Genomic DNA, 69503 nt, shown 5'->3' on the forward strand with positions numbered 1-69503 from the left:
CACAACAAAAACAACACACATTTCACTTTTAGGATAATTATTGATAAATGTGGTTTGCTTATAGCCATTCTGGTTTTTGTGTTGCGGTTGCTTTATGTTCTTGTTGACTCTTTTCCTGTTTGTTTCTATTTGTTATTTTATATGGCTAGTTTTCTATAATTGTCTTGCCTACTATGTATGTTTCCTATTTGTCTTTGTGCTATATTTTCTTTTGTGCTTATAATGAATATTGTATCTAACTTACGATATCTACAAGGGTTTTTTTCAAGTTGGCCTTGGTTCACCAACATTGGACTGTGTTTCTCTATTTTGCTCTTCCCTTCCCTGTGTCTGGTTTCCCCTATTGTTGTGTTTCTGGTTCTATTCTAATACTGATTATCACATTAAAAGTTGGGATTCATTTCTTTCGTCTTTATCTCTTTTATTTATTTTTATATTACAGAATTACATGTTGACAGCGGTGTGAATCCATGTCATTGCCATCACCAGAGTTCTGAATCTTCAGCCTCCCCACTGGAATCCACCACAGTTCCCCTAAAGTTGTAGACATGGGCCAACCATCTTCTCTACAACTACCTGTCCACATTTATACATAGTTGCCCCTTCTTTTTCTGATTCAGTCCTCTCTTCCCCTCTAAGCTTCTCATAACATCGTAGCTACTTCCATATGTCCCTCTCCATTTCCTTCTCTCTCTCTCTCTCTGCTGATGGAGCTGGAATGCAGAGTCCTCTTATCTTCATCCTATCACTTCTCCCCCGCTGGGAGTATGGATCAAGGTTGTTTATGGGGAACAGAAGGTAGAAGTTCTGGCTTCTATAGCTACTTCTCTGCTGAGTTTGGGCATTGGCTGGTCTATCTATACCCCCAGCCTGTTTCTGTCTTCCCCTAGTTGGCCAGAGCTCTGGAAATGTGAGAGTCCAGAACACATTGGTAAGGTCTTCTACCTAGAGAAGTCAGGATGAAGTCATGGTAGCATCTGTATGACCTAAGTTGAGACAAAATGGTTAGTGAACAGGAACCAAAAAATGAGATTAGAGCAGATGAGGTTAAGGCTTTTAAGGTGGAAGAAAGGTAGGAAAACCATTTTAGGCATGTTCCTCAGGGCAGACAACTGTGGTAGTTTTGCCTGAGTTTGGTAGCTAGCCTGAGGTTGGATAAGAATATTGTCTGAGAGAATGGTGTCAGAGTAGAGAAACAGGCTAGAAAGTTGAATTAAGGCAGGGAGTAGCTTCCATTCTTGTAAAAAAAAAATTCTATGGCTAAAATTAACTATTAACCTCCATCTACCTGTTCCAGGGCAAAAGTTGGGATTCCTTTACTACTTCTTTTCATATGGGATTCTTCTAAGTAATTCTTGCAAGGGAGGGTTGGTAGTGGCAAATTTAACTTCTGACTGTTTGAAAAGATCTTTATTTCTCCCTCATATTTGAAAGATAATTAAGCAGGATTCAGAATTCATGACTGGCAATTCTTATCTTTCAATACTTTGAATATGCCATTCCACTTACTCTTTGCCTCTAGGGTTTCTAATGAGAAATCTGATGAAAGTCTGATGGCTCTGCCTTTGCATGTGACTTTCTTCCTTTCCCTGGCAGCCTACAATGTTCTTTCCCTGTTCCTGGTTTTGGGTAAACTTACAATAAAGTGTCCTGTTGTGTGTCATTTTTGATTGAAGAATTTAGGTGTGTGCAGTCACAGTTTTGGATTTCTATGTTTTTAATATTGCCCAAGTATGGAAAATTCTCTGCTAAAATTTCTTTGAATATGTTCTCTCCTCCTCTCTCCCTCTCCTCTTGGTCATGGAGCCCAATAACTCTGATGGAGTCTGCTACTTTGCTGATAAGTGCTTCATTTTTCCTAAACCTTTCCTCTACAAGAGTTTTAAATTCAGAGTGTGGTGGATGTGTCCTCTAGTGTTGATATTCTCTGCTCCACCTGGTTAAGTCTACTTCCAAGGCCTCTTACCTCAACCTGAACTGTATTCAAAGTGTCCTTTAGGCTCTGCAGTTCTGTTTGGAGTTTTTTCCTGTACTTTGTAATTCTTTGGTAAAATGATTGCTGAGTTCTTATATCTTAACTTCAGTATCCCAAATTGATTTCATAATGAGTTTACTGAACTCTATCTCTGTCATTTTTTCTAGAGCTGAGTCATTTGGGGTTTCTGTCATTGCTGTTTGTGTATGTCTCAGTTTCCTCATTTAGTGCAGATTTTTGTTGTTGCCAGCAAGTGACACCGTGACTAAAGTGTTTGATTTTCTTGTTCATATATCTTGGTGTGAGGGGGGAGGGGAGACTTTGTCATGAATCACTAGGCTGGTTCTGTGACCTTGTTGTCAATATAGGGTCTCCCTGCTGCTGTTCCACCCTCAGTGGGGCAACAGAAATGGAGACTCAAGAAGTCCAAGTGGTAAATTTGTGAGTTTTTTGATGATTTTTTTTCTTTTTAACACTCACTCTGTTGCTAAAACTCAGAACCAGAAGTGGCGTGTCTCAGCTACAGATCTAATTTGGTGCCTGCCATTTCTGAGCATCAGTTTTTGGTCCTAGGAATTGCTCACTCACACCATTTATTTATTTATATTAATATAATAATGCTAAACCAGATTGTAGGATAAAAGGGGTACAATTCCACACAGTCCCCACCACCAGAGTTCTGTATCCCATCCTCTCCATTGGGTGCTTTCCTAATCTTTATCTCTCTAGAAGCATGGACCCAGGATCATTATGGGGTGCAGAAGGTGGGAGGTCTGGCTTCTGTAATTGCTTCTCCACTGGATATAGGTATTGATAGGCTGATCCATACCTTCAGCCTGTTTCTATCTTTTCCTAGTTGGGGAGGGCTCTGGAGAGGTAGGGTTCCAGGACACATTGGTGAGGTCTTCTGCCCAGGGAAGTCAGGTTGGTATCATGGTAGCATCTGCAACTTGGTGGCTAAAAAGCATTAAGATATAAAGAAGAACAATTTGTTTAATAATCACCAGCCAAAGATGAGATTTGGGGTCTCCATTTTGGAAAAAGATAGGAAGTCTATTTTAGGTATATTCCAAGGGGTCCATGACCTTACTGATTTTTGTCTCAGCCTCACAGCTAACATGGAGGTGGGCTAAAAGTATTGTCTGGGAAAATGGTGCCATAGTTGGAAATATGACCAGAAAGTTGGATCAGGGCAGAGAGAAGCTCCCAAATATAGAAAAGTATATAAATATTGTTAACTGTAAACCTCTTGATCTGATCTGGAGCTCATATTCAGCACAGGAGCCTGTGCACTCAACCACATTTCTGTCCACAAGCCACATATGTCTGTACTTATCTGTGGCATATGTGGTTTTCTTTTTCTTTCTTTCTTTCTTTCTTTCTTTCTTTCTTTCTTTCTTTCTTTCTTTCTTTCTTTCTCTTTTCCTCCCTCCCTCCCTCCCTCCCTTCCTTCCTTCCTTCCTTCCTTTCTTTCTTTCTTTCTGCTCTTTCTTTCACAGTCATTTCTTTGACTCAGACTAGACTTCCTCAGCGGCCAAACTCCCAGTCTGGTGCCAGCCATCTCTGCGTACAGCCTTTTAGTCCTGGGAATAACTCCCTCACCTCTTTTCTGTTCACAAGCCACACATATCTGTATTCACCTGTGGCTTGGTGAGTTTTTGAAGAGATCCTGGTCATATTTTGTTGAGTTTTCAGGTGATTTTTGTTGCTTTACCTAGTTTATGGAGAGAGCAAAATGCAACTGCTGCTATTCCATGGCCACACCTCTGGAAGTCCCTGGTAGTTACTTTTTTTTTTCCTGGAATTTTTCTCTTTCTTTGGTGTTGTTTCTTGACTTTAATTTATTTTGCTCTATTAAAAATACAATTTATTTTTTTATTTGTGTAATAGGACACAGAAATTGAGAGGGGAACAGGAGATAAAGAAGGAGAAAGAGACACTTGCAGCACTGCTCCACCACTAGTTAAACTTGCCTCCTCAGGGAACTTTGGGATGCTGAAAGTATTAGTACTAGGCCGGTAGAATCATGGTTTTATATATTTGTCAGTAGAGAAAAGGGCATTACAATGAATGATATACACTAATGTATACAAACTAAAGAATGTCTTAAATGATCTTAAGAAATGCAGACTGATATAAATTCATCTCTAAGTTTCTTTCTTCCATTTTTTTCCCTACACCTCATGTTCTTGAAAAGAAATTTAGATAGATTGACTCCCTGTCAATACTTGAGAGTGGGTGAAAACTTTAGGAAAAATTTGTGAAACTACATATGAAGTTAGACATGAGTATGTGACTTGTTTAGGCCAAAAATTTGAGATGAAGAAGACCGAGTCAACTCTGGTTGGATGCAATTCAGAAATGCTTTGTGATTGCCTATAATCTCTATTCTTCCCATTATTACATTAGTGCTGAAGACTAATAGGAAGGTATCATAAAATCAAATTAGTCTTAAATGTAACAAATGTTCTAAGGAGAAATGTTCTTGTCTTCATTCCAACTAGAATGGAATACTTTCTCTTCTGAACTTTTATTATATTTTATACCTGTTCCATTTATTTATTTTTTTGAAGTTATAGTATACTTTCATTTAGAGATTTGGTTTTTCTAAAGTATATAAATTATAGCTTCCAATTAATCTGTTGCCCTCTAGTAAGCAAAAACAGTGTTTTATATATTTGTGTAATCTTCATTGTATCTAGCATTTGCCCATAATAATTAATAAATGTTCTTTTGACCCTCTCAATGTTCACTATATTAAAATCTCCCTTTATACAATAAAACATTTTCCCCAATTTAATATTAAATATATTTACACTGTGTTAAGAAATCATTAAACATTATTATGTGCCTCCCACTCTGCATTTTATGTATGCAATATACCACTTCAATACTTTGTTATAAAATACCCATTATGATGTCCAAGTTTATTAAAATAGAGTTCTCCCTTAAATGTATACTTTTTTCTGTAGAATAACATTAGTCATCATTTTAAATTCTTTTAGCTGTTGTTGTCATTCTTAAAGAGTGTGAGAATTAATTTCATATTTATAAAAGTCATCTTCCTTGCTTATAAGGAAAATCCATAAAATTTGTCTTCAGTTACTCATTAACAGTTTGGAGATGTTGAATATAATATACTGTTTCTCTGGGTGTTGTAACTTTAACTTAAAAAGGGGCTTAGCTTTAGGGCTTCAGCGCTTAAAGGGTTCACTGCAGGGTGCTGGGATCAAGTATAAACAATACAAGGCTCTATTAGGGTGAAATGGATAAAAGGCAAAATAAGCAGTTATCATCAGGCGTTAAGAGTATGCTAGGTCCATAAAGTTTGAGTATAATTATCAAAAGTTCAGTCCCATAAAATAAACAATTATCAGCTGAGGTATAGGTTGCTCATGGATGTAGAGGAGTTTAAAAGTTTACCGGCTAGCTGAGTAACATGTGTTCAGTTCCCAGGAGAAGTAGCTATGGTGGATACCTGGAGCACCTCTGCCAAGATGCTTCTGACCAGAAGAAGCAGCAGCCAAAGAGACCAGACTTCCAGCTGGCTGTACTTTTAAGTCTACTCAGTCCACCCACAATGCTTTGCACACCAACACAGACTAGATCCACCCACAGTGCACCATGCGCCTGTGCAGATCACTGCATGTTCTGTCACCAAGGCTGATGATAACACTGTGTGGGGACTTCCATGATCACTGGTGTATTGTGTCATCACACTGGGTATTGTGAGGTTCTATTGTTTGAAGAATTTTTAGAAATAGTTTAGGTATTAGTAAAAAATATGTGGTAGATGACAGGAACCATTTTCAAATTAATTTAATGAAAAAGATGAGTTATGACTCACAAAATTGATAAGTCTAAGGGTGGCCTTGGCTTCAAATGCAGTTGCATTTCAAATAATTTTATTCTAATTTCTTCTCCTTTTTATTTTCTAGCTCTCCCTCTTACGTATTGACCACATTTGCTTCTATAGCAAATAAACTTCTTCCTTATTACATATGAGGAAGAAGTTGACTCTATTGAATCAGGGTCCCCCAGGGTCAGATAGGCATTTTTTTTTGTATTTTTTTTTTTTAATTTAAGAAAGAAGACATTAACAAAACCATAGAATAAGAGGGGTACAGTTCCGCACAATTCCCGTAACCCCGATCTCCATATCCCTCCCCTGATAGCCTTCCCATTCTCTGTCTCACTGGGAGTATGGATCCAGGGTCATTGTGGATTGCAGAAGGTGGAAGGTCTGGCTTCTGTAATTACTTCCCCGATGAACATGGACGTTGACTGGTCGATCCATACTCCCAGTCTGAGATAGGCATTTTTTTAAAGCCAGTTTTTAATGTGTGATTAATAGTAGTTACAAGATTGTGAGATTATGAGGTATAGTTAGGTATAGTTCCTCACTGAACTCACAAAGTTCTGAGCCCCCACTCTCCCAAAGAAGAAACTATCACACAAAGAGATCCCTCACAGAATGGGAGGAGATCTTCACATGCTATTCGTCAGACAAGACAGTAATAACTAAAATATACTAAGAGCTCAGCAAACTTAGCAATAAAAAAGCAAATGACTCCATCAAAAAATGGGCAGAGGATATGAACAGAACATTCACTACAGAAGAGATCCAAAAGGCTAACAAACATATGAAAAATTGCTCCAGGTCACTGTCAGAGAAATGTGAATAAAGACAACATTCTCACCCCTGTGAGAATGGCATACATCAAAAAGGACAGCAGCAACAAATGCTGGAGAGGCTGTGGAGACAGAGGAACCCTTCTGCACTGCTGGTGGGAATGTAAATTGGTCCAACCTCTGTGGAGAGCAGTCTGGAGAACTCTCACAAAGCTATACAAGGATCTTCCATATGACCCAGTAATTCCTCTCCTAGGAATATACCCCCAAGGACTCCATAACACCCAACCAAAAAGATATGTTTATACCTATGTTCATAGCAGCACAATTTGTGATAACTAAAACCTGGGTGCAATAGAGTAAGAAGAGGTTTAAGTTTTTAATGTCCCTCAAAATATGTATCTGTATAAAGCAAATCTTGTTATTCCTACCTGTATCACCATAAGCCAGATTTGAGCAGTGCTTTTATAAAAATTAACTAGTAATAATAATAGCAATAGTAATAAACACAAATCACAGGTTCAGATGACTGAAAAAGAAAGGTTTTACTAACTTGAAAGTAACTGAAATTGGGAGGTGAGGGAAGGGGGGAAAGAAAGTAATGGAAATTACCTCACTGCTGTGAGAATGGCATACATCAAAAAGGACAGCAGCAACAAATGCTGGAGAGGCTGTGGGGACAGAGGAATCCTTCTGCACTGCTGGTGGGAATGTAAATTGGTCCAGCCTCTTTGGAGAGCAGTCTGGAGAACTCTCACAAGCCTAGACGTGGACCTTCCATATGACCCAGTAATTCTCCAAGGACTCCATAATGCCCAACCAAAAAGTTATGTGTATACCTATGTTCATAGCAGCACAATTCATAGTAGCTAAAACCTGGAAACAACCCAGGCGCCCAACAACAGATGAGTGGCTGAGAAAGCTATGGTATATATACACAATGGAATACTACGTAACTATTAAGAACAATGAACCTACTTTCTCTGACCCATCTTGGATGGAGCCAGAAGGAATTATGTTAGGTGAGCTAGCTAAGTCAGAAAGATAAAGATGAGTATGGGATGATCCCACTCATAAACAGAATTTGAGAAAGAAGAACAGAAAGGGAAACTCAAAGCTGGATTTGACTGAATTTGGAGTAGGGCACCAAAGTAAAAGCCCTGTGTTGAGGTTGAGGGTGGATGTTCAGCTTCATAGGGCGGGGGCTAGGGGGGGAGGAAGGATGGGATGGGACACAGTCTTGGGAATGGTGTTTATGTACACTCTTATTAATATGTAGTCATAAAAATCACTATTAATATGAGGGGGGGAAAATGATTGAATATTTCCAACCATCATTGTTCTCACAAAGTTGTAGAGACTATTTGTTTATTTCTGGGATCTGTTTTTTTTTTGTTGTTGTTTTGTTTTGTTTTTGGCAAGTTCAGGTGTTTCCATTCTCTAGATTCTGAATAGGAGTGAAATTGCCCTGTAGTTGTCTTTCACATTTATTTATTTATTTACTTACTTATTTAGGCCTTCAGGGTTATTGCTAGGGCTGGGTGCCTGCACCACAAATCCACTGCTCTTGGAGGCTACTTTTGTCCCTTTTGTTGCCCTTGTTGTTTTAGCGTTGTTGTGGTTATTATTATTACTGTTTTTATTGATGTTGTTGTTGGATATGACAGAGAAACGGAGAGAGGAGGGGAAGACTGAGAGAGGGGGAAAGAAACATAAGACTCCTGCAGACCTGCTTTACAACCTGTGAAGTGACTGCCCTGCAAGTGGGGAGACGGGGGCTCAAACCTGGATCCTTGCACCAGTCCATGTGCCCTTAAGCCACTGAGCTACTACCCAACCCCCCCCATCTATTAATTTTGCTAAGCATAATCACTGCCAGTGCCATCCATTTTGTCCCAAAAGACAAAATATCATCCTTTTGTTACAGAGTAGTATTCCATGGCATCTATATCTCATATCTTCTTTTCAGGTAGGCTTTTCAGCATGTCAAAATAGGCCTCTTTCAATGTCATCTTGGATTGATAAACTAACAGTTAAGTCCCTGAGAGTCTAAAGAGAGATTGTTAGTTATCATGCATCAAATGCATATTATTTATATTCAAATATTATTTCTACAGAGGTATAGATTAATTTAAAAGTAATGAAAACTTACAGACTGCAGTAAAGTTCATTTCTTTTTTAAATTTTAATTGAGATAACATTGGTTTATAAATCTATATTTCTGTTTGCCCCTTTCTTAAACAGGCAACCACTGCTACCATTTTTTTTTTTGAGAGGCCTATGCTATTGTATTTTGAAGAAGCGCAAACGCTAGAAGAAGAATTATATTAAATAAGTACTATTTTTTCTATTGTATTTTGGAGTTGATGGTTTACAGTTTAATTGTTGTCACATAGGTACAACCTCTCGTCTTCCATTGTTATGACCTCAAGGAATCTGGTTTAGGGTTGTCAATATGTCCTCTTTATCTGAGAAACTCATTTTAACTCTCAGAATGAAATGAAGTAATCTTCCTCTTTGTTATATCACCACCCTTTTCCCCAGCCCAACCTAATTCTACCTTAATACTACAGGTTTCTTAACAAAAGATACATATCTCAGATCCACCCTATTTTTATTTAGAATTTACTACCATATGAATTTTTTCCATGCTTGTTATGAAAATTATTTTTCCTTTGTTAGTCTGTCTTATACTATTTTGGTTATGCATCTAGAGTGAAAGAAATCAGATGGATTCTAGATTTTTTCCTGTACCCTGACAACTTCGAACAGATAGCTCCCAATATGGGATAGTAATCCAAAAATGACTCTCATTGGACCACATTTCCATGTGCAAGGACCTGGATTCAAACCCTTAGCCCAATCGCAAAAGGAAATCTTCATGTGCAATGAAGCAGAGCTGCAGGTGTTTCTTTCCCTCATCTTACCTCCCCTCCCTCTTTCAATTTCTCTATGTCGTACAAAATAAGCACATTTTAAAAGAAAAAAAAATTCTGATTGACCCTAGATCAGTCTTATGTCCATTCAGTACCAGTTACTGGATCATATATCACCTGAGTGGGCCAGATAGTTCTAATAGCAGGGAAGTGATGGGGTAAAGGAGATTGACAAATGCTGAAGCACATATAATCAGGCTAAAGTCCACAAAGGAAATTGTCTAAATATGAAGAAAGAAGTACAGTGACAAAAGCTGGGCTGAGAGTCAAAACTTTGCTACATTAGTCTACTATATTTTACCCCTTATCCTTTCAAGATGTGTACATGCAATGTTTTTTCACATCTGATAAAAATAAAAAGTTCAATGCAACTTACTCTTAACTAAAATGATACTTAACTAAAGTCATTGTCAGCCATTGATCCTCAGAAGTAAGTCCGTAGTCTCGGAGAAAAATTCATGATGTGCAGATGTTTCCTGGCTCAGGTGTAAATCTGGCTGCCCAAACTAAGCATGTGAAAAATCTTAAATTTCCACTGTTCTCTGATCTATTGTCTCCCCCCCCACCCCACTTAATAATATACACAGAGGTAAAAATAAAATCATTTTTTTTTCTCTGGGAACTGTACTACTTTTGGAGCTCACATACTATAGATTTAGTTACTTGGGCCTGTGAATCAACTTAGCTCCTCTCTCATAGGGTCTCTCCCCCGTATGTCTCTCTCACCACAAGGATTATTGTTGGGGTTTGGTGCTGGCACTACAAATCCACGACTCCTGACAGACATGTTCCCTTTTTCCTCTTTCTATTTTATTTGATAAGACAGAAACTGAGAGAGTAAGATACACACCTGCAGATCTGCTTCATTGTGTAGCGTCCCCCTGCAGGTGGGGTCTGGGGGACTGAATCAGGTCCTTGTGTGCATTCAATTGGGTGCACCACCACCCAGTTACATCAGGTTTTTTTTTCCTCTTTAAATCCCTGATAGATGGCATGAAACTGATGCCTAGAAAATATGAGAATTAATACTGATAGAAGCTTCTGAACTATGATTCTTGAGTCTAAACCTTGACTTTGCTATCACAGTCTTTCAGTCACATTCAGTCCAGCTTACTTTAATCTTAAAATTTACTCAAATTGCTTAATTTGACCTTGTTTTATTTAATTTAATTAATTAATTAATTATTATTATTATTTTTTATTTTAACAGAGCACTGATCAGCTCTGGCTTATGATGGATGGTACAGGGTAATTGAATCTGGGACTTCAGAGCCTCAGGCGTGAGAGTCTCTTTGCATAACCATTATGCTACCTGTCCTGACCTTTGTTTTTGACTAGTGTGAGAGATAAGCTGGCCTGTACTATGCTTCCAGTTATGCAGTGTTTAAAGAATGGTTATTGACATTGGGAGGAGTCATTACCTCTGTTGGCCTTAGTATATGCAGCAAGAAGTGATGAAGTGGAATTTGAGGTTAGTCATGTAGGACTTGTTCCCAGTACAAAATCAGACTGATTAGAACCCACACTCCCAGGCTTATTACATATATGATGTCTTATAAGTCATTTGACCATTTTGTATCTTATCTTCCTCATCTATGTGAAGTGGATATAATAGTCTCTCTCTCACACAAAGTTATCAAGAAGATTAAATGAATTAGTATGTACAAATAGCTTAAAATGGTTCCTGTTATATGGTAGACCCTATGTATGTAACAACCATTTTTATCATCGTCATCATTTTTTAAAACTTTTCCATTTTCTAGTCTAGCCTCCCCAAAATGGTTTACACATTTATACCTTGCCTTTGCTTATTTTAACAAATCTTATAATTCAATTTTCCTTTTTCTGACTGCCAGTGGACAGAAGAAGGAGGAAGAGGATGAAAAGGCTGGTTGACAGTACCACCAGACACAAATAACAGAGATGGAATCTTTAAAGTATGCAAATAGGATGGGGTGGGAGAGAGAGAGAGAAAACCCTGAAGTTCGTACTATGTTATGAAATTATTTTGTATTTTGCTTTTAGTTTCCTAAACATTGGACATAAGAAAGAGATTTAGATTTGTGTGAGTTCTTCAGTGACTCCTCTTCAGGAAAGTTCTGTGCAGTAAGGAACAAGAGACATCCAAAGGGAGTCGGGCTGTAGTGCAGCGGGCTAAGCGCAGGTGGCGCAAAGCACAAAGACCGGTATAAGGATCCCAGTTCGAACCCCGGCTCCCCACCTGCAGGGGAGTCGCTTCACAGGCGGTGAAGCAGGTCTGCAGGTGTCTATCTTTCTCTCCCCTTCTCTGTCTTCCCCTCCTCTCTCCATTTCTCTCTGTCCTATCCAACAACGACAGCAACAACAATAACTACAACAATAAAACAACAAGGGCAACAAAAGGGAAAAAATAAAATAAAATAAATATTAAAAAAATTAAAAAAAAAAAAAAGATCTCCCATGCTGGAAGGGATCTTTAAAAAAAAAAAAAAGAGAGAGACATCCAAAGATAAAGTCTCAGCTGAAGTCTACTTTGCATGAACCATGGGCATCCCTGTTTCACATAGCGAGATGTCCTTGCTTTAAGACAAAAATGTTCAAAATTTTATACCCCATGTATCAATCAGTCACAGGCAGGAGAGAAGAATAGCTTCAAGGACAAGGTTGTTCCCATCCAGTGAGGACAATTTAAGAAGAAAAATAGTCGTAGTCACTGTCAACCAACATTTGATGCAACTAGAGTTGGGGTACATGGGCTTGGTAAAAGGCAACTGAACAGGCCAACAAATGTATCTGTTACAAATAATAAAAATAAATTAATAATAGTGATTATTATAATTCTGTTATTTGTTGAATATTAAGCTATTATTAAAAAATTACTGGGATATTTATTATACTTGGACACTGATTTTCTTTTCTTTCCAAATACAGTGTTTTTGGTGCAGTGACGAAAAGAGTTGTAACAAATACTGTTTTCCATATTCTGAGTGTCGTGTGGCTTCTATATTTTGGTTAAACTGTAGAGGTAAGTTATCTTTATTTGAACTTTTAAAAAAAATATTTATTTATTCCCTTTTGTTGCCCTTGTTTTATTGGTGTCGTTGTTGGTTAGGACAGAGAGAAATGGAGAGAGGAGGGGGAAAACAGAGAGAGAAAGAAGATAGACTGCCTGTGAAGGGACTCCTTTGCATGTGGGGAGCCAGGAGCTCGAACCGGATCCTTACGACTCCCCCCACTTTTTTTTTTTTTTTTTTACAAGAACACTACTCAGCTCTGGCTTATGTTGGTGCAGAGGACTGAACCTAGGACTTTGGAACCTTAGGCATTAGAGTCTGTTTGCATAATCATTATGCTATCTACCCCCCGCCCCCCAGATTTGAACTTTTCAGCTGACTTGCAAATACTAGAAGATAATAAATTTGTGTTATATTTGCTTTATTAAAGTATGGTAAATCTGTTCATTGGTGTTCCCTTTTGATACATAGAGACTTACTGGTTGTTTTCAGTCAGTGTCGGTTTATATTCTGATTATTGGATGGCATACCAAATCAGATGTTAAATACTTTAAATTTTATCTCTAATGTATAACTATAGCCCAGTAAAGGGAGGACTGTATTTATATGGAGTTTTAGGAAGTCCAGGAGTTTCTTATAAACTAGTCTTGAAATGAGGATATATTGAACCCACTCATATTACTATAACATTTCCTGAACAAATGTATTCTAAACTGAGAATTAACATTTAGTACCTCAAACTAAAAAAAAACACCGTCATAAAAGAATCCATACTGTATTTTTTTGTTGTTATATGGTACTTACCAAGGCAGGAAATGTACTAGAATATTGAAAGATATTTGCAAAAGAAATATTGAAACAGGGAGTCGGGCGGTAGCGCAGCGGGTTAAGTGCACGTGGGGCAAAGCGCAAGGACCGCGTAAGGACCCCGGTTCTAGCCCCCGGCTCCCCACCTGCAGGGGAATCACTTCACAGGCGGTGAAGCAGGTCTGCAGGTGTCTGTCTTTCTCTCCCCCTTTCAGTCTTCCCCTCCTCTCTCCATTTCTCTCTGTCCTATCCAACAACAACGACATCAGTAACAACAAAAATAATAACTACAACAACGAAACAATAAGGGCAACAAAAGAGACTAAATAAATACAACAAAAAAATAATAATAAAATAAAAAAAAAAGAAATATTGAAACAAGAGGCATTCCACATGAACCATAACTAGATAAGAAAACTCCACCTAAACTCATCAGTTGTCATATATTTTCTCCTTCTCTCCCTTCTTTCTTCTTCCCCTCCCCCTCCCTCTCCTCTTCCCCCTCCTCTTTCTCCTCCTTCTTCTTTTACCAGAGCACTGTTCACTGGTTTATGGTGGTGTGGTGGATTGAACCTAGGACTTTGAAACCTCAAGCACGAGAGTCTATTTTCATAACCATTATGTTATCTACTCTTCACTCTTTCTTTTCTTTTTTTTCTTCTTTGAAGTGAAAGAATGAACATGAATTTTTACCATCAGGATTTAATATACTTCAGGTGTATTTAACTAATAATGTTGTGTAGCAAAGAACGTAGAAACAAGTGACACTTTGTATATTTAGTAACAAAATTCTGCTCTTCTAGTTTTATTTTACAGGTATATCAGATTGATGAGTTCCATAGTACTGAGGGGAGAAGGGACTAGTTTACCAGTGCTTGTTAAATACTTGTCCAGCAAGTATTTAACAAGGAACTGTTAAAAATCTAAATAATAAACCACACTCTTCTAGCTATATGTATCTTCATAAAAATGACAATCTGAGAGATCTGCTATTTTATCTTTTGAGATATTGCTTATATAGTGAATTTGTAAATTTATGAAATAAGAAAGTAAACAAGTGCCATAATAGTTTATCACTCTGGAGATAGATGACATTAATTATTGTCGCAACTTACATTGTTTAAGTTAATGATGGTTGTATTTTGGTAATAGTAATTTTATTAGCATGTGTGAGGTACATTATGGTATCATAATGTGAATTTTTATTTAAGAGTTAAATTTTATTTAAGACTACATGATACTAAAAAAGGTATAAGAAATTAATAATTACCTGCTAAGGAATATTTCTTTTCATACATTTCAGTTGACATGTTTGGCATCTTGATGATTGTGCTCATAATACTGATTGTTGTAGGAGTCACTACGTATTGCTGCATCTATCATCATTATATGCACAGGTACGCTCATTTTATGCTAAGTGAGAATGCACTTTTGGTTAACATCACTCAACAAAATACTAAACTAATCATTAGAAAATGTTTTACCTTTTTATGTAAATGTTTGGAAATGTACGTTTTAATGTGATTAAAAATAATATATTCAAATAAAAAATGTAAAGACTACTAGAAAATGAAAATATTAGTTTTTCTACTTCCATTCCACCTCTGACACCTCTTCACCAGAAATAATTTTTATTTTATTCCATTTTTAGTTTTTCTTTTTATTACCTCTGTATATTGAATAATATAGTTGTATCTCCTTTTTTTGATGTTGTGTATTAACTTCCTATCATGAAAGTTGAAAAAATTATCTTATTCTTTCCATATGTTTAATTTTTCTGCTAAAGGATATCATATTGCTCTTTTTAATTATAATATATTTTTCCTTTTTTTTAATTGAGATTAACGCCTTATCATACAATCATTGACATATGCATACAGTTTCATTATATAATAGGCCCCCAAAGTTTTCTTCCTATCCTTCCTCCTCCTCCCTCCACAGAGTCCTTTGCTTGAGTGCAATATACAATTATAATATAATTAGAATTTAGGATTACTAATATTTCATCTATTGATTCTCTTTTTGACTTTAGTCTATTTAGTTTTGTTTCTATATTCATTAATGCTTTTGTTATTTTTTAAATTTCTTTATTGGGGGATTAATGATTTACAGTCAACAGCTTCTGTTATTTTTAATGGAGATACTTGCAATGAATTTATTTATTTATTTACAAGAGAGAGGAGAGAGAGGCTGAAGAACTTCTCAGGTCTGGACTATAGAGGTTGAACCTGGGACCTTGGGACCTTAAATATACTAATACTGTGCTCTAACATATTGAACTATCTCCTTGTCCTAATTCTTCTACTATCTAAATTGGGAAAGTTGAGGGTAAAAATAACTTACTTGGTTATTGTACTGCTTGTCATGTGTACCACCCAGGTACAAACCTGTCTCCACCACAATGAAGGAAATTTCAGTGCTACGACCTCTTTCACTTTCTCTTTGCCTTTCATAACAAAACAAAAGATAGGAAAATTTTGAGTCCTACATTTCTGTCCATCCACTTCTACCTATGTCTCATGTAAATTTTCTTTTAAAAAAAACAACTCTAGTGCTCTGGTCTCTTTTCTATTTCTTTTTTATTATTATCATCTTTATTTATTTTATAGAGACAGTCAGAATTCGAGAGGGATGGAGTTGGTAGAGGGAGGGAGAGAGACACCTGCAGCACTGCCTCACCACTTGTGAAGCTTGCTGCCTGCAGGTGTGGTCCGGGGGCTCTAACCTGGGTCTTTGTACACTGTAACATGTGTGCTCAACCAGGTGAGCCACCACCCAGCCCCTATGTAAATTTTCTTATTTATTTGACCTAGCCAAGTATATAGGATTTGCATTACTAGGGGTGGCAGGTGGTGCACTGGATAGAGTGCACCCATCACTATGAACAAGGACATGGGTTCAAGCCCTCAGTCCCCACTTGTTGGGGGGATTCTTCAAGAGTGGTGAAACAGTGCTGCAGATATCTCCCCTTTCTATTCCATTTTTATTTATTTATTATTGGATAGAAACAGAGAGAAATTGAGAGGGGCGTGGTTGAGAGTGAGAGAGACAGAGAGGCCTGCAGCCCTACTTCATCACTCATAAAGCCTTCGCTCTGCAGGGAGGAACCAGGGGTTTGAACCTGGGTCTCTGTGCACTGTTTGCACACACTTAACCAGATGTGCCTCCTGTTGGCCCCTTACCATTCTTTTTTAAATTGGAAATATCTTTTATTCATGATTTAATATTGGTTTATAAAATTACAGGGTAACGGAGGTAAAATTCCCCACTGTTTCCACCATCAGAGAGTTCTGTGTCCCCTTTCCCTCCACTGGAAACTGCAGTGGTTCTCCCAAGGTCACAGATAAGGGCTGATGATTATTTCTGTAATTATCTATATATCTTTTTATTTTCAGTTTTTATTAGTGATTTAATATTGATTTACAAAATTAACAGATTATAGGGTACAACTCCACACTGTGCCTACCACCAGAGTTCTAGATCCCAAATCCCTCCATTGTAAGCTACAGCAGTTCTCTCAAGGTTGCAGATATGGGCCAACTATTATTTCTACAACCATCTGTTTATATTGTATATAGTTGGCCTTTTTTTTTTTTTTAGGGCCTCATGTTCTCTTCCTTTCCAAGTCACATATACACCTATTATTCCATCCAAATATTCCTCCCTTTTAACTCCTCTCTCTCAGGTTCCTGATGGAGTTGGAGTTCAGAGCCCTGTGGTCATCTTCCCCTTCATTTCTCCCTCCACTGGGAGTATGGATCAAAATTGTTTTTGGGGTGCAGTAAGTAAGAGTTCTGGCTTCTATCATTTCTTCTCTGCGGGATTGGACATTGGCAAGTCAATCCATATCCACACCCTGTTTCTATTTTTCCCTAGGAGAGTAGGGGTCTGAAGTGGTGAGGTTCCAAGACACATTGATAAGGTTGTCTGCCCAGGGAATTCAGGATGGAATCATGTAATTATCCATCCATCTATCTATCTATATCTATCTATCTATCTATCTATCTATCTATCTATCTATCATCTATCTTTTTGACCATTTGTTCTATGGCCCTACTTTCTCTTCTTTTCTAAGTCACACCTACACCTATTACTACTTCCAAATGTCCTTCCTTTTTTCCTCTTCTCTCTCTGGGTCCTGATGGAATTGGATTTCAGATCCCTCTATTCATCTTCCCCTATCATTTCTCCCCCTGTGGGAGTATGGAACAAAATTCTTTTTGGGGTGTAGAGGTGGGGGTTCTGGCTTCTGTAATTGCTTCTCCACTTGACAAGGGAGTTGAAAGGGCAATCCATATCCCCATCCAACTCATCTGGAGAAAAGTCTGGGGAGTTTTCAGAACACTAGAAATGGGCCTACTTTCTGACCCATCAATACCTCTTCTACGAATTTACCCAGAGAAAACAAAAACCTATCCAAGAATGCCTATACACTTCAATGTTATTAATAGCACAGTTTGTAATAGCCCAAACTTGGAAACAACCCAAGGCGGATGAATGGCTATGGAAGTTGTGTTACATATACACAAGGGAGTGCTATGCAGGTGTTTAAAGTGATGAGATACGTAGTATTTACAACTTTCTATTATTAACAAAAAAAAAAAAAGTGGAGAGGTCATCTTGCTATATCCTGGCCAGAATTTAAAGGCATCATTTTGAGTGAGACATGGCAGAAAGAGAAAGGCCAGTACTGAATTACCTCACTTATAAGTGCAACTTAACAACAAAGAACTCTAAGGGAAAACACAAGGTGAAACTTGGATTGGGTGTGGTATATTGCACCAAAGCAAAGAGTCTGGGCAGGGATGACAAGGGACAGTAACACTGAGATCCTGTTGTATCTTCTAGACACCAATCAAGGGGAGGTAAGAGATTGTGCCTATGTGTTAAGAGTTTACTACAAAACATTAAGCCCCAATACAATTTTGAAAAAAGTAAAGATGTATAGTGGTCCTAGGAGGTGGATCAGTGAAGAAAGTATTTGTTTAATAAAAAAAAGGTGGCCATGGGATAATAACTGTCCTTTAGTTGATAAATAATTACTTTTAGAATATATATCTTGGCAAATGTATACACTGTTTCTTCTAAAGATTATCAAGTGGTATCAATAATGCTGATGCCTGCAGAAGAGTTTAGGAAATATATCTTGCTTTCTTTTGTGTATTTAGTTGAGTAGCTAAGAGTGTTTGGGGGAAGTGAAGTATGGGGTAGGAAAGGAGGGTGTGTAGATATAAGTAATAAATATTTTATTAGAAAATTTATCATGCCTTCTTTAGACCATTCTGTTTGATTTCAAAGCTTAATAGGTCTAATCTCAGAGGATTACTAATCACTTTTTCTTTGATGTATAAGTTTTCCCCTAATTATGGATATGTGTATACATGCATCCAGTCCACTCGGCCCTAGCCTATATCTAGGATCTGTAATCTTGTTATAGTTATGTATCTTAAATGAAATTGAGTAGTCCCATGTGTTAGGAAAGGTCTCACCAGATTATTGGAGTTGGGAAGTTGACATCTCAGGCTTGATGTCTCTGGATACAGTCCAAAGCAAAAAGGCAATGGCATGGTGACAATGGTTGCACTGATTTAGTTGAGGTCATCAGAGGCAGTACAACAGGGTAAAGGATTGAGAAGAGAGGCATCAAGATTTCATTCCCTTTCTAGCTCCCCCTCCACTTTCAATTTCTCTTTCTCACTATTCAAAAGGAAGGAAAGGAAAATATTTACATTATTTTCTGTAACTGTATTTACTTCTTAAAATACTATACAGTTTGAAACTCAAAATTTGAAACTAGTAAAAATCATAAAATATTGTGGTTGTATAAATTTTTTAATAACATGCTAACATGGAACAAGGAAAAATTATTCTATGTCATTAACACTGCTTGAAAGAGAATTATCTAATGTTAAGATCTAATAGATTCTCTTTCCATACTCTTTATTTCTCAGAATTGTGTTGGATTTCAGCCTGTTTCATGTCTACACTGTAATTTTCCCATATAGTATCTCCAATTTAAAATTATCTTCTTTACTGCTTGTCAGAAAGACACCTGTGTCTTTGTTCTCATCACTATGATCACTCAGCTCATAAAATATATTCATTTTTGGAGCCGAGTGGTGGCACATCTGGCTGAGTGCACATGTTGCAATGCATAAGGACCCTGGTTTGAGACCCTGTCCCCTTCTGCCCCTCCTGCAGGGGAAAAACTTTATGAGTGGTGAATCAGTGTTGCAGATGTCTTTTTCAATTTCTTCTGAAGATCTCCTAGACCTTATTAATTCATCAAGCACTATATTCTGTTACAATATTTTTTAAAATATTTATTTATTTAATATGTATTTATTTATTCCCTTTTGTTGCCCTAGTTGTTTTATTGTTGTAGTTATTATTGTTGTCGTTGTTGGATAGGACAGAGAGAAATGGAGAGAGGAGGGGAAGACAGAGAGAGGGAGAGAAAGATAGACACCTACAGACCTGCTTCACCGCCTGTGAAGCGATGCCCCTGTAGGTGGGGAGCCAGGGGCTTGAACCCGGGGTCCTTGCGCTTTGCGCCACGTGCACTTAACCCACTGCGCTACCGCCTGACTCCCACAATATTTTTTAAAATTTATTTTGGATAGAGAGAAGTTGAGAGGGGAGGGGGGAGATAGGAAGAAAGAGAGAGAGAGAGAGAGAGAGAGAGAGCGCTAAAGCACTGTTTCACAGTGCTCAGAAGTTTTTCTCTTGCAGGTGGGGACCAGCGCTTGAACCCAAGGCCTTGTACACTATTCTGTGGGCTTTCAACAAGGCAGCCTACCCCCAGGACCCCAGAGTTTATATTTCTGAGGACATATCACAACTAGGATTATTGCAGGAGCCAGTGATTCTTATTGCACCTCAGAAATCCTTATCAGCAAATATTTGGAAAAGTGAACAATTGTTAATTCTATCTCATTTGATTATGCTATTGTTCACTTGTTTGAAGAACTAGGACTTTGTACATGCCTGATTTCACCAGTCCTAGATCTCTTTTTAATTCAGATAGAAACAAAAGCAGGGAAAAATTAGTTTTTCCCAGTGCCATCAGGAAACTCCTCTGTGGGGTCAGGGCTTAGCCTGTCAAGGCACATGCCTTACCTGATGACCTATCTCTCTAGCCCACATTGTATCTTTTTTTTTTACATTGTATCATTCTTAATAACCACTTTAGCATTTCTGGTGGTCAAAAGAATAATAAAAAAAACATTTTAATTCATTTATTATTGGACAGAGACAGAAATTGAGAGGGGGCAGATAGAAGGGGAGACAGACAGAGAGATACCTGCAGCCCTGCTTCACCACTTATGAAGCGACCTCCCTGCAGGTGGGGACCAGGGCCTTGAACCTAGGTCCTTAAACACTGTAATGTGTGCACTTAACACTGTGCTCCACCATCAGGCAATTTAATAAGACAATGCACAAAATTGCACAAATCGAATGAAATAAAATTATTGCGATTATAAATAATTATTCTGAAAAATTGACTTCATTAATTCTATCATTTGTAGCAGAAATCCAGTCTTTGTTGATGGAAGACGAGCAACAATTTATAATCATCGTGACACTCTTTATGGCAAGTGTTTCAAATTATTTGATAGGTTATTGAAAATCTCTTAGTAGGTAATAGTTCTAAGTCTTTCCTTGTTACTTTAGAGATTCAAGTATAAATAGGAAACATAGCAGAAGCCTTTATTTATTTATTTATTTATTTATTGTCTCCATGGTTATTGCTGAGGCTCTGTACCAATGCTACAAATCCACTGCTCCTGGCGGCCATTTTTTCTATTCTTTTTATGTGATAGGACAGAGAGAAATTGAGAGAGGAGGGGAAAAAAGAGATGAAGAGAGAAAATCACCTATAGATCTGCTTCACTGCTTGTGAGGGTACCCACTTGCAGGTGGGGAGCCAGGGGCTCAAACCGGGAACCTTACGCAGCTCTTTGCACTTAGTACTAGGTGTGCTTAAGCCAGTGCCCTACTATCTGGCTTCCAGAAAATTTTATTGCTTTCCTATCTTAGGCGCATTCTTATCTCTTCCATAGCTATCTTTTTTAAAAAAAATATTTTCATTTATTCCCTTTTGTTGCCCTTGTTGCTTTATTGTTGTAGTTATTATTGATGTCGTCATTGTTAGATAGGACAGAGAGAAATGGAGAGAGGAGGGGGAGACAGTGAGGGGGAGAGAAAGATAGACACCTGCAGACCTGCTTCACTGCTTGTGAAGCAACTCTCCTGCAGGTGGGGAGCCGGAGGCTTGAACCAGGATCCTTAAGCTGGTCCTTGTGCTTTGCCCCACCTGTACTTTACCCACTGCGCTACCGCCCGACTCCCCTTTCAATAGCTATCTTAGGATGGGTAGAAACCACAATGTTAGTAGAGAATAAAAAAAAAATTCCAGCCTAATTGTAATGTTAATAGTTTTCCCAGTTCCTCAAACTCAATCTATACAAGTAACACAAGAAAAGATAAGCTTTGCCTTAAGGAATCCTTGCAACATTGTCCCAATTTACTTTTCTTCATCTTACACCATTCATGAGTAACCCTCACATATTCTTTTTAGTTTGATTCTTTAAACTTTCCCTTACTTTCAAGGTTCCCCCTCACCCATGACTCAGTGTGATTTTCTCCAGCTCCTCACCTATATCTGAGAGGACTTCCCACTTCTTTACCCAGACCTGGATTCTGGAAGTCCAATTTGAGTCAGAATCCTAGTTTAGTTCCACCATGAAATAGCATCAAATTCTACTTACTACTTTGGTAATTGGATTACAACAATTTTTAGATCAGAATAACATGACTGAGGAAAGGATATTATATTTATAAATAATCACATAGTAGAGATCATGTGATTATTTATAAATGCTTTGGTTAGCAACTTCAAAATTAGCTATGTCATCATTGACTTCTCTTAGAAAAACTTCAAAAAGGTGAATTAATTTCCTTTTCTCACAGGATTGGATGAGTAGGAAAATTTAAAGATAACATCTTCCAGAGGAAGAATTTTCTTTATTGGTGAGTTTTCAACTTGTATTTCATTAATTTTCTGCATATGTTTCCCCATTCTCCTTTTAAGTAGTTTTACATATATGTAATTCAAATTATTAAGAAAGTAAGTAGACATTAAATCTGTAAAGTATGAATACTTTTTCTCCCCCCACCCCATTTTTTTTCCCAGAGCGCTGCTTGGTTCTGATTTATGGTGATGCTGGGGATTGACTCTAAGACCTTGGAGCCTCAGGCATGAGAATCTTTTTGCATAACCATTATGTAATCTCCTCTGTTCTCTGAATAGTTTTTCAATATTTGAAAATGTAAAATAGAAGAAAGCAGACAATGGAGATATAATAGCTCCTAAGCCTGCTTTGAAATATAAGCCTAAAAAAAGAAAAATATTAGCCTTTACATTTAGAAGTGTGTCTAAATAACTTATCGGTGCCTTAGTTTACTCATTTGTTAATATTATCTATAACTATGACTAAATTAGTGAGTAGTTCCAAGAACAAAATGAAATTTAACAGGAAATTTTTTAATTATTTTATTTTATTGGTGATTTAATGATTGACAAAATTGTGCTGCAAGAGGGGTACAGTTCCATACAGTTCCCACCACCAGAGTTCCATATGTCCTCCCCTCCATTGGAAGTTTCCCTATTTTTTATCCCTCTGGCAATATGGACCAAAGGTCTTTATGGGATGCAGAAGATGGAAGGTCTGACTTCTGTAATTGGGCATTGACAGGTCGATTCATATCCCCAGCCTGTTTCTATCTTTCCCTAGTTGGGTAGGGCTCTGAGGAGGTGGGGTTTCAAGACACATTGGTGAGGTCTTCTGCCCAGGGAAGTCAGATTGGTCATGGTAGCATTTGCAAGTTGGTGGCTGAAAAGCATTAAGATACAAAGCAGAACAATTTGTTTAGTAATCAGGAACCTTAAGGTAAAAGTATAACAGATGAAATTTGGGGACTTCATGCTGGAAGTAAGTAGGCCCATGACTACTGATTTTTGCCTGGGCCAAGAGCTAACATGCAGGTTGGCTAAAAGTATTATCTGGGAAGATGGTGTCAGAGTTGGAAATAGTACTAGAAAGCTGCATCAGGGCAGAGAGAAGCTCCCAAATATGGGCAAAATATATAATTACCATTAACTGTAAACCCTATCACTCTGACTTAGGGTCCATTTCTATTCATATTTAGCACAGGGCCTGTGTAACCTCTGTATCCCTGTTAATATGAGCTCACATTCCATGATCAAGGCTTGGAATGTTCTAGGCTGCATTCATTTCAGGACCAGTCTTCCTTCAGTGGCAGAGTGTTGATCCAACCTACCTTTGGAGAGTAGAGCAATTTCTACCACTGTTGTTCTACATTGAGAGCAAGGTCCTGTAGAGGCCTACAAGAGCATATATGATGTTGTTCCTGATGGAGGTGACCAGTGATGGTGGAGAGAAGGATCTGTTAGAGGTCTAGGCCCATCATATCTATATGGGAATACTAGGATTCCCTGACTAGGGCCCTGGATGATGAGGTAGCATGGTAGTGAACAAAAGGACCATCATTAATGTGAACAGGGAAATTTTTTTAGAATTGTCTCTGACACTCTGTAAATCCTCAACAAGTGTCAGTTGTTATTATCATTACAGAATGTCAACACTTGGAGGAGTAAAATTTCATCCAGCTTAATCTTTCAATCCAGTGCTATGGCCTTATCAATATCTATCAATATCAATATCAAGATCTTGCTGTATAATGAAGTAGGGACTGGTACTTGATTAAGACAAAAAAAAGCCTTCCTTTTTCTTTTTTCTTTTTCTTTTTCCAGTTTTGCAAAATGCTTACTGATAGCATTTCTAGGTTCTTAAAAGTTAAGGCAGTGCTGGGGACACAGCATAATGGTTATGCAAAAGACTTTCCTGGGGGCTGGGGCAGTGGCACATCAGATTAAGAACACATAGTGTGAAGCGCAAAAACCCATGCAAGCATCCTGGTTTGAGTCCCAGGTCTCTCCCTCTCTGTCTTCCCCTCCTCTCAATTTCCCTCTGTCCTATCCAGCAGCAACAACAACAACAATGGAGAAAATATGGTTGCCAAGAGCAGGAGATTCATAGTGCAGGCACTGAGCCCTATAGATAAGCATGGAGGCAAAAAAACAAAACAAAACAAAAAGGTCTTTCATGCCCAAGGCTCTGAGGTCCCAGGCTCAATTCCCAGCCCCACCAGAGCTGATAAGTGCTCTGTTCTCTGTTTCTGTTTCTCTCTCTGTGTCTTATTATAATAAAATAAATAAAATATCTATGGGTTTGTAAGTCATTTATATCTCAATGACAAAAATTATTCTAAAAAAATTTAAGGCAAATAAGAGCTCTTAAAGCTTAAGTTATACTGTGTGTATTAGATAGTTAAAATATGTAATAAAGCACACATTTAATATTTTTTCACACAACTATTATTTTGATTAACTTATTTTTATGAGAGAGAGAGAAGTGTGAACACCACTTATCTCTGGCATATATATGGACTGCAATCTAAGCCCACATGCAAACCAGCCCTAACTCAATTTTATTATAATATATAAAGTAATACTAAACTTCTCTTCATTTAATATTTTATGTTCTCATATTTTCTTAATTTTAAACTCAGGCAAAGTAAAGATGAGTTGTTTATTCCAATTTGTACAAATGTAAAGAACATTCTATGTTTTTTCATGCTGTTTGGAGCAGAGCATTTCATCTTGAATCAAGATGTTATAACACAGGAACATGTTATTGCAGAAGAGCCTTTCCTATACTATTGACTTACTATGTAAACACTTTCAGATGCATGATGCAAAAACAACTTGTAAAGCTTTTTGGTTAGGTGTTCTAGAAACAAAGCAATGAGACATTAAAAGATCAGCTTTATATTCCATTCCAAATTCTACTTTTTAAAATTTTATTTATTTATTCATGAGTAAGATAGGGGAGAGAGAAAGAACCAGGCATCACTCTGGTACATGTGCCACTGCTAGGAATTGAACTCAGGACCTCTGTTTGAGAATCCACTGTTTTATCCACTGTGCCATCTCCAGGACCACCCAGACTCTCTTCTATAAGGCAGTATTTTGAGGCATTGGAACATGACTTGTATAAATAATATAATTAGCTATGGATTCCTTCTCATATAAGTTTAGAGAAAATATAGTAAACTCTATTGAGAGAAAATTTATTTAGGAATATAATAATTAAAAACAGGATCAATGGAACCCTGGAACCTCAAGCATACTGGTGTATGTCACAAATATTCAGCTGTTGAGGTGGTTTCTGTCACAATTATTCAGCTATGTGTACAAAAACAGTCACAGCACATAAAATTTTATTTCTGGGGGCTAGATAGTGGTGCACGGGGTTAAGCGCACTTGGTGTTAAAAAAAAAAAAAAAGCGTACTTGGTGCTAAGCACAAGGATCTGTGCAATGATCTGGTTTTGAGCCTGGCCCCCCCATCTGCAGGGGTGGGGCTTGCCTCACAAGTGGTGAAGCTGGTCTGCCCATGTCTTTCTCTCCCCTCTCCTCTGTCTTCCCCTCTCAGTTTCTCTCTGTCCTGTCCAAAACAACAATAACAACCTAATAAAAAAATGGCCACCAGGAACAGTGGACTTGTAGTTCAGGCACCAAGCTCCAGTGATAACCCTGGAGGCAAAAAAAAAAAAATTCTAAAACATGCAGAGGACCAGATTTGGTCTGTGAGGTTTGTAGACCCAAACTTCAGATGCTTCAGATGATGAAAAAGACTACTGAGCAGCTTTCTGATGTTTGCCTGATTTATAACATTGGACCTGTGATATTTTCTTTTAAAAGATAACAACAACAAAAAGTTGAAAGAAGATGCAAAAAAAAATAAACTTGTCAAAAATAGTGATTATGGAAATTTACTTATGTAAATCCCACCACTTTTGTCACCTGTTAGTCATGTATATGTATTGCCTTTTATTAATGGTTTACTGATTTTTTTTATGCTTCATGTTTATTTTCTATAGAAATATTAGCTCTTGTGATACAAGAATTAATACCACCAACATATTCCAACCTCTTAATTCCAAATGAGTTTTGTGAAACACATTATTTAAATAACCAAACTTGTCATCAGAAATATAGCAGTAATCCAAAAGGATGTATATTTCTTTCTGCTTAATCAGTATAATTCATGATAATCCCCTAAACCCTTTATGGTTCATTATACAACTGTCCAATAAAAACATATTTGATACTTTTCCAGAGTTTTGAAACCTACGTGACTAATTTTAAACTCATTGTAGAAAGGATGCACAACTTTAAAAAAAAAATAAAGCAGTACTTTTCACATTTAAACTGCTACTTGTCAAATTTACAAGTGTAGTGTTATTAAGGAAAGTCTTCATTGACTTGTAGATAAAAGAGGGTAGCCCTAATCAGTGATACACCACCAACAGACTTTTACTCTGGAATTTTATTTACTTTTATAATTTGTGGCCCAAATAATTAAAAAGGCAGAATTAAGAGAAAGCTGTATGGCTCTGACAGTCTTAAGGTAAAACTATGCTATCCAATTATGTTGACATATTGAACAGGATAGAGTCTAATAAGCAAATTGTGACTGAAAACTGAGAAGAAAGATTTAACTGTATCTTTCTAGTACAAGAGAATGGTAGTTAAAAGACTGAGCACGAGTGGCAGAATAACAATAGCTTTGTTAGCCTGACTCCCTAGATGTGATGATCATTGCTTGAAATGTCAGTTTTGGGTTGGCTGTAAGAAAATCCCTTTTTCTCATTTCACTCCCCAGCTTTTCTCCTTCCATTTACATGGTAATTACACATTGATGATGTATTGAAAGTGTGTCTAGTTTTAGGCAGAATCCTCTAGGAGCTCTAGAAACTAGTGCTGTTATAATAAGGGATACTATTTTGGATTTATTTCTTTGATTGGGGAGACTTTGGTGCCATTATTTTTTTCCAGATTGTTTTATTAGGAAAATAATGATTTACAAGACAAGAGTTATCACATGAGTAAGTCTAATTTCTTATTACCCCATAATACCTGCTTGAATACTAGTCAGACCACCAATTTAAATTCACCTCTGCACTGGGCCCCAAATCTTTGTTTGTTTTGCTAGTAGGGTTATGGCTGCAACTCACTGCCAATGCTATAAATTCACCACTCCCAGCAGCCAATTTTTTTTCCCTTTCAATTTTTTTTGATAGGATACAGAGAAATTGAGAGGAGAGGGGGAAATGGAGAGGGAGAGAGAAAGCCAGACACCACTTGTGAAATATCTTCCTGCAGGTGGTCAAATCCAGGTCCTTGTGAATGGTAATGTGTGTGCTCAATTGGGTTCACCACTCCCCATGCTTCCTCCTTAATTTCCTTGCCTCTCCCCCACCAAAGTTCTTTGCTGTAACAAACTGCACATAGTTGAAGTTTCACCCTGTATTTTTCCATTCTTTTTTTCTTTTTTTTTTTTTTCAATTTTTATTTATAAAAAGGAAACACTGACAGAAAAGGGGTACAACTCCAAACAATTCCCACTGCCAGAATCTTTATCCCATGCCTTCCCCTGATAGCTTTCCTATTCTTTATCCCTTTGGGAGTATGGACCTAGGGTCATCATGGGGTGCAGAAGGTGGAAGGTCTGGTTTCTATAACTACTTCCCACTGAACATGGGCATTGGCAGGTTGATCCAAACTCCCTGCCTGTCTCTCTCTTTCCCTAGTGGGACGGAGCTCTGGGGAAGCAGGGCTCCAGGACACACTGGTGGGGTCATCTGCCCAGAGAAGTCCAGTTGGCATCATGTTAGCATCTGGAACCTGGTGGCTGAATAAAGAGTTAACATATAGAGCCAAAAAAAAAAAAATAGTTTCCTAATCATGAACCTAAAGGCTGGAAAAGTTCACATGAAGACTTGGGGGGTAAGGGGTCCTCCATTTTGTACATAGTTAGTAGGCCTATTTTAGTTATATTCCATAGAGCCCATGTCTATACTAGGTTGTTTTTTTTTTAAAGCAGTTTGACAGATTTCTTTTCTTTCTTTTTCTTTTTTTTTTTATTTAAGAAAGGAAACATTAACAAAACCATAGAATGAGAGGGGTACAATTCTGCACAATTCCCATAACCCGATCTCCAGATCCTACTCCCTCCCCTGATAGCCTTCCCATTCTCTATCTCTCTGGGAGTATGGATCCAGGGTCGTTGTGGGTTGCAGAGGGTGGAAGGTCTGGCTTCTGTAATTGCTTCCCCACTGAACATGGGCATTGACTGGTCTATCCATACTCCCAGTTTGTCTCTCTCTTTCCCTAGTAGGGTGGGGCTCTGAGGAAGTGGCACTCCAGTACACATTGATGGGGTCGTCTGTCCAGGGAAGTCTGGTCAGCATCCAGAACCTGGTGGCTGAAAAGAGAGTTAACATACAAAGCCAAACAAATTGTTGAACAATCATGGACCTAAAAACTGTAGTAGTGCAGATGAAGTGTTGGGGGTATTCCCTGCATGCTCTTGTGTACTTCTGCTTTCAGGTATATATTTTTCCCCTAGTTTATGGGCACGGGTGAACCTGTGCTCTATCTCAGGGGACCTGGACTATATCTAGGTTTGGGGACTTTATTGGGGAGTGGACCACCTGGAATGGAATTAGAGAATACTATGAAAGGAAAGGTCTTACCCGAGTGATGAAGCTGAAGGGTTGTCATTCCACACCTGAAGTCTCTGGTCACAGTCTGAAGTGCAGCATGCTGGGGTGGCACTCGTGTTGATTAGGTTGCGATCCATGGATACAATATTATTTGATTTGAATTGATAGCAGCTTGCAGAAAAGTGGGCCCCACCCTAAGGTTCCAGGACTGGGGGAAATATAGGCTCTATAGTGGAAATATGAGGTTCTGATATGCAGGTAGATATAAGTTATTGTCTGGGGAGATGATGTCATGGCTGCAAAAAAGGACCAGAAAGCTGGATCAGGGAAGAGAGTAGATCCCAAATGAGGGAAAGGTGTATAAATATTGTTGACTGTAAACCCCACTGATTTGATCTTGTCCAGAGACGTCAGGTGTGGAATGTCAACCCTTCAGCCTCATTACTCAGGTGAGACCTTTCCTTTCATAGGATTCTCTAATTCCATTTCATGTGGTCCACTTCCTAACAAAGTTCAAAACATAGATATAGACCAGGTCCAATGAGATAGGGCATATGTTCACATGTATCCATAAATTAGGGCAAATTATATACCTGAAAGCAAAAGTGCACAATAGTCTGCAGTGAGTCAGTATATGCAGCAAGCAAGTAGAAAGACCTAAAAGACACTATGAAATTCCAAATGAAATAGTGTCTACTTAGACTTAGATACCCTCCTCACCTACTTCCTATTATACTGCCCTCACTCACTCTAAAGTTAACCTTATCAAAGTAAGGACTGCAAAAGCTGAATAAGGGCAAGAGACTGGCACACTTTGATGACCCTTTTGTCACTATCAGACCACCCCATCAGCTGGGGCCCTAGTCAGGGAGTCCTGAAATTCCCAAACACATGATGGGCCTAGACCTCGAATAAATTCCTCTCTCCATTGTTATTGGTCATCTTTATCAGGAACAACACAATAGACCCCTTTGTGGGCCACCATAGGACCTTGCCCTCAATGTGGATCAACAATGGTAGAGAATGTTCCATCCTCCAAAGGGAGACTGGACAAGATACTCTATCTTTCACCTGAGGATGATGGGTTCTGAAATTGGAGCACCTTGGAACATTCCTGCTCATGACCACACAATGTGAGCTCAGATCTACAGGAATGCAGAGGTCACATAGGCTCCTAAGTTGAATATGGGCCCTGGATCAGATCAAATTGATGGGGTAGTTTTCCTTTCTTTCCTTGTGTCTGAAGTTCCATTTATAAGAGATCATCTGGTATTCATCCTTATGGTGTCATTAATATTTTTATTAGTTTCACTTGCACACTTTTTGTTTAAAGTCATATGCCTTTTCTAATCAAATAGTGAGCATTGGCTAAAGTGGATTGTGGTAAATCTTATAACTTTAAATACTATATGTATTTTCAATATATGTCAATCATTAGGCATTGCTGTATATGTGCTACTTCAGCACTAAGCATTATTTTCTCACAAATATTTCAACATCAGAAAAATCACCATTCTTAAGTTTTCTCTTTTAAAATTATTTTTATATTTAAAAAATCAACAGATTCTGCATCTTTCTCTCCTCTTCCTCCTCCTCTACATATAATTTTTTGTTCAAAATTTATTTTGGTGTTCTTTTTTTTTAATGCCAGTGTTCATATACAACATTTCCCACCCCTTTTCCAACTTTTAAAATTCTTTTTATTTCAGAGATTGGTAGAGATGGAGAGAGAGAGGGAGTGGAAGAGGGAGAGAGGGAGAGAGAGAAAGATAGTGATCCAGGAGGTGGCAAAATGGATAAAGCATTGGACTCTCAAGCAAGAGGACCTGAGTTCAGTCCCAGCAGCACATGTACCAGAGTAATGTCTGGTTCTCTCTCTCTCTTCCTATCCCTTTCATTGATAAATAAATAAAATATTAAAATTAAAAAAAAGAAAATGAGAGAGAAAGGGAGAATGAGTTAGAGACACCATAGCACTGGAGTATCCCATAGTACTATGGCACTCCCGTGTGATACAGGGACTGGACCCAGCCCACACATGTGGCAAGTCACTCACCCTTCTAAGTGAGCCATATCCTAGCCCTTTATTTTGGAATTCTTATCAATATCTGCTTATTCTTATCTACTCCCTCCTTTCCATTCCTTGGCCTTCCAAATGTCTGAATACAATGGGTATTGCAGGTAAAAATGTAATCATCTAGTGAAACTAATAATGACAAGTACTAATCATGGACCCAAAGGTTGGAATAGTGGAGAGGAAGTGTTGGGGGGGGGGTTATTCACAGCAAACTCTAGTGTACTTCTGCTTTCAGGTATGTATTTTGCAGTAGTTTATGGATATGTGTGAACATATGCTCTCTCTAACAGAACCTGGTCTATATCTAGGTTTTGGGACTTTGTTAGGAAGTGATCCACCTGGGATGGAGTTAGAGAACACTATGAAAGGAAAGGTCTCACCTGAGTAAGGAAGCTGAAGGGTTGTCATTCCACACCTGAAGTCTCTGGACACAGTCTGAGTCTGAGCTGAAGCATGTTGAGATGGCAATCATTGCATTGATTAGGTTGCGATCGGCTGATGCAATATTATTTGATATGGATTGGGAGAGGCATGCAGGAAAGTGGGCCCTAGCCTAAGGTTCCAGGACTGGGACTATAGGCTCTATAGTGGGGATGTGAGGTTCCTGCTGTCTTAGGGTTCAAAAAGACAATGGATAGTTAATGTTATCATCACATTATTTGGTAATTGGGTTAACTTTGAAAAGTCCTTTTGTTAGGGTTTGCTGTATAGTACCCAGTATCTTGTATATAGCTGTGCCTCTGGTTGCTTCTGATCTACTTGGTCTAGGCTTTTGAGAGAGTCCACATATCAAATGCACAGCCTATATATTAAAAAGACTCAGTTTGTGTTTTAAAAACTTCGAGACATACAATTAATTTTCCCCCTATCATATTAATTAACTAGTGATTTATATGACTACACTTTACTAGGAGTGTACATAAACACCATTCCCACCACCAAAAGACTGAATCCAATCCCACCCACCCACGCCCACCACCCACCGGCCTAGGAAGCCGCATGTCTACCCCTCACCACAGGGTTTTTACTTTGGTGCCCTACTTTCAATTTAGTCAGATCCTGCTTTTAGTTTCACTTTCAGATCTTCTTTCTCAACTTCTGTTGAAGAGTGGGATCATTCCATACTCATCTTTATCTTTCTGACTTAGCTCACTTAACATAATTCCTTCTAGCTCTGTCCAAGATGGGTCAGAGAAGGTGGGTTCATTGTTCTTGATAGCTGCATAGTATTCCATTGTGTATATATACCACAGTTTTCTCAGCTACTCATCTGTTGTTGGGCACCTGGGTTGCTTCCAGGTTTTAGCTATTATGAATTGTGCCACTATGAACTTTGGAGTACACACCTCTTTTTGGTTGGGTGTTATGGAGTCCTTGGGGTATAACCCCAGGAAAGGAATTACTGGATCATATGGAAGGTACATGTCTAGCATTGTGAGAGTTTTCTGGACTGCTCTCCACAGAGGCTGGACCAATTTACATTCCCACCAGCAATGCAAAAGGGTTCCTCTGTCCCCACAGCCTCTCTAGCATTTGTTGCTGCTGTCCTTTTTGATGTATGCCATTCTTACAGGAGTGAGGTGGTATCTCAGTGTTGTCTTAATTTGCATTTCTCTGACAATCAGCGACCTGGAGCAATTTTTCATATGTTTGTTAGCCTTTTGGATCTCCTCTGAGGTGAGTGTTTTGTTCATATCCTCTGTCCATTTATGGATGGGGTCATTTGCTTTTTTGTTCCTAAGTTTGCTAAGCTCTTTATATATTTTGGTGATTAGTTTCTTGTCTGATGTATGGCATGTGAAGATCTTCTCCCATTCTGTGAGGGATCTCTTTGTTTGTTTAATAGTTTCTTTGGATGTGCAGAAGCTTTTCAATTTGATGTAGTCCTATTGGTTTGTTTCTGCTTTAGTCTTTCTTGCAATTGGGTTTATTTCATCAAAGATGTCCTTGAGGTGTAGGTGGGAAAGTGTTTTACCAATGTTTTCCTCTAAGTATTTGATTGTTTCTGGTCTAACATCCAGGTATTTGATCCATTTGCAGTTGATTTTTGATTCTGGTGAGATAAAGTGGTTCAGTTTCATTCTTCTGCATATTACAACTCAGTTTTCCCAGCACCATTCATTGAAGAGAGCCTCCTTCTTCCATTTAATGCTTGGGCACCCTTATCAAAAATTAGATGTCCATAGGTGTGGGGATTTATTTCTGGGCTTTCAGTTCTGTTCCACTGGTCTGTGTGCCTATTTTTGTTCCAGTACCATGCTGTTTTGATGATGGTGGCTTTATAATAGAGTTTGAGATCTGGGCGTGTGATGCCTCCATTTCTGTTTCTTTTCCTCAAGATGGTTTTGGCAATTCTAGGTGTTTTCAGGTTCCAGATAAATGATTGTAGTGTTTGTTCTATTCTCTTAAAGAAGCTTGGTGGAAGTTTGATGGGTATTGCATTAAATTTGTATATGGCTCTGGGGAGAATATTCATTTTGATGATATTTATTCTTCCAATTCATGAGCATGGAATGTCTTTCCATTTCTTGGTATCAGTTTCTATCTCCTTGAGTAGCGACTCATAGTTTTCAGTATACAAGTCTTTCACTTCTTTGGTCAACTTTATTCCTTGGTATTTGATTGACTTTGCTGAAACAGTAAATGGAGTGATTTCTGCATGTCTTCTTCTTCAGATTTAGTGTTTGCATAAAGAAATGCCACTGATTTTTGTACATTGATTTTGTAACCTGACATCTTGCTATATTGCCTAACAACTTCCAGTAGTTTTCTGCTGGATTCTTTAGGTATACTGTCATATCATCAGCAAATAGTGAGAGCTTGACTTCTTCCCTTCCAATCTGTATTCCTTTGATTTCTTTCTCTTGCCTGATTGCTATGGCAAGAACTTCCAATACTATGTTGAAGAGTATTGGTGACAGTGGACAGTCCTGTCTAGTCACCAATCTAAGGGGGAATGCTTTCAACTTCTGTCCATTGAGTATGATGTTGGCTATAGGTTTGCTATATGTGGATTCCACTATCTTGAGGAATTTCCCATCTATTCCCATTTTTGTAGAGTTTTTGTTGTTGTGCGTGGGCTGCAGAGAAGAGAGAGAGGGGGTCCAGAGTGAAGAGGAAACACAAATCTTTATTTGTGCTGGCACCTCAGAGTTGGGTGCTAGAGAGGCAGGTTGGGCCATGTGGAAGTAGCGAAAATGGCCACCTCACGCAGTAACCTTTCCTGCGTCTGAACACCGGAGTGAAGCGCTGACAAGAGAGCGAGGTGCGGAAGAAGACGGGCTTATATAGGAGTAGCTTTCACGAGAATGGGAAGGGGGAGGAGTAACCATAGCACTCCAGGATAGGATAATAACTCTCGTGAGAATGGGATGGGGGAGGAGTAACCAAAGTACTCCAAATATCGCGGGGATATAGACAATGCCCTGAGGGCACAACATGGCTGAACAGGCACTCTGAGAATGTCCCAACTCTCGCGGGAACTAGCAGTAGCCTGAGGGGACAACATGGCAGATGTGACTGCATCGGCACAATTTCCCAGCATCTCCCCCTTTCCTTTTATCTAATGCCCAGGGCAACAGTGTGTAAAGTCTATGAACTACTCAGGGTCAATCTATGAAAAACCAGCAACGTGAAGGGAAGGAAGCTGCTGTAAAATTGTCTAAAGTGTCCAAAGGGTATACCAGCAAGTCCGATAGAAGTCTCAGTCCAAAGTAGGCGACTAGGGGGAGAAATGGCAGGGAATGAAATGCTGCATGAGGAAGGTCAGCCTCTGGAATTCTGCTTTTCTGTAGATTGTGAACTGGAACTGCCAAAACGTGAAAGGCAAAGCAGAAGCCGTAAAGGTAGACAGATAGTAAAAAAGTTCTGTCCTTGGAGTCTGTGAATCAGGTTCTTCAGATCGCGTCAGGTGACATCTAGGGTTTCGGGGGGGTATGCCACTGTAGTTGTGCCATCTAGTGGGTGATGTCAGGTTGTTCAGGGGTCCAGATATTTTTTTCCGGGAGTCCTGTGGAAGAAACACAAACAATCTGCTTCTCGTGGTTAGCAGGGCATCTGATTTGAATGCTTTATAGAAAAAGAGGTTTGGTGCCTTAGCCAACTGAGTATTGGGGGATGTATCTTTCCTATTCATTTATTATTATATATTCATGGGGAAAAAGAACTTATCTTTTAACAAAGACTCTAAGGTGTAGGGAAGTGGGAACTATCTTATCCCTTTTTTTTTTTTTTGGTATCTTGCCTTTTGTTGCCCTAGTTGTTTTATTGTTGTAATTATATTGTTGTTATTGCTGATATTGTGGTTGTTGGATAGAGCAGAGAAAAATGGAGAGAGGAGGGGAAGACAGGGGGAGAGAAAGACACCTGTAGACCTGCTTCACCACCCGTGAAGTGATTCCCCTGCACGTGAGGAGCCGGGGGCTCAAACTGGGATCCTCAAGCCAGTTCTTGCACTTAGCACCACCTGCGCTAAACCCGCTGCGCCACCGCCCGATTACCAGGAACTATCTTTTAACATAAACTCTATGGCCATGCCAATAGCAACCTTGAGGGCACATGTGGCTCCCCACATGTCCCCCTGTCTTATATCATGTTTTGGTGTTTGGTGGACTTTGTTTTGTGGCAGGGTGGACTGTGCCTGTCTTAGGTTGGGGATCAGCCTTCCATCTTACCTGTCATTGGAACACCTTGTCATTTTGCCCAGTAGTACCAGGTGCCCTGTCTTAGGTTGACTGGATAGCACTAGTTTCCCCTTACCCATCATATGTGAATGTTGTTAATTCACATAGGTTGGATTTGGAGGAACTTCTTACAGTTTAATACCTTACCATATGAACAGATGATTCCTCATATGAAGGCTTGATAGCTGTAATCACTTACTTGTGAAAAAAAAATAAAACTTGTAACAAGTTAGAGGTTTACTATAATTGACTTTGGACTATAAACAGACTCAGGTTACTTAGAGAGTTAACGCATGTTAGTGACAATGGTTTTAACATTTAGAGTACTCTGAGCAGATGGGTCATACAAAAATTTTTGGTCATTCAACACACTCACTCACAAAACACAACTGGCCAGTCATAACATAAGACATTCAGGGAAGGGGTAGGAGAGAGGGCTCTGTGAGCCAACTTTTGTAGGTTCTACCATGTCATATTATGGATACTGGGATATATCCTGTGGCTAGTCCTCTTGTATTTCTTGTTCTTCAGGGATAACAGTGCCATCATGAGGGTATTGTCGGACATGGCGGGCAGGAACCCAGACAGGTTTAGAGTAATAATGTGGGAAAACACATGCAAAACCTCTTCCCATGGTCAATAGAGGGTCAGGCCCTTTCCAAATTTTATAAAGTGGGTCTTTCCATTTGACCTTAATAGATGGGACAGTAGATGGTGTTTGCCAGTGAAGAATAATAGGAGGTAAGTCCGAGTTATTGTAAATATTAAAGAGATTTAACGTAGTTAAGGCTTTTGCTAGCTGGATATTCGGGGGGTACATTCCTCCTTTATCTTTATTTACTTGAGCCTTAAGGGTTTGATGGGCCCTCTCGACAATGCCTTGTCCCTGTGGATTATAGGGAATGCCTGTGGTATGAGTAATGTTCCAGAGGGAACAAAAATCTTTAAATTGTTTGCTGGTAAATGCAGGTCCACTGTCAGTTTTCAGTTGAAGAGGTAAGCCCATCACAGTGAAACAGGAGAGCATATGGCTTATAAGCTTTTTAGAGCTTTCTCCTGTCTGAGCTGTTGCCCACATAAATTTAGAAAAGGTATCAATTGAGACAAACACATATTTTTGTTTGCCAAAGTTTGGTATGTGGATGACATCAATTTGCCAAATACCATTAGCTTTTAAGCCTCGGGGGTTAACACCAAGAGTCCGAATAGCAAGTGTTTTTATGAGACTTGCACAGGAAGAGCATGTAGCTATGATATGTTTTAACTGTGGTAAAGGAACATCAGGAAATTGAGCTCGAAGGCCTTTAAGATTAACATGGGTTAGAGAATGGAAATCAGCAGGATCAGAGACAGAGACTAGGAGAGCTCCTGTGGAGGCAAGGCAATCAGCTGCAGCATTCCCTTCAGACAGGGTACCAGGAAGAGGGCTGTGGGAATGAAGGTGCTGAATATATAGTGGTTGGGTTCAAGAACAGAGCATAGAGGCTATTTGAATCAAGAGAGGGGAAAGTGGGTTGTCATCAATTTTCACATATGAATGAGCAAGCCATGGAAGTAAGTTAACAGTATACACACTGTCAGAAAAAAGGTTGAAGGATTCTGGTACAGCTTTTAATGCAAGGAAAACAGCATAAAGTTCTTTGTACTGAGGGGAATTCTCAGGAAGCTCAGTAAAGAGAGGTTTAGGGGGTTGTTTGTCGGGTAATATATGAGGGCAGCAGCTCCCTTTTTTCTACCATCAGTGAAGACTGTAGGAACAGAAGGAATGGGATCCCGAGAGAAAAGTTTAGGTGCTAGTAGAGGCAAAAGAGGTAAAGAAGCTATCAATTTATTAGAAGGAAAATGGTTATCTATTTTTCCTGGAAACCCCATGAAGCTTATGGCAAAGCGGGAATGATGGTCTATGAGCCAGTCTGTATCTGTGAGAGAAATGAGCAGAATAATTAAATCCGGTTCTTTCCCTAAGACCTGCACAGACCTATTTCTCCCTTGGTGAACCATGAATGCTAACACGTCTATCTCAGTGAGGAGTCTTGGAGCTCCTCCTACTGGCATGTGAAGCCACTCAAGAACCCCATGGTCTTGCCACAATGCCCCTACTACTGTGGTGATGGAGTTGAAGATTAGAAGGTTTACCGGAGAGGAGGGGGAGAATCGAACAAGTTGCAAGTCCTGGAGGGCCTGGTTAACCCTTTCCAGTGCTGAGGAGGCCTCAGGAGTTAACTTACGTTTTGAGGAGGGCTGTTTGTTTCCTTTCAACAGGTCAAACAGTGGTTGGAGGCAGCTTGTAGGCAGATAGAGATACTGCCTAAGCCAATTTAAATTTCCTAGAAAACTTTGTAAAGAAGCAAGAGTAAGGTTAGAAGGAAAGGTGACATTAGGTTTTAAGGGACGAATTTGTGTTAAAGAAATCTCTGAACCTAAAAAAGATATTGGAGGAATTAGCTGTATCTTCTCAGGAGCCACATTAAGGCCGCTTTTCTTTAATGCAGGAATGAGAAAATCACGTAAGGCATAGAGATCTGTATCTGATTTTCCCCATATTAATACGTCATCCATGTAATGAAAAACATTAAGGCCCTTATGGATATATGGAAAAAGGGCAGATTTAACAGCCTTTTGACAAATTGTAGGACTATTGGCCATGCCCTGGGGCAGCACCACCCATTCAAATCTGTCAGCAGGGCTGGCATTATTAATAGAAGGAACAGAGAAGGCAAAATATTTACAATCTTGCGGATGCAAGGGAATAGAGAAAAAAAAATCTTGTATATCAATAGCTATGATTGGAATTCCTGTGGGAATTGCAGAAGCAAGAGGCAAACCCCTTTGGGGGGAGCCCCAGACCTGCATGGTTTTATTTACCGCACAGAGATCTTGAAGGAGGTGCTATTTTCCCAAGCACTTTTTAATCACAAAGACAGGAGTATTCCATGGGCTTCGGGAGTGACGAATGTGTCCCAAGGACAACTGCTCTAGGACGAGCTCTTTAAAAATTTCTAGTTTATCCCTAGGTAAAGGCCACTGTTCCACCTAGACAGGCTCATTAGGAAGCCAGCTTAAGCGTGGTGTTTGGCTACGAACAGTGGCATTTATTGGGGGTGCTGCTTAGATCTGGTTTCGTGGGAGCGGGTGTTACACTCTGCAGTGGCATCTGTGGATATCCTAACATCAAGAAATTCTAGAAGATCCCTGCCCAATAGGTTGGTGCTAATATCAGCTACCAATGGGTGGAAGTTTCCAGTAGAACCTTCTGGGTCTTCCCACATGAGCGAATCTCGTGTGAGAAAGGATTGGGTCACCCCTCCAATGCCATGTATATGAGGTCCCGGGAGGAGTTCCCAATTTTGGGGAACCTCTGCTTGCCTTAAAATCATCTTTTCTGCCCCCATGTCAATCAAAAATTTAAAAGGAATATTGTCAATCTTTACTGTCATAGTAGGGTGACCACGTTCTAAAACGGGTGGTCCACACAATCTCAGGCCCCGAATTTGTACCATTCAGGAGTGTGCTGTCTTTATGAAATTTGGACCAACAATCTCTCTTCCAGTGAAACCCTTTACGGCAACTGGGACACACCATACGTGGCTTCTGGCTCCCTAACTGAAAGCGGGGTTGCCCTGACTGGAGGTGGGGTTGCCCTTACTGGAGGCAGGGTTGCCCTGAATGCAGGCATAGTAGCTCTAACTGGAGGCGGGGTTGCCCTGACTGGAGGCATGGTTGCAGCTTATCAGGACATTGGTTATGCCAATGTCCTTGGCGACCGCACTGAAAGCAGGCCCCGTTTTGATTATGTGGGGTAACTGCATAAACCTGTGTCATAGCAGGTGCCCCATAACTGCCAGATGTAAGTTCCTGTGTCGCTAAAATCCAATTATCTGGGTGTAGGTGTTTAAGACTTAGGCATGCCTGACGGAATTGTGGTATCATGCCATCCCAGACACTAGAACGCAGGAGGAAAGAGAGGATTTCAGGATTATAAACCTTTCTCTCTAAGGGTTGCCTCACCCTTGAGATGAAATTTGCTAAGGTTTCATCAGTGTTTTGGCGAAGAGAGTTTATAGGGACTGAGGAATCTACATTGGTTGGGGTCACCCTTTCCCACGCTTGTGTTGCGCAGATGCGTACCTGTTCAAAAAAACCAGTTGGAAACTTAGCTTCTGCCTGCTGAGTTCCAGATTCAAACACTCCTGCTCCAAACAAAGCATCAATATTCCATTCTACCTGTTTATTACTATTTTCCTGCAATTGTCTAAAGTGTTCATCACTTTAGACATGCCTTCCGTTGTAGGTAGAGGGTGTCTGGGAGTGTAGCACAAGCCAGGTCTTTCCAATGCTGGGGGGTGTTAAGGTGCTTGGTAAAAACCCCTTAAAATGGACTTGGTCCATGGACCATCAGTTTCGTCCTCTTTCACGGCTTGTCTGAGTTCCCTGAACTCTTTGGAGGAGTATGGATGCCACACCTGAGGATTTTGTCTAGTTGGGGCCACATTTACTGGGAAGGTGTGGATTTGGTTCGATGACACTGGGGAGAGATCTACGGAAGTGGAAGGTGCTGTAGTGGCAGGGGAAACTGAACACTTATCTATGGGGATGGAGCTCTTGGGGTGGACTGCACATGATTTATAGTCATTAAATGCTGAAAAAATATCCTTTAACTCTCTATCTCAGCTGTAAGGTCTCAATGATGATTTATCAGCAGAGGGTGGGGTCAGAGAACCAGAAGCCTCAGAGGAAGCAGGGGGTGGGTCTAGAGAAGTGGAAGCCTCAGGAGAAGCTGAACCCAGGGCGGCAGGGGTGGGGTCAGAGGAGGAGCTTCCGAACACGTGTACGTGTCTGTGGGAATGGAATTTTTGGGTCTAGCCACTGATCGCTTAGGGTGTCTAAGTCTTAAGCACATGTACTTTAACTCTCGTATCTCAGCGTCAAGGTTGCTTATCCTCATGGCAGACCATGTTGTACATATCTTGTAAGTGGCAATTATAGCTATGAGAACCCACAGTGTAGCAAAAATTAAAGTGTCTCTGAGAGCGAGAACCTGTCCCAGGAGAGAAGGAAATAATGTCTGGGACACCTCCTCATAAAACGAAAAAAATCCCATGGTGAGGGGAAACGCAGGGCCACAGAGTCAGGCGGTTGCCACTTACCTGTGTCTGGGTGGCTTTTCTGGACCTCAGGCCAGAAAAGCGGGACGCGTTGGGCGCCAGATGTTGTTCTGCATGGGCTGCGGAAAAGAGAGAGAGGGCGTCCGGAGAGAAGAGGAAACACAAATCTTTATTTGCGCTGGCACCTCAGAGCTGGGTGCTAGAGAGGCAGGTTGGGCCATGTGGAGGTAGCAAAAATGGCCGCCTCACGCAGTAACCTTTCCTGCGTCTGAACACCAGAGTGAAGTGCTGGCAAGAGAGCAAGGTGCGGAAGAAGACGGGCTTTTATAGGAGTAGCTTTCACGAGAATGGGAAGGGGGAGGAGTAACCATAGCACTCCAGGATAGGATAATAACTCTCATGAGAATGGGAGGGGGAGGAGTAACCAAAGCACTCCAAATATCGCGGGGATATAGACAATGCCCTGAGGGCACAACATGGCTGGACAGGCACTCCAAGAATGTCCCAACTCTCGCGGGAACTAGCAGTAGCCTGAGGGGACAACATGGCAGATGTGACTGCATCAGCACAATTTCCCAGCAAGTTTTGAGCATGAATGGGTGTTGGATTTTTCAAAGGCTTTCTCTGCATCTATTGAGATAATCATGTGGTTTTTGGCTTTGCTTTTATTGATGTGGTGAATGACATTGATTGACTTATGGATATTGAACCAGCCTTGCATTCCTGGGATGAATCCCACTTGGTCGTGATGAATAATCTTTTTGATGTGCTGTTGTATCCAGTTGGCCAAGATCTTGTTTAATATTTTGGCATCTATGTTCATCAGAGATATTGGTCTGTAGTTTTTCTTTTTCGTTGTGTCCCTATCTGCTTTTGGTATCAGGGTGATGGTGGCTCCATAGAAGGTGGAAGGGAGTATTCCTATTTCTTCAATCTTATGGAAAAGCTTAAGAAGTATGGGTATTAACTGTTTCCTGAAAGTTTTGTAGAATTTGTTTGGGAAGCCATCTGGTCCAGGACTGTTGTTGTTGGGGAGATTCTTAATAACGGTTTCAATTTCTTTGTCTGTGATTGGTGCATGTAGGTTTTGTAGTTCTTCTTGGTTCAGTTTTGGAAGGGCATATGTTTCTAGGAATTGTTCCATTTCTTCCAGATTCTCTAGCTTGGTGGCATATAGTTCTTCATAGGAGTCTCGCATAATTCTCTGGATTTCTGTGGTGTCAGTTGTGATATCTCCTCCGTCGTTTACAATTCTGTGAATTTGAGTCTTCTCTCTTTTTTGTTTGGTGAGTCTGGCTAGGGGTTTGTCAATTTTGTTTAATCTTTCAAAGAACCAACATTTGGCTTCATTGATCTTTTGTATGGTTCTTTTATTTTCGATGTTGTTGATTTCTGCTCTAACTTTAGTGATTTCTGTCCTTCTGGTTGCTTTAGGGTTCCTTTGTTCCTCTTCCTCTAAGTCCTTGAGGTGTGCAGTAAGGTCGTTCATTTGAGCTTCTTCTTGGTGTTTAATATGTGATTGTATGGCTATAAGTTTCCCTCTCAGTACTGCTTTAGCTGTGTTCCAAATATTTTGATAGGTTGTGTCTTCATTTTCATTTGTTTCCAGGAACATTTCAATTTCCTGCTTGAGTGAATCTCTGACCCAGTGGTTCTTAAGGAGTATGTTGTTTAGTTTCCAAATTCTGTGACTTTTAATAATTTTCTGTTTGTTGTTAAATGTTAGTTTTACTCCACTGTGGTCTGAGAAGCTGCTTGGGATGATTTCAATGTTCTTGAATTTATTGATGCTGTATTTGTGGCCTAACATGTGGTCTATCCTTGAGTATGTGTTATGTGGATTTGAAAAGAAGGTGTATTCCAGTTTTTTGTGGTGAAGGACTCTGAAAATATCCAAGAGGTCTAGTCTGTCAATCTCTTCATTCAATTCTCTTGTATCTTTGTTGATTCTCTGCTTTGTTGATCTGTCTGTCTAAGTATGAGAGTGGGGTGTTAAAGTCTCCCACTATTATCATATTACTATTGATGTATTTTTGAAGTTCTTTCAGTAGGTGCTTGATGTATTTAGATGGTCACTCATTGGGTGCATAGATGTTAATAATTGTTAAGTCTTCTTGGCTGATTGATCCTCTAATAATTATGCAATGTCCTTGCCTATATTTATTACTTTATTTAATTTAAAATCTATTGTGTCTGAGATGAGAATGGCTGTTCCTGACTTTTATTGTGGTCCATTAGCCGGTATGATAGTTTTCCATCTTTTCACTTTAAGTCTGTGTTTATCTTGTTGTGACAGATGGGATTCTTGCAAGAAGCATGTGGTTGGGCTATGTTTTCTGATCCATCCCCCCACTCTGTGCCTTTTGATGGGTGAGTTTAAGCCATTGACATTTATTGATATTATGGATTTAATGTATTGTAGTGCCATTGTTCAACAAATTTTTATTTGCTCTGATATATTGCAAGTATTATAGTGATGTTCTTGTTTATGGAGGTCTTTTAGAACCTCTTTCAGGGCCGGTTTGGTTGCCTCCTTTAACTGTTGTTTGTCTAAGAAGGTTTTGATCCCTCCATCTAGTTTGAATGAAAGTCTAGCAGAATATATTATCCTTGGTTGAAACCCTTTTTCATTCAGGGATCTATAGATATCTTGCCATTCTCTTCTGGCTTTTAGAGTTTGAGTGGAGAAGTCTGCTGATAGTCTTAATGGGTTTTCCCCTGTATGTGACTTTTTGTTTCTCTCTTGCAGCCCCTTTTTTATCCTTACTTCTTCTCATTGTGACTATGATGTGTCTTGGTGTCTTGATTCTGTTTGGAACTCTCTGAGCCTCTTGGATCTTAATGTCCTTTCTGTTATTCATGTCTGGGAAGTTTTCTTCTATTATTTCCTCTAGAATGTTTGCTTCCCCTTCCTCTTTTTCTTCCTCTGGCAGGCCGATTATATGAATGTTACTTCTTTTGAGATCATCCCATATGTCTCTGTTGTTGTTTTCAGTGTCTCTCAATCTCTTTTTGAGCTCTTTTACCTCTTTCTTATTTTTCTCTAACTCATCCTCTGTCTGACTAATTCTGTTTTCTGCCTCTGTTAGTCTGCTTTCCCTTCCCTCAGCTTCTTTCCTCAGTTCAGCTATTTCAGCTTTCAGTTCTCTAATTGCCTCAAGATAATCAGTATTTTCCTTGTGGGGGGGTCTCAACTGTTGTTTCCCTAATACTGCCATTCCATTCCTCCAATGTTGTTTTCATTTCATTTCCAGTAGATGTTTTCGGAGATCAAGTCACTAGTAGCTTCTCATTCTGCCATCTTCCGGAACCCCAACTTTTATTTTCTAATCCAGAAAATTGTATGTAAAAGTCCATCAAATTCTTAGAACATTTTTTCAAGTTTAATTAAATAGAATTAAGTAGGCAATGTATAAAGGCAAAGTTGAGAAAATATAATTCAGGAATAACATTATTTCCAAACATGTATGATGATTTCTGAGCAGAACGGGGGGGGGGGGGTTAGCAAAACAAAATTGACATTAATGAGACCCTATGAGTAATAAAACAATAATGGGGAAGGTAATAACATTCTGCTAAAGGTACTCCTATAACATGACAAGAGCATTTGGTGATGTGAGAGATTTCTGCTAACAAGTTTAAAAGTTTCACCTGGAATTTAAGTAGTCATGAAATTTAAGGTAATTTTCTTGATGTCCTTTAGCCTTAGTTTCCTCATGTGGTGTAGAGTATATTCTTCACAAGTGTGAAGCTCCTGGTTCCTTCCACTGGCATTGTGTATGGCAGAATGGTAAATGTATTTAGGAGTTTTCCCAAGAATATACATATAAACATGATGGGCATATGCAGTTGAGCATACAGTGATCATGTACCCCATGTACAGAGGAACTTCATTAGAGGCATATTTTAATACAGTTGTCTAAGAAAGGGGACTTATTATATAGGGTGTGAGTGGGCTCCTTTGTGTAGCACCCACTGACTGGTCAGTGGATCTGGGTACTTTACAGTATAAAAATATTTCTAAGACTTTGTTTTTGGTCCAATTAAAGAATATAACAATGTTTATTTGTTATCAGATGACAGTAGAGAGGTCATCTGAATTTTAATGGAACAAAGGGGCCAAAAGTTTTGGTTATTTGATTACTCACTTTTCTCAGGATTTTACACAGATTAACTCTTTGAATCCTCACAACAACCTCGTGAACAAGTCTTGGTATTGACTGTTTCATGGAACAGGAAATAGATTGCTACTGCTGCCTTTGTATGAGATAGAATATGGTGTACTTCCTCTGTGTCTGTGATAGCCTTTTGGTGAGAGCAGTTGCTTCCTGGACTACTTCTGTGCTCCTGCTTACCCTAACCCTTACCTTACACAAGTGCATGCAGTACTGATGCTCACTGCCAAGAAGCTGAGCAATCCACTCCAAAATCTGAGGACAGGACTATGTGATGGGAATGATGTCTGGGATTTGTGGAGAAACTTCAAGACCACACTTACAAAACTGAGTTTTATTTTTTTCCATAAACAGTAGTTTTACTAACCTCTCAAATAAATAGATATAGATTAGATATAGATATAGATTAGATAATAGATTTTTTGGGAAGAGGACTTAAAGTGTATAAAATGTACTTGGTTGTAAATTACACACAATGAGCTTATAACTTGGTTTTTAAAAGATCACTATACAATTTATATATGTGTGTGCTTAAAACATTTGCAATAAGAAATGCTGCATTGGGAGTCTGGTGGTAGTGCAGCGGGTTAAGCGCACCTGGCACAAAGCGCAAGGACCTGTATAAGGATTCTGGTTCCAGCCCCTGGCTCCCCACCTGCAGGGGGCTTCGCTTTACAGGAGGTGAAGCAGGTCTGTAGGTTTCTATCTTTCCCTCCTCCCTCTGTCTTCCCCTCCTCTCTCCATTTCTCTCTGTCCTATCCAACAACAACGACAACAATAATAACTACAACAATAAAACAACAAGGGCAATAAAAGGGAATAAATAAATATTAAAAAACAAAAGAAGAAATGTTGCATCTTACTCCATAGGTTTTGGACTTGTGGAGCTACAGCTTGCTAAGCCAACTCTTTACCATTAAGCTATCACTCTCTTTGGCTTCTGGTCACTGTTTTGTCTTCTCCTTCAAATTCCACTGATGGGTGTCTTAGGCCAGGACCCTGATCCTGCTGGCTTCTGGCCATGGGTTTTTCTCCTTCTAATTCCACAGATGGGTGTGTTGTAGGCAGCGGCCCCAAGCCAATAACATTTCACATTAGAACTGACAAAACTCTAGAAATCTTTCAGACATATGGAGTAAAAGAGGAGGAGCTGAAGGAGACCCCAAGACTCTCAGTGTAGGCATTTTTAGAGAATGATGCTTTAAAAAATTTGATAGTTTTGGGAAGTTGGGTGGTAGCATAGCGGGTTAAGCGCACTTTGGTGCAAAGTGCAAGGACCGGGGTGAGGGTCCCGATTTGAGCCCCTGGCTCCCCATCTGCAGGGGGTTTGCTTCACAAGCAGTGAAGCAGGTCTGCAGGTGTTTATCTTTCTCTCCCCCTCTCTGTCTTCCCCTCCTCTCTCCATTTCTCTCTGTCCTATCCAACAATGACACTGATAACAACAACAATAATAACTACAAAAATAAAACAACAGGGACAACAAAAGGGAATAAATATATTTTAAAAATTTGATAGTTTAATAGTAGTTTATAAGGTTATAAGATGATGGGAATATAGTTCCACACTACACCCACCACCAAAACTATGCATCTGCAACCCTCCTCCCCAGCACCACCATTGTTCTCATCAAGCCTTAGAATTTGGCTACTTTTTTTGTTTGTTTGCAAGTTCATGTATTGCAATTCTTTATATTCTACATGTTAGTGAAACCATCCAATAGTTGTCATTCACCTCCTTACTTCATTAAGTATAATCAACTCTAGTTCCATCTGTAAGATAATGGTACTGTTAATATAAGGAAGAAAAGTAGGAGGAAGGACAAGGAAGTTTTAATATTAAATTTTTGCCATGCTAAAAATAAGAAGTTTCTATGGTTTATTTTACTACGGAGTCATCTCCCCAGCCCAGTTTTTTATTTTATCTTTTGTTATTGTTAATTTTGAATGAGGGTCTAAGTGATAACACATGTGGTTGAGTGCACATGTTACTATGCACAAGGTTCAAGACCTCCAGTCCCCACCTGCAGGGGGAAGCTTCATGAATAGTGAAGCAATGCTGCAGGTGTGTCCTCTCTCCTCCTCTCTCAATTTTTCTTTGTCCTATCAAAGAAAAGGAAGAAAGAGGGGATGCAAGAGGAGGGGGGAGGAAATAGCCACTGTGAGTGGTGGCTTCATCAGTCAGGCACCAAAGTCTAACAATAACTCTGGTGGCAATAAGAAAATATGTAAAATATATCAAAAAACTGAGTGAATAGTAGAAGAAGAGGAAGAAAGACTCTGAAACACCACTCCACTATCCATGGAGTGCCATTTGTTGCTGTCGAGTGGAATCTGGGATCAAACACAGAGCCACATGCATATGCAGATGCTTTACCACTGAGACAACTCCCAGGCCCCCTCTAATTAAATTTATGCTAATTTATTGTAAGTAAATGTAGGTAGAAAATCCAACCAAGAGTTTGGATTATGAGTCTGGTGCTGGGAAATTTTGTGCTAGAGCCCTAAATGAGGAAATATTTCACTGAAGGCATGAATGTAGGTGCTAGTGATCATAAAGTAAGTATGTCAAGAGAACAAGAGGCTAAGAATGGATCCTCTGGGATAGCCTTCAGATAGGGTGTGAAGAGACATTGTGGTGTCCCCTAAACAGATGAAAAGTAGTTTATATAGTAAGCAAAATTGTTTAAAGCAGTGTTGGTGTGTGTGTGTGTGTGTGTGTGTGTTTATAGTATATGAGTGGTCAGGAGCACCAAATGCATCTCACTGGCTAAAACTGCTCACACACACACACACACACACAGTCTATAGTCTACTTTGCAAAGTGGAATAATGCTTTTAAACTATTAGGATGCTTCAGAATACTAAGCAGCACTTTCTAAATAATGGGTATTATGATAGCTGAAATTAGATCGCAGCTTTCCAAAGTGTTTTGAATTGCAGGATACATTTTCTATCCTAAGAGAAAGGTCATGCACAATAAATGTTTAATCTTACAGAACAGATAACGCCTAGAAGATCATATAGAAAGGAAATCTGAGCAAAACACAATTTCAGTGGGAAAAGCACTGAGATAAATTATCAGTATTTACACTCTGTAGAAGGAGTAGGAAATACTGTACCCAAGTAGGTCTTTCCTCTATTAGATGTGTCTTATCTTGCCTTATCTTGCCTTGCTTTTTTGTTTTTCTTCTTGTTTACCAAACAAATCCCATTTATACTCTGTGGGTTCTGTGGCAATTATTCACTGTGTCTCCAAGTTCATCAGGAGAACAATGTGGAAAGGCTCCCACTATACAGCTCCACTTTTGTTCCACCACGGTGTGGACCTTCTCCTGAGTTTTCCCACCAGTTCTCTCCCCCCCATGCCAGCAGGGGCCCTTTAGCTTCTGCTCCAGCCTCCCAGTAGCAATGAAGACTCACAGTTGGATTTGGTGAGCCTTAGGGGAGTCCTCTCCTCCCTTCAGCCATCTTTCTGGTGGTAGAACAGACTGGAGGTGTCACCTTAATTGGCAAACTGCTGGACTGTTACCAGCTGCTTGCTTGGGAGTAGATACCGGCTTTAGACCCAGGAATCTCTCCTTAGGCTCCTCTCTGACCATGAGCCACAAGTGTTTGCACCAGTGATTTGGTAGGTTCCCAAAGTTGTTCTAGTCCTGTCTTGTGTTCTCCTTTGATATTCCTAGTTGACTGGGGAGATGAGCTCTTTTGTTTACCAAAGTACTGCTCCCCTCTAGCTTATGATGGAGTTAGAACTGAACCTGTGACCTCAGAGCCTCGTGAATATAGATATTTTCTAAAATAATTAAAATACATTTATTTATCTATTTTCCTATGAGAGAGACCTGGGCACGGCTCAATTCTGGCATATGGTGGGCTGTGGGTTGAACCTGGGAACTCAGAGCCTTAGGAGCATAGATATTTTCTAAGATAATTAAAAATATATACTTACCTATGAGAGAGACAGAGAGTGAGAGACCCAAACACTGCTCAGCTCTGGCATATGGTGATGCTGGGAACTGAACCTGGAATTTGTATGGGCCTGAGGCATACAAATTCTGTTACAACTGCACTATCTTCCTGACCTTAAGAAATTGTTAAAATAATAAATTACTATGATTATCTATCACAAGCTTATTTATCATACATATCAACTTAAGAAAGACAAAATGACTTCACATAATTTTGTAGCAGTTTTCCAGAACAGGAACTTGTATAATGAAGCTGAATGTCAGCTACTATAAAATGATAAGTTATGTAGGATAAATAAGGAAGTATCACCACACATCTTTAATAACACCTTTTCCTAATATAAACTCCCCATCTCTCTCTTTCTCCCCCCCCCACCGTGTGTGTGTATGTGTGTGTATGCAGATAAATGGTCCAATAAAATTGTATTGTAAAAATAAAAGAAACTGTTTTTGTGTTGGGTTTTTAAAATTTTTTTATTTATAAAAAGGAAACACTGCCAAAACCATAGGATAAGAGGGGTATAACTCCACATAGAACTCTGTATCCCCTCCCCTCCCCTGATAGCTTTTCTATTCTTTATCCCTATGGGAGTATGGATCCAGGGTCATTATGGGGTATAGAAGGTGAAAGGTGTAATTGCTTCCCCACTGAACATGGGTGTTGGCAGGCTGATCCAGCCTGCCTCTCTCTTTCCCTAGTGGGGCAGGGCTCTGGGGAAGCAGGGCTCCAGGACACATTGGTGGGGTTGTCTGTCCAGGGAAGTCTGGTTGGCATCATGTTAGCAGCTGGAACCTGGTGACTGAAAGAAGAGTTAACATATAAAACCAAACAAGTTGTTGGCTAATCATGAACCTAAAGACTGGAATAGTGCAGATGAAGATTTGGGGGTCTCCATTTTGTAGATAGATAGTAGGCCTATTTTAGTTATATTCCAAAGGGCCCATGACTATACTAGTTGTTTTGTTTTGTTTTGTTTTGTTTTTTTCCCTGAGCCTGACATCTGATATACAGGTGGATCCAAGTTATTTTCTGGGGAGATGATGTTGTTATGGCTGGAAAAAGGGTCAGAAGCTGGATCAGGGAAGAGAAATAGCTCCCAAATATGGGGAAGGTGTATAAATATTGTTGACTGTAAACCCCATCAATTTGATCTGATCTGGGGCCCATATTCAGTTTAGGAGCCTATGTGATCTCTGCAGCCCTGTAAATATAAGCTCACATTCTGTGGTCATGAGCAGGAATGTTCCAAGTATGTTTTCAAGTCTCCCTTCAGAGTATGGAACATTCTCTACCATTGTTGATCCACATTGAGGGCAAGGTCCTATGGGGCCCCACAAAGGGGTCTATTGTGTTGTTCCTGATAGAGATGAGTGGTAACAAATGGAGAGAGGGACTTATTCGAGGTCTAGGCCCATCATTGTCTGTTTGGAAATCTCAGGACTCCCCAACTAGGGCCCCTCTGCTGGGGTTTTATAAAATTGGCAGATTTATTAGGTTCTTAAAAACCTAGGTGGGGGGAATAAGCAAAAGAGGGAAATACTAGTTAGCTATGCCACGTGAGTCATGAGTCCTTAAACATTTTTCATCAGCATTTAGCTTCCATGAAGCTTGGGTCCAGGGAGAAGACAGGGCAGAGAGTAGAAGAGCAAACTGCAAAAGGAACTATTTCTGCCAGACCCTTCCTTAAATAATCTTCAGTTCCCACAATTACATGCAAGTTTATATCCTCTTCTATGTCTGCCATATGCTAATCAAATACTACCTTCCTCTTGTTTACAATCAATAAGACATAGATATTCTCGGGAGTTGGGCGTTATGCAGTGGGTTAAGCGCAGGTGGCGCAAAGCACAAGGACCAGCATAAGGATCCCGGTTCGAACCCCCATCTCCCCACCTTCAGGGGAGTCGCTTCACAGGCGGTGAAGCAGGTCTGCAGGTTTCTATCTTTCTCTCCTTCTCTCTGTCTTCCCCTCCTCTCTCCATTTCTCTCTGTCCTATCCAACAACAATGACATCAATCATAACTACAACAATAAAACAAGGGCAACAAAAGGGAATACATAATAAATAAATATTTAAAAAATAAATCTTAAAAAAAAGAAAGAAAGCCACATAGGTAGATTTCTAAAAAAAAAAAAAAGTCTGTTTCAAAATACATCTTAAAAAAATAGATATTCTCAACTGGATTGTAATGGGGATATGTGAAGGGTATTGAAAGGGCAATTGCTTTTTATTGAAAGAGGGAAAAATTCATTTACACTTCTTTAGTCAAGAACCTTGATATTAGAAATCCATAGGCAGGAAATATAAAAGCAAATGCAGAGTTGCAGTAGTCACTGAGGAGCATTCGTGGTAACCACACTAATAAAGTTTTAGATGAGACTTTTCACTATTGTATGTAAACAACTGTGTCAAAGAAGCTTGAATAAGTGGTCATTATCATAGAAATTCACTGTTCTAAGTCATGATAAAATCTGTGCTTACAAGTAGAACCTGAACTAGAATTGACGTATTGCACCAAAGTAAAAGATTCTGGGGTGGGTGGATGGGGAGAATACAGATCCAAAAAGGATGACAGAGGACCTAATGGGAGTTATATGGAAAACTGGGAAATGTTATGCATGTACAAACTATTGTATTTACTGTCAAATGTAAAACATTAATTCCCCAATAAAGAAATTTATAAAAAAAAAACAAGAAAAAAAATGTGCTTAGACACCTTTTGGGAAATCTCACTATAAGTTAAATACCTGTTGAAATTTCTAAAGATGATTGTGACTTGATTAGGAGAATTCTAGAGTTGCAGTCTTCCCTCTTTGTAGTTCTCCTAACGTATTTACTGTATTGTAAAAGTGTAGAGCAAACCTTTCATGTATGTTTTTTAATATAAACACCTTGAGAGCAAGGGTGGCATTTGATTACTGTGCCACTGACTCCACTGGGTATAGTACTTTACCCTTTTAATCTCCTCTGTTTCATCTTCTCTGCCTTCCCTACTCTTTTTTTAATTTTTAAAAAATATTTATGTATTTATTCCTTTTTGTTACCCTTGTTGTTTTATTATTGTAGTTATTATTATTGTTGTTGATGTCGTTCGTTGTTGGATAGGACAGAGAAATAGAGAGAGGAGGGGAAGACAGAGAGGGGGAGAGAAAGATAGATGCCTACAGACCTGCTTCACCACCTGTGAAGCGACTCCCCTGCAGGTGGGGAGCCGGGGCTCCCTACTCTCTTTCTTCTTCACTAATGTTAAGAGTCATCATATATAATCTCTTTTTCAAAAGTGTAAGACATAATACCTGCTATCAGAAAGTTTATAATCTTGTTATTGAGAGAGTAGAAAGAAGATTAGAAATAGATAACGAGCAAAATTTATTCTACTAATAACTTGTAAAATAGATTTGTAGTATTTTCTACTTTAATACTTTGGATGTATTTTTATCTATTTCCTGTGACCGTTAAATTCTCTGATGTACAAAAGAATCTTCATATATGGGTTCAAGAGATGGGACATTTAACTATTTTCTTTTTTAATATTTATTTATTATTTATTCCCTTTTGTTGCCCTTGTTGTTTTATTGTTGTAGTTATGATTGATGATGTTGTTGTTGGATAGGACAGAGAGAAATGGAGAGAGGAGGGGAAGACAGAGAGGGAGAGAGAAAGATAGACACTTGCAGACCTGCTTCACTGCTTGTTAAGCGACTCCCCTGCAGGTAGGAAGCCAGGGACTCGAACGGGATCATTATGCTAATCCTTGCGCTTTGCACCACCTGCGCTTAACCCGCTGAGCTACTGCCCAACTCCCTACTATTTTCTTTCATATGCATTAGTATCTCTTTTCATTGTGGCTTTGTTTTCATGCTTTTCTTTCTGATGAGAACCTCTTGCATGAATTTTCCATATTCACTGGTCAAAGTCCTAACTTTATTTTCAAGTTTCATCTTAAATGCCAATTTCAAACAAAATTTCCTGATCTCCCTTAAGCGGATCCTATTCTTTCCTTTGAATTTAGACCAGTTTCTTTTCCCTTCTATTCTGATACTCATCTGAAGGTGAAAATTATGCTGTTGCTATTCAATAGAGTTTAGGATCTCAGTTCTGTCATTCACTGCCATGTCTTGGGCATATCATTAACCTCTCTTTATCTCAGTTTTCTCTTAATGGAGATTATAATAATAGTGTTTACATATCTGTGTTGGTACAGTAAGGCAATAAAAGTAAAGCACTTATACCAGTGCCTAACACATAATAAACACTCAGGAAATAGCTGCAATTGTAGATAGATATTCTGTCACATAGTAGATATACATGTTGACTTGAATAACAACTATAAAGGCTTGAGTAATTCATAACTTCAACTTCCTCTGATTCAGATATGAACACAGGGAGTTAGAAAATTTAAATTAGTGTAGCATTAATTTGACTGTATACTTATTGCTGAGTTCTTTGTGTCAGGCATTAAGCATACAGTGTGAACAATAACAGGGTTCAAGGAGAGAAACTGCTCACAGCTTACCAACTTCTAGTTTAAAAATGTGTATGCTGTAAGGATGTAATGTACAGAATGGTGATGTGAGTTTAGCTTTAAAGTAATTTGTCATCTAATTTCAAGTTACTTAGAGTAGAACTGTTCTTTTGTTGTTTTGATTTTGCCTCCAGGGTTACTGCTCCTGGCAGCCCCCCCCCCTTTTTTTTTAATTGGATAGGACAGAGAGAAATTAAGAGGGAAAGGGAAGGTAGTGAGGGAGAGAGAAAGACATGAAGACCTGCTTCAGAGCTTGCAAAGCAACCTCCCCTACAGGTGGGGAGCCATGGGCTCCAACCAGGATCCTTGCGAGGTCCCTTGCGCATAGTAGTATGTGTGCTTAACCCAGTGTGCTACCGCCCAACTCCCAAACTTAAATGTTTTTGCACACACACAAAAAGGTAAATGGTAATTAAATGATGTAATGAAGGTGTTTTGCAATATGTAAGTAATGAAATCAACACATCATACAACTTAAACTTACACACTGTTATATATCAATTTAACTCAGTAAAACTGGAGGAGGGAGGCAACTATCTCTTCCTTTAGATAGTTTATATTGCCATATGGACAAAAAAGAGGGGGGGAGAGAGAAAGAGTGTGGGAGAGGGAGAGGGTAAGGGTGAGGGAGAGGGAGAGGGAGAGGGAGAGGGAGAGGGAGAGGGAGAGGGAGAGGGAGAGGGAGAGGGAGAGAATTATGCAAAGCGCAAGGAGGGGCATAAGGATCCGGGTTGGAGCCCCACATGCAGGGGAGTCGCTTCACAGGCGGTGAAGCAGATCTGCAGGTTATCTATCTTTCTCTCCCCATCTCTGTCTTCCCCTCCTCTCTCCAATTCTCTCTGTCCTATCAAACAATCTTTCTCTCTCCATCTCTGTCTTCCCCTCCTCTCTCCAATTCTCTCTGTCCTATCAAACAATGATATCAGTAACAACAACAATAACTACAACAACAAAAAAAAGGGCAACAAAAAGGAAATAAATATTTTTTAAAAAGAAGAAAAAAAGAATCAAAAGAAAATAATTAAACATTTTTACACTGCTAGTAAGAGAAGAAGAAACTGAAATTAAGGAAAATAATGATGGGCCAATTTGAGATAAATTAGAAAGATCTTGAGGGAGTGGGGATTAAACAAAAATCATAGTACAAGAAGAGTCAGCCGGAAGAGTGAGGGAAGGATCCAACAGATGAGGACTTCAAGGTGAGACACAGCTTGGGATGCTGGAGGAACACAAGTCCAGTGTGGCTGGAATAACTAACAAATTTAGCTGGAGAAAGAGAAATTTTGTAAGCCATTTGAAGGGGTTTGAGTTATTCGCCACAGCATGGTATGGTTTTCAGCTGGGCCTAAATCTGTAGAAAATGTAGGGGGGGTTGGTGGTTGTGAGCAAGCATTTGAGATGGAGGCTCACAGCCATGCAGTTGTAACTAAGGATGGAATTAGAGGAGGCAAGACATAGCCTGTGAAGTGGAGGAGTTGCAGTGGAGCATATGAGAAACAGTTTATCTTTACAAGGTATCATTTTACAGAATAGCTGCAGCTTTTTCAATAAATAGGCTTTAATAATACTTTTCTTACAGCAGACAAAAAGTCAAACTGATGTAGTGACCTTTTCTAATATATACCTTTATTTCTGCCAGCTTGAACCTTTTCTGGAAAAAGTTGTGCTGAGTGAGCTCTCTGACCTTAGAGCATGGTGGATAAATGCACTTCACCAACTTTCAACCCTTCCCCTTTCATGTCGTCAAAGGAAATAAGCCATTTATGTTGGTTTGGGTAATGGAAGAAGTTTTTTATTTCCAATGTACTCATCCTGCATGACTAATTTGAGTTGATAATTATTATTACTTATGTATCTCTTTTCAAGGGATACACCAAGAGTTAAAAACATTACAATTCTATAAAAATGGATGTAATGGCCTTGAACTTAAGCTTTCTAGTCTAAATGTGAAACCTGAGAGTTAGTATTATATTGCATTGACAATAATGACTGTATCCTTTTTCTTTCAGGCTTCCTTCAGGATTTTAATCATCCTTAAAGCCTTTGAGAATTAAAGAGGAATGGCCTTCTAAAATCCCTTAAGTTAAAAGTTTAAATTATATTGAACATTTGGTAGAGTATTTTATTACTTTTACATTATGACTTGTACAGTAATTTGAGACTATAAGGGTTGAAAAGCTCTTCAAACAAGATGTTATGATTATGGTTTGATTTTTTTTAAGCTTTTGAATAATCTCCTTTCTAGCTAGCTTTATACTCTTACTGTTCTTCCTTTTAGACATGAAATGCTCTAAATAGAAAACATTTAAGCACCTAACATGCAAATTTATATATACTTTATTTTTTATTTATTACGTATGAGAATTGGAGAGAAAAAGGGAGAGAGAGAGAGAGAGAGAGAGAGAGACAGAAAAGCCAGATCATAACTCTGGTATTTTCAGTGCTAGGATTCGAACTAGAAACTTCATATATTAGCCTGATGTTCTACTAGTTGAAATATGTCCCTAGCCACTATATATGCTTTAAATGAAGGGTATAGGTATACTCTATGATTATGTCTGACATTGTTATTTTGTGATTAGCATTACTAGACAATAAATAATTCTGATTTTGTTTATAGTTAATATTACAAAAATGCTGTACCACTCAAAAGCTTCCATATAGTAGGAAATTTAAGGTGATTATTGACATTACTAAAATCTGTAATTTTGAATGAATGAATGACTGTAGACATGTATGTATACACACATTTTATTATTTTTTTTTAATGTAATGGTTGGGAAGAAGTTGATGACCTCATATATTTATGATCCCATTGAGTCAATCTTCTCAGTTCAACTTAAAATTTTTTTTTATTTATAAAATGGAAATACTGACAAGACCATAGGATAAGAGGGGTACAGTTCCACACAATGCCCACCACTAGAACTCCATATCCCATCTCCTCCCCTGATAGCTTTGCTATTCTTTAACCCTCTGGGAGTATGGACCCAAGGTCATTGTGTGATGCAGAAGGTGGAAGGTCTGGCTTCTGTAATTGCTTCCCCACTGAACATGGGCGTTGGCAGGTTGATCCATACTCCCAGCCTGTCTCTCTCTTTCCCTAGTGGGGAAGGGCTCTGGGGAAGTGGGGCACCAGGACACATTGGTGGGGTCGTCTATCCAGGGAAGTCAGGTTGGTTTCATGTTAGCATCTGAAACTTGGTGAGTGAAAAGCATTAAGATATAAAGCATAACAAATTGTTAGAGACAAAGAGAAATTAAGAAATGGTAATAGAAAGGAAGAGAGACACCTGCAGCACTGCCTCATCACTGCTGAAGTTTCCCTCAACAGGTGGGGTTCTGAGGGCTTGTAGCTGGGCGCTTATCACGTGTGCTCTCTACTGGGTGAGCCACCATTGAGTCCCCATCATTTTTTAAGCAGTAATATTTATATTTATTTATTATTTTTATATTTGATAGGACAGAGAGTAATTGAGAAGGGAGGGGGAAATAAGAGGGGGAAAAAGATAGAGACACATCTGTAGTTCCTTCACCACTCATGAAACTTCCTTCCTGCAGGTGGGGTATATTCAATTATTTTTATGAGAGAGTGAGAGAGGGGTAGAAGAGAGGGGGGGAGAAGAGAGAGAGAGAGAGAGAGAGGACAGTGCTCAACTCTGGTATATTGTCGGCTGTGATGTGGAGGAGAGAGAGAGGAGATCCGGAGTGGAGAGGGAACACAATTCTTTATTCACGTGGGCATCTCAGAGTTGGGTGAGAGCGCAGTGGTTCGGGCCACATGGAGCTAGCCAAAATGGCCACCTCGCGCAGCACCCTTTTCTGCATCTAACCACTAAGGTGAAAACCAGGCAAAAGAGAGAGGGGCGGAAGAAGAAGGGCTTTATGGGGCAAAAACCAGGAGTGAGGAACCGGGACAGGATTGGTTGGGAAGGGCACTTCGAGAATATCATATTAACTCTCCCCGGAACTGGCACTAGCCTGAGGGTACAACATGGTGGAACAGGCACTCTGAGAATGTCCCAACTCTCGCGGGAACTGGCAATAGCCTGAGGGTACATCTGCACATCATCATATAGTGGTGCAAATGCTATTTTCCATGTCCCATAACTCTTTTCATCATTGATATTGCTCATGGTGCCCTATGTGGTGTTGGGGCCACATGCATGGAAGTCATATATTACCACTAAGCCACTTCCTAGGTTTTTTTTTTTTTAATTTTATGTATAAAATGGAAACACTGACAAGACCATAGAATAAGAGGGGTACATTTCCCACCACCAGAACTCCATATCCCATCCTCTTCCCTGATTGCTTCCCTATTCTTTATCCCTCTGGGAGTATGGACCCAGGGTCATTATAGGGTGCAGAAGGTGGAAGGTCTGGCTTCTATAATTGCTTTCCTGCTGAAAATAGTCATTGACAGGTCGATCCATACTCCCAGCCTGTCTTTCTCTTTCCCTAGGGGCACAGAGCTCTGAGGAAGTGGAACTCCAGGACACATTGGTGGGGTGGTCTGTCCAGGCTTCCCACGTTTTGATGACACATTTAAAAAAAATTATTGGGAGATTAATTTACAGCCAACAGTAAATACAGTTGTTGGTACATCTATAAAATTTCTCAGTTTTCTGCAAAACACTTTAACCCCACCTAGGTCCTCCACCATTGTGCACCAGGGCCTGAAAGCCACACCAACACTCCAGAGTCCGTTATTTTGGTGCAATATACCAAACCCATATGACACATTTTTTATGCTGAGGATGCTTTAAAATTAAAGAGGTGACTATTTTTTTTTTAGAGGTAACTTTTTAACACTTAAGAAAAATACTAGATAATATTTAAAAGAACAAAAATTATGCCTTTTTTCAGTATTAAACTGTTTCTTTAGTTAAATACAGCAATGTTCTGGTGTATTAATTAATAAGTATGCCCACCAACTTTTTAAAAACTATTTATGGGCAAGATAATTGTTATGCAAACTTACCATCATGCTTGAGGCTCCAGAGTCCCAGGTTCAATCCCCCACTCTACTATAAGCCAGAGCCGATCAGTGCTTTGGTTAAAAAATAATTAATTAATTAATGATTAAAAACTACTAATTCAGGCCAGGCAGTAGTGCACCTGGTTGCATACGCACATTACCACGTGCTGGGATACAATTCCCCAGAGCCCATCTACTGGGAAGAAATAGAGAGGTGAAGCAAGGGCTGCTTGTGTCTGTCTCTCTGTCTCTCTCTATCTTTACCTTCCCTCTATTTTTTTTTAAAGATTTTAATTGTTTAAAATCTTTTTTATATTTTTTTTTTCCCTTTTGTTGCCCTTGTAGTTATTATTGTTGTTATTGGTGCCGTCATTATTAGATAGGACAGAGAGAAATGGGGAGAGTAGGGGAATACAGAGCCCCTCTTGATTTCTATAAAGAAAAATGATGAAAATGGTCACTGGGAATGGTGGGTTCTGATGAATTCTCATGTAGGCACTGAGCCCCAGTGATAACCCTAGAGGCAATAAGATAAATAAATAGTAATAAAACTTCTGTTTGTTGAGGAAATTTGAAAAAAGAAAGCATATATTTATATCCAATGCTATTAATATTTGCAATAAATTTTATGTAAAACTATTATGACTTTTAATGGAGGGAGGCATATGATACCAAAATTGTGGAGAAAATAATCCATATTCATAATGAAAATCAATGGAATTTGATTTAGTTTATATAGGAGGTAATTCCTCCACACAATATCAAGGCTGTCGTTACTTGAATTAGGAAAACCACATTTGTCTAAGTGGCAGTAACTGGTACAAAGGTCTCAAGTAAGTAAATTTTGTGCATCATTCTTCAGTTGGAAATAATGTCTGTATTAAGAGTGAATAGAGTGGTCTGGGAGATGGTGCAGTGGGTAAAACATTGGACTCTCAAGCATGAGGTCCTGAGTTCAGTTCCTGGCAGCACATGTACCAGAGTGCTGTCTAGTTCTTTCTCTCTCTCCTCCTATCTTTCTCATGAATAAGTAAACAAAATCTTAAAAAAAAAAAAAAAAGACAGAAGTAGGCTAGGACATTCAGATTTTATTCGGCTTGCCATAGATCAAAGTTTTACTCTCATGAATCTAGGTAAATGTGGGGGATTTATATGTAGAAAAATTAGGAAGAACCAGAAAAAGTAATTGTCATTTATCAGATTACTATTGCCAGACTTAAATACGTCATTTTTATTAGAGGGATTTATATGTTAAAAGCATATTAACTTTTGTGTTAATGTGAAAAGATACATCTATTTCGTGTTGTTACTTTATATAACCATTTTCACAAGTTTTTTTTAGAGAGACAGAGAGATACTGAGAGGGAGAGAGAAAGAGAGACACCTGCACTCCTGCCTCACTGTTCCATGAAGCTTCCTCACAACAATTGCAGACTAGGGTCTTGAACCAGCATCCCTGCATTCTGCCATGTGTGCCATCACCCAACCCCTCATGAACTTTTCAAGAAGTCATTAATTGATGGCTTTGGAGGAATTATTTATATTTTTTCTTTAAATTTATTTACGTATTTATTTATCTGTCTGCGACAGAGAGTAATACTGAGACCTGGTCACTGGTCTGACATGTGCAGTGCTGGGAACTGAATCCGGCATCTCACCCATGGAAGTCCTATGCTCTTCCCACTGGACAACCTCTCCAGGTCCAGGAATTTCATATTTGTATTACTTTCACCACACATTCCCATTTATCTTCTTAATTTAAAACACTTTATTGAAAGTGCTATTATCAGTAGAAAGTAATTTCACCTGCAAACATTGTGGAGAAAAAAGTCACCCCTCTCTAATTATATAATCTCAATATGACCTTTATAGTCATCTGGAAAAGGGCGTCCATAAATAAACACCAAGGAAACTGGTAAAATATTTAGCTATTTTAAATTATTTTTATTATAGTAAAATCATCTAATATCTTTATTACTGGCACTAATTATTTTTAGAATCTGCTATAATTCTACATATGCAACAATCATTGGATGGCCATTAATTTTTTTCCCCAATAGCTTATTTTATATAGACTGAGAGAATGTTGAAATGTCATAGCTCTACAATGTATAGTATTGTATCTAATGTATTAATGCTTTTGGAGTTCTTTGCAATTAAATAAAATTATGACCAATCTGTTCTGTGTTCTGTTTGGCTTTTTTCTATCATCACCTATCTAGGGATGTAAAAAAAATAAGTAAAATGCAACTCAGCTGGCTGTCTTTGAAGAATAACCAATTGAAATGAAAGCAAGTTGATAGTTTAGTAATAAGGTCTGATGATAGCTTTCCCAGGAGATAATTTATGCAAAAATGATGGAAATCTGCCCATCATTGCACACAGAATGCTGACATTCTTGACTTTAATAGGAAAGCATTTATCTTTTACACCTGCTCCAGTATATGATTAACTGCCATGTAGTCTGACAAAAAGTAAAAAAAAACCTGTCATTGTGATTTAAGAAATATGCAATGGCATAAAAAAGCTAAATATTTTGAGCACTAAGAAGTCATTTTTTATGCTTTATTATGCCTACTTTATACAGTGATTTTTGTTCTGTGTAACAGTACTAGATATTTTTTCTATTGAGTTCATCGTTATGGCTTCAATATAGAAAGCACTTAAAAATAATTATAGATAGTTTTTGTGACTGTGCATAAGCAAATATTATTCATTTATGATTACTGAACTTTCATATATACATAAACTGATATACCAAGATAAAAATATGGATGAAATCTTTACAAAGATATCACTAGAATACAATATCTAAAGTTGATAAGTGACTGAAATTTCATAATTTAAATAGGTAAACTAATGGAAAAATTGCATTTATAGCTATTATTGTATAAACAAAAGTTTCCTGACATGTTTACTATGAAGTTGGAAAGTTTAAACGTGTTTTAAAAATATTGAACTGCTACTGTTTTTTCACAGCATTCTTTGGGGGGGGCTACTGGGGGTTTAATGGTTTACAGTATAGTCTTTAACACATATGGATAGTCTTGCAGCTCCCCTTGATTGGTGTCTAGGAGACCACACCAGGACCCCAATGTCCCTTAATCTTGTCCCTTTCTTTTCTCCCTCAGAGTTCTTTGCTTTGGTGCAATATGCCACACTCAGTCCAAATATCACTTTATGTCCTCCCTTATTGTCCTTTATTCTGTTTTTAGACTTTTAAAAATTTTTATTAGTACTTAATCATGGTTTACAAAATTATGGATTACAGGAGTATAGCCTAATGTTGCTGCCCCCACCCCAAACACACACATACAATGCACAGAACTACCACCACCACCACCACCACCACCACTGCTCATTGATAACTACCATAGAGCTCACAAAGTCTTCTGGTCTGGCTGCTTTTATTTTTCAAGATCATGTACTTCAATTATCAATATATGGGAGTATCTTTAGTATTATGTATGTCTACAACTTTTGAGAAAGAAAAACATTCCAGTGGACCAACAAAATAGTTCACTTGGATTCCATGCACAACTCAGACAGTCCTAGTGATAAATGAGGTCATTTGGTATGAGTCTTTCTCTTTCTGGCTTGTCTCACTCAGCATGATACCTTCAAGTTCTACCTAAAGTATTACAAAGGAGATGGCATCATTTATAACAGCTGCATAGTACTCCAGTTGTGTATACCTACCACAACTTTCTTAGTCATTCATTTGTTCTTTCCATAACATTCTTGTTTCCAAATACTACTGCTTTACTGGGTAAAATTATGAAGAAAGCCATTAGATCTCTTACGTTCTCAGTAGATGTTTCCTTATATGGCATTTTGCATGCTGATTTTATTTTTCTACTACCGTTTAATTTCACTTTTCCTTTAAAACCAGACAAAATATTTTCAGACTATGTACACACACAGGCACACACATGTGGAATATATTTGCATGTATATGAACATATTTTGTGATTTGAATTTAACATGGCTCAGTTTTAAGTTTGTAGTAATTTGTTTTAATTAATACTTATGTAGCAACTATATTACAACTCATAGATTATTGACCCTCTAGCCTCCTCTTCCACTGATGCATAGATTTTGACTATGAAACCTTTCAATACCCAAAATGTGAGGGAAAATGATGAGAGAGGAGGTTGAGCAGGGAGCTTGAAAGACAAGAGAAACTAAAGTATGAGAAAAATCATGGAAGATTTCCTATCCTCATGGGGTGAGAAGAGTCTCAGAAACATTTCTTTTCCTCCTTATCTTTCCACTGCTTTAGCATTGATTTATAACATTATGTAATTAAAATTTTTTATTACATTTATTTATTGGATAAAGACAGCCAGAAATTGAGAGGGGAGAGAGAGAGAGAGAGACCTGCAACTCACAAAGCTTTCCCCTTGCAGGTGGGGACCAGGGACTCGAACCTAGGTCCTTGCACACTGTAACATGTGAGCTCAACCAGGTATGCCGCCACCGGGTCCCTATTATGTAATTTTTAAATAATTGTTGTCTTTATTCATGGGGGAGAGTATAACTCTGGCACATCAAACTCAAGACTTCATGCTTATAAGTCTAGTGCTGTAGTCATAACACATCTCCTTGGCTTGTGATATAAAATTTTAGGAATATAGTTTCACATGGTATATGATTCATCACCCTTCTCCTCCTCCTCCTCCTCTCTCCCTCTCACTGAAACAAATAAACAAAAATGTACCAAAATTAATTTTCTCCCTTGTGAATATGAACTATTTAGAAATTATCCACTTATTTCAGTTCTGCTGATATTACTTAACATGTGTTTGGACTTTTGTTTTGTTTTGTTTTTGTACACTTGAAAAATAAATTTTGAAGAGAATATAGTATGCAACATGATGCTTTTAAGCATGTATATATTTTTACATATTAGGAAAGAATTATCCTTGACTTAATACATTCATAGCCTCACACTTTTACCATAAATTTAAAAAAATATTTATTTATTTATTTTCCCTTTTGTTGCCCTTGTTGTTTTTCATTGTTGTTGTAGTTATTGTTGTTGTTATTGATGTCATCATTGTTGGATAGGACAGAGAGAAATGGAGAGAGGGGTAGAGAAAGATAGACACCTGCAGACCTACTTCACCTCCTGTGAAGTAATTCCCCTGCAGGTGGGGAGCCAGGGGCTCCAACCGGGATCCTTATGCCGGTCCTTGCACTTTGCACCACCTGTGCTTAACCCACTGTGCTATTGCCCGACTCCCTACCATAATTTTTTGTTGTTTGGTACAATACTACATTCAGTCAATTCCAATTATACAAAATATTATCAACTGTAAGACCACTTCTTTTTTACTTTGAAAGCCTGCAGCCCCTCTGCCCACCCCCCATCCCTTTCTTTTTTAAACTAGAGCATTGGTCAAATCTGGCTTCTGTTGCTTGAGTTACTGGTGGTGCTATCCCTCTGAACCTTGTAAAACCTCTAAAATACATCTTTGATGGTGTCAGATCATTGTGGGTTTTGCTTTTGTTGTTTTGTTTCACTGCCAGGGCTTCACTGGATGAAGCCCATGCCTTCAGTATTTCACTGCTCCTGGAAAATACTTTCTTATCCAGATAGAAGGTGAGAAACAGAGAGACAGAGGAGAAATACCACATAGCTGCTCCAGCATTACTGAATGTTCCCTTTTGCATTGTGCTCCCATGTGGTGGCCAAAGGTTTCAACCTGGGTCCTCATGGCAAAGTATCACTCTGCGATGTTATGTCATAATGGTGCTTGAGAGATGGAAGTAAAGGATTCATTTTTGAAACAGAAAGTCGTCCAGTGGTGGGGCCAGGTGGTGGTGCACCTGGTTGAGTGCACATGTTACAATGCTCAAGGACCCAGGTTTGAACTCCCAGTCCTCACCTGTAGGGGGAAAGCTTTGCAAGTGGTGAGGTAGTACTGCAGGTATCTGTCTCTCTCTCTATTTTCCCCTACCCTCTCGATTTCTGGCTGTCTCTACCTAATAATGATAATAAAAATGATTTTTAAAAAGCCATCCAGAGTTATAGGTGATGAACAGATAATGCAGACATAATCCATTGTGGGTAAATATCAGGAATAGGCTATAAAGAATTTGGTGCAGAGGAGCAGAAAAATGAGAAGACAGAGATGGAAAATGTCCCAGTTAACTATGGTAGCAATATGGAAAGAAAAACAAAATTAATTTCAGCATTGTTGAAAAAAAAGTTTTTGTTTTGCATTTCTCAGAAAGAGTTGAGACTATTTGGGGGTTGTATTGTTGTGTGGAGAACTGAGACATGTTATGCATGTAAAAACTATTGTACTTACTGATGACTGTAAAACAATCCCTCAATAAAAAAATTAAAGAAAAATTGAGACTATTTTAAAAGGTGTAAACATTTGCAAGTACTGTCAGTCAATGAAACAGTGAGATTATACAATTTTTATTTGTCCTGAATTCATTGTATTCATATGTGGACTTAAGTGGTATATGCATTCAGACTATATGAATAAATACTTCTATCCAACTAGTCTCCTTGTGATCAAAAACCTTGTTTTCCATCATCCTGCTTAATTCTTGCTAGGGAGACATCTTGATAGTGTTGTTGAGTTGCACAGATAATGTCGGCTAGCTATGGCTCTAGCAAAATGCCAACTTGACATTTAGAACACATTTAGAAAAGAGAGAATGGGGAGTCCGGCTGTAGCACAGCAGGTTAAGTGCAGGTGGCACAAAGCACAAGGACTGGCATAAGGATCCCGGTTCGAGCCCTGGCTTCCCACCTGCAGGGGAGTTGCTTCACAAGTGGTGAAGCAGGTCTGCAGGTGTCTGTCTTTCCCCCTCCCTGTCTTCCCCTCCTCTCTCTATTTCACTCTGTCCTACCCAACAACGACGACAACAATAATAACTACAACAATAAAAGAACAAGAGCAACAAAAGGGAATAAATAAATAAAATAAATATTTAAAAAAATAGAGAGAATGGAGCCTAAGCTCAGAGCTAGAGTCAGCATCTTTTAAAAAATTAATTAAATGTATTTATTTATTACTGGATAGAGACAGAAAGAAATTGAGAGAGGAGAGGGAGAGAGACAGAGAGACACCTGCAGTCCAGCTTCACCACTTGTGAAGCTTTCCCCACTGCAGGTGGGGACCAGGGTCTTAAACTTTGGTCCTTGCACACTTTAATGTGTGCTCTTAAACAGATGTGCCACCACTTGGTCACTGAATCACCATTATAACTAGAACTTTGAACAATATACAATTCATAACTTACAGGATCACAATTCTATAATAGTAATATTACTAGCTGATTTTTTTTTTTTTTTGCCTCTAGGGTTAACACTGGGGCTCGGTGCCTGCACCACAAATCCACTGCTCCTGGAGGCCTTATTTTCCATCTTGTTGCCCTTGTTGTCGTTATTGTTGCCATTGATGTTGTTGTTGTTGGATAGGACAGAAAGAAATCGAGAAAGGAGGGGAGACAGAGGGGGAGAGAAAGATAAGACACCTGCAGACCTGCTTCACCACTTGTGAAGCAGCCCCCCTGCAGGAGGGGAGCCAGGGACTCGAACTGGGATTCTTACTCTGATCCTTGCACTTTGTGTGGTGTGTGCTTAACCCGCTGTGCTACCACCAGACCCCCTGCTAGCTGAAACTTTATACTAATTATCCAAGCATCTTTATGTCTTACTTCATGAATTATATAGCTTACTTGGAAGAGATAAAGTTTTAGATTTAGGAGACTTAGTTCTGATCCTAAATTATTTGTGACTGACAAATTAATCCAACAAAATGGTATTTTATCATTCTTTGAGTTATCCTGACACCACCCCCTCAGTTTTCCAGATAACGAAATTTAGAAATACCCCAGATATGGTAAAATGAATTATTGTCCAAGATCACATGTTTTGAAGACATGAAACAGGGCTTGGAAAGGCAAAGCTTTTATCTTATATGGAATTACTTCTCTGTGAGATGACAGCCCAGAAATTTCCTTTTATCTGAAGTCATTCAAGAAGTTACTATTCTAGAAAAGACTTTTCTGTCAATGAAGTTGAACAATTCTTCAGAAAAAAAAAATGCTTTCTTAGTAAGGTGCTGTTATTTTTTTCACTGCTCAGTTCTGGCTATTGGTGGTACCAGGGATCAAACCTAGAATCTCTCACATGCAAGTTCTATACTCTACCATTGTGCCACCACCACCACCATCCCAACTCTCCTATAATTTCATTGCTCCCGGGGTCAACTTTTTTATTCTTTTAACTTAAGATAGAGAGAAAGAGGCACAGTTAAGGAGAGACATCATGTCATTAGAGCTTTCCCTGTGCCACAGTACCAGTATTCAAACACAAGTCAGCATGATAAGGTACACATCCTACCAGGTAAATTATTCCTTGACTCCCACTTAAAAAACAAAAAAAGAATTATTCACTTATTTGTTGGAGAATGGTTCCACTGTCCAGGAAAGTCCAGGCCATTGTTTCCATGAGGTCCAAGCAGGTTGACCCCCAACTCTCCCTTCAGGTTGAGACAAGGGCAGGTTCCCCCAGTCTCTGGAATTTATGACAGCTGGACTCCCAGACATGGGCGCCTTTCTACACATGCTACCTCCCTCCCCCCTTCCATCTCTAATTAGAAGCCATGGATTACTGTGTTAACCTTAAAACCGCCAGCAAACATCCTGACTGCTCAGCTGCCTCCCTTTTCCTTCTTTTCTGCTAACTCTACAGTGCGTGCAATTTACCTCCGGGAAAATGTACATTGTAAAGCTTATGATCCAACAGTCTGTTGGTCAAAATGTAACTGTGCACTGTGTTGCTCTGTGTTTGGATTAATGTATACCCCAAACCTTCCCCCTGAGTTATGGCCTATATTTACCTGCTTTTTCTTTCAATAAATGAATTGTCCCACTGAGGCTTTCCCAGAGCTGACTGCTCTGTCTCTCTGTGCACTTTGCCCTTGGCATGGGGAGCTACCCCAGGACTCCCAGGGGGCTGCTCTGACTCTCTCCTCAGCTGGCCTGGAGGGAGGGGGACCCAGAGCAAGCCCACACTTATTTATTTCATGAGGATGGGCAGAGGAGAATGAGAAAGAGGTAGAAAATATCACCATTCAGTTTTGGTATTTGATGGTCCTAAAGATTAAACTTTGCATCTCTGGGATTTTAGGCATGTGAGTCTGCTGCACTAATGTCAAAGTATCTTCTTAGCTCCCAAAAATGCCTTCACAATCCCCCATCAGTGAACCAGAAAAATCTATGCTTGGTTCAAAAGTTAAGATTAGGTTAAAAAATATTAGCCTTACTTTTTATTATACTTTCAGTTGACTGAAACATTTCTAGTGATTTACAACTTGAATGTTTGTTTTGTGCATCACTGTGAAAATCCCAGAGCACATAAGATTATATTAAAGACAGTCTTCTAGTAATATATATGGAAATCAAATACTAAATCCTAGGGTATCATGTTTTAGTTAAAGAATGTTTTTGTTTCCAGTGTTAAATCCTTAATAATAACATTTAAGCCCCTACTGTGTACAAAGTCTTAGACTATTCAGAATAATTACAACAGCATGGGATATAAAAATATCACATAAATCTCCTGACATCATGCACTATGAAGAAAGTCTTTAATCAATAGGATATTTCAATGTTCTCTTGTATGCATTGAACTTCTCATATCTATAGACAGAAGTTACTGTATTTGCAGAGATAATTGCAATGGAAAAATTAGTGCTCATAAGCATCTACAATTGGCACACTTTGTTTTATTTTTGTTGTTTCCAAGAGAGCAAAAGAATGAGGCATTTATGATTCAAATATTTAATTGAACATTACTAATTCTCTCCAATTGTCTCCTAAAAATTTTCGGGCAAATGTCTCCAAAAGAACCATCAGCATTCTAATATATTACACATTCTAACTTTTAGCATAGAGAAAAAAAAAAGATTGGCTATAATTGCTTTAGGAGAAAGGGCCATTTACAATGTTCTAAGAAATCAAGCTATGATAACACATTACTATACAATGGAAGTGCTGTTAACCTTAGTCACTTATAACTTATTTATTTTGTAACTTCGAGCTTATGTCTTTTGACTGCCTTCACCTGTTTTGCCCATCTCCCTCACCTACCACCAACTTCCTCTCTGTATCTATGAGCTCAGTGTATTTGTTTGTTTGGAGGAGGCAGGTGCATTCTGCATATAAGTGAGATCATATAGCATTTGTCTTACTCTGTCTGACTTGTTTCACACAACATAATGCCTTAAGGTCAATCTACATTTTCATCATTAGCGGGATTTCCAGTGTGTTCAGTATGTTCACAGATTTATGTCAAAACTCATCAAACATAAAACATGCTATATGTACCACACACAAAGTGCATCTCAATTACATTGTTCAGAAAAGTAATGATGGGGTTGAAGAGACAGCTCATCAAATACATTGTGTGCTTTTCCATGTGCTCAGCCCAGGTTACAGCCTTAGCACCACAAAAGAGTTGCTATGGCAATGAAACCTATAGTGCTGTGATCTCTACTCTCTCTAACTGACTGAAAAAGTAGCCCAGAACAGTGAAACTGCACACATGTAAGGACCCAGCTCTGCACATCAAAATAGATAGGCATAGATAGATATATAGGTGGATAGAGTCAACTTTCATCCTCAAAGATATATTAGTTTGGCAACTAGGGATGTGGTTCATTGGTGGAAAGTGGAACTTTAAATATGTGGTCCTGATTCACTCTCTAATACCACATATGTCAAAGTGATGCGCTTTTTTCTGTCTTTCATTAACAAAGAAGCAAATTTATTTTTTAACTGTATTAGTTTGAATTTTGGTAATATTCTATTTCTTAATCTGGGTACTGATTTCATAGAGTTTAACCTGTGTTCCATAAATCTCTTTAGTTTGTGAAAATACACTTAACACTGTGTGCTACACTCTTTCTCAATCAAAACTTTCTCCAAAAAGAGGCCAAAGATTCTCTGAGGGAGACAT

General features: G+C 38.9%; 1 protein-coding gene and 1 long non-coding RNA gene across 2 annotated transcripts; both read left to right on the forward strand.

Annotated features, from left to right (window-relative positions):
• Nucleotides 1-12453: 12453 nt before the first annotated feature.
• PTTG1IP2 (PTTG1IP family member 2) lies at nt 12454-22012 on the forward strand (the record flags this gene model as incomplete). The annotated part of the gene is made up of 4 exons (XM_060184117.1): nt 12454-12547; nt 14647-14740; nt 20873-20937; nt 21957-22012. Coding segments are annotated over 4 exons (309 nt in total), but the record flags the coding sequence as incomplete, so codon positions are not given.
• A 303-nt stretch (nt 22013-22315) lies between these two features.
• Nucleotides 22316-55638, forward strand: LOC132536369 (uncharacterized). Its single transcript, XR_009547971.1, has 2 exons — nt 22316-22376; nt 55542-55638. It is a non-coding gene; the product is annotated as an uncharacterized LOC132536369 (long non-coding RNA).
• Nucleotides 55639-69503: the final 13865 nt, after the last annotated feature.

This window comes from Erinaceus europaeus, unplaced genomic scaffold, assembly GCF_950295315.1.
Source record: "Erinaceus europaeus unplaced genomic scaffold, mEriEur2.1 scaffold_680, whole genome shotgun sequence".
NCBI classification, from domain to species: Eukaryota; Metazoa; Chordata; class Mammalia; order Eulipotyphla; family Erinaceidae; genus Erinaceus; species Erinaceus europaeus.